Raw genomic sequence first — 72,089 nt, 5'->3', positions numbered from 1 at the left:
CCGCATCCAGAGTGAGGGACAAAGAAATGTCAGCTACAGATCTAAAGGTCGCTGGCCGAGAGGCCTTTACGCTTGCCTTTATTTCGGGGGCTAACCCACCGATAAAACGAGCTACTCTCTTTGGCTCCGGGGTTACCAAGTACGAAACCAACCGGGACATCGTGTTGAAGCTCGTGAGGTAAGCTTGACAGTCAAGGTTCGTCATAACCAATGACAGGAAGTCAGTCTCTATCTTTTCAACCTCATGTTGAGGGCAGTAATTCTCCTTGATGAGAGAAATGAATTCCTCCCATGTCATGCTGTATAGAACAGCCTTTCCCGAGGCCTGAACCAACGACCTCCACCAAGCCAGGGCCTCGCCCTTGAATGATTGTGACACATACTTTACCACATCTTTCTCTGCGCATCCATTGATGTCCACCACGGTGTCCATCTTGTCCAGCCACGTCATACAATCGACCGCTCCTTTCTCCCCAGTGAAGTCTCGGGGTTTGCATGATACAAAGTACTTGTAGGTGCAGCCTCTGGCGCGAGATGCATCAGTATATACCCTTTCTGGACGGACATTGTTTTCATTGGACGAGTGATTATCATCGTCCTTTTTAGGCTTGGACGGTGGTTTACTGTGAGATTTTGAGTGGGTTTTTGGCTTTGAGTGTGGTTTGGATATGGTTCTGCTCCGAGATTCAGTATACTCCTCGTATTGTCGATCCAGGGCTGCCTTAACAGCATTGTCGACAAGAGCTTTTAATTCAGCGCCCGTCAAATGAATCTGGGCGTTATCGTATTCGTCTTCTTTCGAATGGCTATTCTCCCCACTAGGATCAGCCATGGTAACTTGAATCTGCTACAGAAGATAACGAAAAATTTTATTTAGGAGTTTATTATGGAATTGTCTTTTATGGCAATTCATTAACCATGGTAAACAGAGACCATATCTGGTTAATTTGTTACTCACTTTTTATTTAGGATTTGAACATACTTATCCTAATTACAAATAATATTGTTATCGGCACAAAAGCCTAGTCACGAGGACGTTTTTATAATATTAGCCGAGATTACAGAGAATCAAGGTACGAAGGTTTGAACCGTAGTCCTTTTACCCTTTCTGACAGGGAGTCATAGACCACCACTGTCTTTTGTCTTATATGACAATAATTATGGCCCGTAGGCACGACATCACTAATGGATGTTTTATAATTTGGCCCGTAGGCACTACATCACTAATGGATGTTTATAAGTTTGGCCCGTGGGCACTACATCACTAATGGATGCTTAATAAATTTGGCCCGTAGGCACTACATCACTAATGGATGTTTAATAAGTGATCATCTTTATTGATGATTTAACCCATGATTTATAAATCATTAATTTGGGCTTTGGAATCCTTAGGAGGGTTCTTATATAAGAATGACGCGTGCGATTTTCAACGAATCACATCTGCCATGAACGTTAACATGATTACAGGGGTTAACTTGGAATCTGAATCTTTTAATCAGGTCTTACCATCTTGGCCGGGTCTTATAAAGACACCTGGCTTGGTTTCACTCTTAAGATTCTTTATTTAGGCAGATTTAAATTTAAAAAGGAATGATTTTTGATTTATTTCATATATAACAATAAAAATGAAATTTATAACATAACATTCCAAAATTTCAAATATGATTACACGCTGCCCTAAACGGGACTTTTTAAGTAAATAAATACCTACGCAGAGGTTTATAGAAAAACATATCCACGCAGGGACCAAATACAAGATAGACGTCCGCGTAGGGACTAAAAGATAAGTCCACGTAGGGACTGAAATACGATAAATGTCCACGCATGGACTAAATTGTAAATACAATAATACATAAGGAGACTAATGATCTCGTTTCTTCCTCCCTTTTAGTAGGTTTGCAAGGCCCTTGAGAAATCCACGATTACTCTTTCGTTCTTGTTCGAAGTCTCGTTCCACACGGTTTAAACGGTGGAGTATTTCTTCTTGCTCCGGTGGAGAAAAACGTGGCTGCTGCTACGGTTGCTGAACCGGAGGTCTAGGAGGTATTGGATACCCATGAGCTGAGTAATCTGGTCTCCAAGAGGTTCCATGAAGGGCATTATAATTAGCCGCTACCACATATGGATCGGCATCATAGTTATAGTTGTAGTGCGTGTGAGTCGGCTGCTCAAACGGATTGTACGCCGTGGAAGCGCCGTACGCTGGTATCGGATTGTCATATCCGAATGGTGGCGGAGGTGGTGCAACTGGTGCAGAATTCACCTCTGCTGGGTGACCAGAAGGTTCCCCTAATTGTGGTTCTTCTTCAGGCACTGACGGAAAGTGACTAGCACTCGAGTGGCGAGGGGTGCTGAAATGGAATTCCCCTCCTCGGGTGGACATCCGTGCTCCTGATCTTCTACGCCTTGGCGGATCTGGAATTACTGGTTGAACCGGTGGCGGTGGTGGTGGCGTAACGGCCACGAACCGTGAATCCTCAGAAGGATCCTGTTGCTGCTGTTGGTCATGAGGCGAGAAATGATGTGAAGGTGTAAAGTACCAATTACATTGGTCAAACCTCGCCTGGTAGCTGTCGGGACCTTGATAGGGTGTTCCATGGAAGGATGACCCATCCGAGATCTCGATTGGATGATTGGGAGTACCCCTTGCAGGTTCGACGGGGTCTGTATCCTCGTCCATATCCACTGCATTATCTTCAGAAAAGTGATCCTCTAGTCCTAGAGGGTTATACCCTATTGGCTCTTGGACATAATCCGCCGGGTTAAACTGTCCTATGAAGAAAGGTGAAGGATTGCCATAAGAACGGTGCGAAGCAGATCGCTGAAGAGGTATAAAGGATGGTTGAGGGTTATTGGGATTGTTTTCCGAATCTGGTCCAAATGAATGACGGTATGAGGGTGTTGAGCTATGCGAGGTAGAATGTCTCGCAGGTTTAAAGAGGTTTCTTCTTCGTCTCTGTGGTTCTTCACTCCTTGTACTGGAAGGAGCTCGCATGTTCGAAGGTCCAGCCTCGTGATCATTGTGAGTAATGATCGTTCCTCTGCCTCTTCCTCCTCTTCCTCGTCTGATTGCAGGTGGCATATTCCTGCTTTCAAAACTTTAAATAACAATAAATAATAAAAAGACAAACTGGAATAACAATTCGAATTTGTCCTATGTTCTTGTCTAGACTCAAGTATGTGCAATTGTGTAACTGAGATTAAACACAAAGGCTAGTGTTTAATTCACTCAGTGTTGGCTCTGATACCAACCTGTCACACCCCGATTTCCACATGTCTCACCGGTGGGCCCGGTGGGGGATTACCGTGACGTAGTTGGCAACATTATAGTCAAACCACACAATATAAATGAATGCACAGCGGAAGCATAAAGATAATATATTTCAACGTTAAGTGTAATATCAATGTATCACCATTGTTGAAATAAAATCCACAGGGGATCAATAATAATAATAAAGTATTGTTCAACAGACTTCAGGCATCTTAAGCTTGCGAGACTTCTAATGATGCTAAGGAGAAATCCCAGCCAATTACGCATAGTACCTGCATTTAGTCTTTTTGGGGAAAATACGTCAGTTTACACTGGTAAATACATTCAACTGACACTTTTGTAAAATGTTTAATAAAATTGGTTTAAATGCTCAAGGCACAAGCTCCTTATAACTTGGGATAATTTATAATCAAATCTTGTAAAGAATTACATGTTACTATGCGTTCGGTCGCCCGGGTCGTGCCGGGTTAAAGTTTAATAGACACGCCACATAGCATAAAACCGTGGCGGGTAACCAACGGCTACACTTTTATAGTCATGGACATAATGCCGGGTGTACGCCTACACCCGGATGTCGAGGTCGTGGCCATTCTTAAATGCTGCCAAGGATATCCGTGACATGGTCATTAAGCCCCCAAAGGCGTAAAGCCAACAAAACAAGTTTTTAAACGGGTCACATTGATAATACCCAACTACTAATGAGTTGGGGTCAATTGCCCGACCAAGCGGTATTTTAAATACCGTAACCCAAGCCCGTATAACGGAAAATAAGTTAAAAGTATTTACCTTTGCAAGTATAATTCCTTAATTGAAATAAATTGCAGATAGCTTTTACTGGTCCCCTATTCTGGAACGAAGGTTTAAATTAACCTATTAGAATCCTAACGGGTCTTTAATTTAGCCGTAGCCTAGACCGGTCAGTTTCGAAGGATAGTTACGGTTTAATCGCGTGAAAGGCGAAAACCGTGAATGGAGTGTGATTTTCTACCCAACAAGTTTGAAGACTTGTTTTATATGGGTATAATAATCATACTCTGGATTTTGGGGTCAAAACAATATGGTTTGACCCGTTTCGGCTAATTTATGTAAACTAGTTACATAAGCCGAACCGTGCGCGCAAAAGGCGCAACGGGTAACCGTAAGAGTCCTACACTGTTCTCCTAAGTCAATATGCTTTAAAGAGGTTGTGGTATCAGTAGGATACCTTCCATAATGCCCGTAACGAGTTTAAGTTCATATTATGCCCCGTAGGGATATTTCGGTCTTTTTAAAGATTATAAAAGAGGTTTCAGAGTTCTACAGGAAATCTGATTTTCCCGAACAGTTTATAAAGTCTAAAATACTTTATTTATTAATTAAAATCAGTAGTAACTTGGAGTCGGGTCAAAAGACCTTGTAGAACTCAAGTTATGGCCGAAAATGGTATATTCGGTATTCACCGAACCGTTGCCATAACCGCAGGTTATGAGCAGGTTAAAAATAATTAAAAATCTTTAAAAATCCAAAAATATTATTTTACATCAGTGAGTAAAAGGTTTGGTGTCGAAATCCGGGTTTAGATAGGCGTTATGCTGATTGCGCTATTTAATTACTAAAGTTTCGCAATTTGCGCTATTTAGCATAACTCCTATTCTGGACCTCGGATTGACATGAAATTTTAGGGACATGCTTAGAGATCAGTAACTAAGGTTATGATTCTTTCACATGTCCGAAATTCTCGTTTTAATTTAAAAAGGGCGTTACGGTCAACTTTTAAGCATTTAACGGAAAAGTGTAAAAGACTCGGACAACCAACGAACCCGTCACAGAGGGTTATACCATCATGTAAACTGGTCCTAAGAGAGTCCTAAGGCATATCTAAATCAAACTTTAACGGGTCAGAACTGAAGTCAATGCAAAAGTCAAACTTTTGCGACTTTCGGCTCCGAACCGGGTCAAAACAGAAAATGGTCGGATCAAACAAGCTTAGACTAGTTTATATATTTATTATCATGTTTTATGAGTGTTCAAACAGGTTACATATCATCTACATTACAGATTATGCAAGAAATCGCAAAATAACATTTATGTTGACTTTTTCTAAGCACGTTTGACTTGATATTTGAACTAGTTAGAGTGGGAATCAGAGGGTGCCCTTTTAGGGGTTTAAAGCCCACATGATTACCAACATATAACTATCTTTGATTCGAAAAACCACTGGACCATTTGTGATTGATCGCAAAGTCAATCGTTAATTACGACGGATTGACTTTTAAGCTAAACTAAGCAATAACTAAGCCACAAAAGGGTAGACACACTTACCGAAGCTTGGTGCACGACTTAGAATGTTAGAAGAGTGCTTGAGAGCTCCAGAGATGGTTTAGAATTCAGGTTTGAGGTGTGTTTCACTTTTGCACAATGTATGTCCTTTTATAGTGAAAAACTTGGCATAGGATCATTACAACTCAACCTACAAGGCATCATGGATGTTCAGCAGGTGGCCCTGGGTGCTAGGGGTCATGTAGAGGGCGCCCATGCTTCATTAATTGCTCACAAGATCGTTCACAAGCTAAATCATTGAATCTGTCTAAAGTTTCTGCATCTGGGAATCGTACGCAGCCCGCATTAGGATTCAGCAACATGCACGCGGGCCGCATGAATCCTAATGTCAGAAAACAGATCTTCAACTGGCGCGCGGCCCGCATTAGCTCAACCATAATCTTAATGCGGCCCGCCTGAGGGTTAATTTTCAAGATTTTCAAATCTTTTGTAATGATTAACCTGACCTTTCGGTTTCGAAGGGGTAACTTTGTGATTTGGCCCTCGATTATTTACAATTAAGGGCCTCGTGACTTTTACCCGCATTGTTAAGTCCTCGGTTAGTTTAATTACTATCCGAAAAGCCTTAACTTTTATTGTTGACGCTTTTAACCCTTCTCATACGAATTTGATCATAACTTTCTTGTTTTAAAACGGAACTTCGCGAGATTTATATAGTATATTCTAGTGAGCGTATTTTACTATTACAAAGCCTCGGGTTCGTCAAAGGGTCACTCAGAGGTATCAATTAAACATGTTGACACAATTAACCCCTGTAGCTTGAAATCTCTCACTTTCTCCCGCGTTTCGCTCCGTACGATCCATGATTTATTCGTTTGAAGGTACGAGCATCGGTTAGGGTTACTATACAATATATTTACCCTTCGTTGACATTTATAACCCTCGAATTTACATACTTTCAAGGTTTTTCAACTTTAGTCCTTTATTTAATGTTTAATGCCACGTGTAAACTAATGACACGTGTTAACACATTATTGGACACAAAATTTCGAGGTGTTACAGTGTTAGATCAGGATGACTGTGGATTTTCCCAGGTGCCACATCATCCCCAACTTGAAAGGGAATTTCGTCCGAAATTCGCCAATGATATCAGAAGTTGATACAACCGCTTGAACAATTGAGGATACTAAAGCTTACTCCAATCATTGCGTTCCCGCGTAAACTCCGGTCCACGCCCTGTGTTCCAACGAACCCTCACGACTGACATTCGACTGTGGTAATGAACCTTGAATTCCTTCAATGGGTTCCTGAACCAACTGCAAGTTGTCGTTAATCTTAGGGTATCACAAGTGTTTCATTGAACAACCGCTTCTTTTAGATTCGAGATACCAATGTCATCGTGAACGTTACCTAATTCGTTAGTTAACTCGAGTTTGTGAGTCATGCCATCGATTCGTTCCAGAAGTCTGAATGTCCCAACGCATTGCAAACTAAGCTTGCCACATTTTCTATAGTGTACCGCACCCTCCCAGGGTGAGACTTTCGATTATGACACGTTCGCCTACAACGAACTCCCAGTGTTTCCTAAGCCTATCAGCTTTCCTGACGGTCACGCGTTGCCGCCAAACGATTTCCAATCCAAGCAATCTTTCCAAGGGTTTCGAGTACAAGTTCTGGATCCGTGATTAGGTTGTCACCCACCCTAATCCAACAGGGAGTTTAACGTTATGTCACACCCCGACACGCAGCGGAAAGGTATGGGGCATGATGATTGCCCATAGCTTATGACACTATTATAAGTTTAATATTTAAAGTCACCAAATTAAATATGTCGCACATAACATAGAATTCAAATATTAGTGTCAAGTTACAAAATCAAATAAATAAAAGCAACATATCATAGCCGGTTTATTACTAAGGCAATCCTACATGTCTTCAACTCAAAATCTGTCCACCCTTGTGTACCTGTATCACGTGTAAAAGAGTTTTGGGTCAACAAACATGTTGGTGAATATATTCGGTTTTTTATTTAAAAACGTTTTTGTTTTATTAATTTTAGAAAACTTTACTTTTAACATGCATTATCAAATGTGAAACTAGGTCCCTCAATATAACAAGAACTCAACAAAAATCTCATAAGCAACACAAACATAACAACATTAGTAACCATAGACACATAGAGATTCAAGCCCCAAAAGGCGAATCTGCGAAACTGCGAAACAATGATGGCGATACCGAGTTCAACCCATGGCCGTGGGGAACCGGTCAGCCAGGTGGATCCATGCAAAACCTGTGACACAAAGCGAGTAACACATAGATACACGTATAGAGAAACAATAGAAATTAGCAACAAGTGACACATAGAAACACATCGAATAGCATGTTATCAAATTAAATAATAAATTTGTAATCGAGCACGAGATACACCCCAAAACGAGTAAGTGGCAAAAAGGGGAAAAGAGTCGAATCTACTCACCAGTTGCGAAGAAACAATCCACGAGAATTACCGCACGAGCATACGAGGTGAATCAAATGACCAAATCGTCCTAAATTGGATATAACACATATATTCTAAATTAAAAGGAACGATATAATGGGTCTAGTGATTCGGGTTCTTGATTTGGGGACCTTTGTAACAAGTATTATTTTTTTATATATATATAAATGAGAACATATATATTTATATATTGATTCATAACATCATTAATCAATTTTATAGTTTTCGAAAGTCTTACACTTGGTATATGTTGTTACCTTTTTGTAGTTATTATTTCTAACAAAAATCTAAATGATTGTCCACCAACTTTGTAACCATTTGGCGATCATAATAAATAAAATATTGTTGTTGTCAAAAGAATTATTTTTGTAATAACAATTTAGTCATTTTTAGAGAAAATATTATAACTAGCTTTCCAAGTTAATCAAATTATATAGTATGCTCAATTAGTAGATTAAATATGAATTTTATTCTTAAAATTCCACATCTAACGAATATCTGAAAGATTCAGATTATGTAGTTTGGGATACAATATTCTCATGAACTATTATTTTTCCCATAATCTATAAATTAATATAATATGCTAAAATTCATAATAAATCCATAACAAGTTTGGAAATTCTAAAAATTTACGTGAACTAATATAATATGATATTGAACAGTAGGGTAAATTCAATTTCACTAAAATAGGTGTCTAAGATCAAAAGCCCCAAATTTCAAGAATTCAAGAACCCTAGTTTATCAAGAATTACGTTCGAATCCCTAAAATCTACAAATGCAGACAATGATGACAGGGATTTGTAGAACAAGAAAAAAAATAAGTTTAGGCTTTGGAATCACCTGAAAAAGTTGAGAATTGAAGGAGATATCGTTACGTGAAGTTACAAGTCCTAGAATGTTCTTCGATTAAATTCGAGAGATGTGGTTAATGAAATGGAGAAATTTCAGTTGGGTTTTACATGGTTTGATCAGGAGAATGAGTGGTAAAATTTTCGGAATCCAATTTGACGATTTGATACAAAACCCAATTGATGTTCTTGAAGTGTTTTAATCGTGATGAATAAGTCTTTATTTTCGGATTAAGTTATGATACTCAAGAGGTGTTATTACTAATTTAATGCCATGAAGCTTAAATCTCCATTTATATCAACGATTCAGTACCAAAAAGAGATCCAAACGGCGTGTATTCGGAACGTTGCAATCGGGTCGAGTCTTTGATGTTGGTTGGATCGCGAATGGGTGAGGTTTTGAGGGGAAGAAGAGTTGCAGATGCGTTTTCGGGTTAGTTTAAGAAACAGATATGTGGAATATCATCACCAACCAGCCTATAGCTCAGTTGGTCTGCGCGTTGCCTTTTATCCAAGAAGACCCGGGTTCGAGTCCCGTCGTCCCTTTCTTTTTCCTTTCTTTTCTAATTTAAAGGTTCAAATATTACACTCTGGTCCCTGTTGTTTCTAAAACTTACTAACTGAGTTTAACTGAATAAAACTAACTCAATTAATTAATTCAAATTGTAATATAGTTTCTATTATTTTCAATATTAATCCCTTTAACTTATGACTTTATTTGACTAGCCAATCTAACTTCGTTATTGCTTCACTTAATAAATCAAACTGAACTAACGGAGTTGCTTTATAAAATTAACGTTTTAGTTCGTTTTAATCCAACGCGACACATTAAATTTAATTAATAATTAAAATATTAAAATTTATATAATTGTTAAGATTTCATTTCTTTTATAAAAACAATGGTCCGAATTTTGCAATCCGGACTGGATTTCGGAGATCCGTTTTTGCCGGATGTTACAGTCTCCCCAACTTTTGGGAATTTCGTCCCGAAATTAGGAGGAAGCTGCTCGTATAGGATGAGGCGTAGGATCTTCAATAGGCATAATTGATATCGGTTTGATTTAATAATAACATTAGGAACTCGAATCTTAAGATCGTATTGTTCCATAGGAATGTTGGGTAGCAAGCGTTAAACACAAGTCCTAACGTTGTTGAGAACACACTTGATCTAAGGTATGTCAAAGGGTGCAGATCTGATTATGGCGGTAGCGTTCCTGATAAGGGTTGCATACCCAATTACAGGAATCGCTTTTAAATGCCAAGGATGTAGAAACGAAGAGTTTTAATGATGTCTAAAATAGCTGTTCATAGGCCACACGATCATTACAATCATGAAGCCCATAAATGACACATCGAGAATTTAATTGCGACTTAAGAGAAAATCATGTCCCAAAGATGTCCAGTAACACTGAAGAGTTTGCAACCGAGTCGTAAAGGATACTCGTGATGCCAAAACTACAATCTGTGTCACGACTTAGGATCTTGATGTATTTCTCATAAAATGCGACAATTTGAGTTAGATTAAAGAAATCATAGAATTTGAATCCTCAATCACAAACCAAACAACTAACTAAAACTCTCATGATTAGTTTAACGCTGCTTTTGAAAATTTGACAGAGACACTTATATATAGGAAGTACCAGCGGCGTATCCACCATGTCTCTATCAAATTTTCATCCACCTCGTTGTTCAAATCATGATTGACGACTCAAACCAACTTCTCATAGCCAGTCTAACGAGGCTTTTGATACCTCGATAAGAACACTAATATATAGAAAGTACCAGCGGCGTATCCACCATGTCCTTATCAAGCTTCATCGGCTTCGTTATTCGGATCATGACTGACGACACAAACAAAACTTACATAGAACTTCTCTCGACCAGTCTAACGAGGCTTTTGATAGTTTGATAAGAACACTTATATATAGGAAGTACCAGCGGCGTATCCACCATGTCCTTATCAAATTTCATTGGCTTCGTTAGCGGTTTTGATTGGTTCTATGCGACGACTCAAATCAACTTACTAATTAAATTACCACAACCAAACCACAAACAACTATAGTATGAGTCTCGAACCCAAAAAGGGTGCGACTAAATGGTGGCAGTACCTACATCCATAGTTATGAGGGAAGGGTCGGTCTATGAAAAAGTTAGACGATAACCACGTCACATAAACTATGGGGAAAGTACGCCATGATGAGTGATGAAGTGAAATGTAACATGAAATTGCAATAAAACATAACATAAATGCATATGATAGAGATACATAAAACGTTCAAGTAAAGGATAAAACGATGATAAATAGTAACGTTGAAAACATGACAACGACACAAGCTATCAACAATACTGATTAAGAGTTGATAATTGTAGCGATTAGCGTTAGTGCGAATGTCAAGGATACGAAGTGAGAGTAGCAGGTAAGGTCGTTAATGAGGGAAAACTAAACATGAAGTCGAATGGCGGGGGAGACGAAGTAGCAACATTGATTTACACTCCCACCGGTCGGGCGATAATTGCGATTCAGACAAAAGTAGAAGGGTCCTAAGGTAAATTAAGGAAACCATAGTTTTGTTAACTTAGCTCACGTTCATTTCGTTTTGTTAACTATTTTTACACTTTACCAAGTGTAGCACATTGGTATTTTAAATTGTTCATGTACAAAAGCAACTTGGTTTATTTAGAAAAATATTTTCGTTATGTTTCAGGAAAATATTTTCGAACTAAAGTGGTGAATTGTACTGAAAATATTTATTATATATTGTTTTTTTATTATTTTTATAAAATCAAATTTTAAGGTCGGAAAAAAAATTTGTCGTCACCATGTGCCCTAGACTTGAATTTGTCGAACTATAGGCACAGGTTATGAAAGTGATTAGGGTTGTGACGTTCAAGTCGTAATGGACAACTCGTTAAAATTTTAAACGTATTACCAAAAATCACATTATTACATTTGTGTTCGAAATTTCAAAACATTCTTTATTTGCTTTAATTAGTTCAAAGAAACTCAAAACGTTTCATTCAAAGTAGACTCATCGCGTAAGAACGTTGTCGTGCTATTGACCGCATCCTGGTTGTCTTGGAACTAGATGAGTACTCGTTTGCGTGCCTTTTAGTTATCGTGGTTCTTTGGACTGGCTTGAACGACTCAATCGTAAGGAACGAAGGTGTCATACGGTACGGTAGATTGATCCATTGATGGAGTGTCTGGTTGGACATACGGTTGGATCATAAGGTGGGTGTTTGGTTTTCTCAAATGGGGGAGTCACGGATTTGTGAAATCATGGAACTTAGGGAAAATCACATGATTCAAGAATACAAATCACATGAAAATATATAGAGTATCAGAGGGTAGCAAAACTCTAACCCATTGACAAAATACAAAAGGATAGGGTGATTTGTTTAAAGAAAAAGAAAATTTATTAGAATCTCGTGGAATATTATAGATTTATTCCAATGGTTTATATACGAAACGGTATAATAATCATATGGAATATGATAAGTAATAAAACTTATGATAAAATAATATTTCATCATAAAATATTGAAAAACATAGGTTTGGCACATCATAGGGTTTAGTATGACTTCCGTGCGTCACTTTCGTAATTACGTGTGCACCCGCAATTACCGAGCTTTCGCATGGTCCTCATATGTCTACCCATTGATGTACAACTTAACCCGAAGAAAATCGTAAATCAATAAATGAAATAAATTTTTGAGTGTTGTAAAACGATGTTTAGGATAGCATCCATGAATTAACACGGACACGTTTGACATATCAAAGTGTTGTTAGTTCACATGACGTTTGGTGTGACATGCTTTGGCCTAATAGGTATCGGTACTCTCATCGATAGTCCCCAGGTAGGCAAACTGGTCCATTAATTGGATTTATACGAATGCCAGCCTAGACAGGACGTCCCGATTACCGGTACGTAACCCTTCCAGTTAATACATTTCCGTCACAAGAACTCACTTTGACGAGAGTGAAACTCAATTGAAATGTGAAAATAAAATAAAAAAAATGAAATAAAATCAAACTCATCAATAATTGAAATGCGTTAAAGAAAATGAATTGATTCAAGACATTAGATATATAGAAATAAAATTAGAATATTGAATATTCGCATATAGTATAAGGTGTGTGCAACGTGACATGGAAAAAGAAGTAATAAGCTATAGTTTAATAGCACATATTGTCATTTATGGCATATAATACTTAGCATATAACAATTAAAGTGCTCACATGCATTTTTGTGTGACATTAGAAAATTTAAATCATGAGAAACTTTAAATATATTTTTTTTAGCTAAGACAATCAAACAATTAAGCACATAAGGTACCTAAGGTACCTAATCAACTATAGACTAAGTCTAAGGGTCTAATAACCTATCTTAATTCCCTATAGTCATTGGCTCTGATACCAATCAGTCACACCCCGACACGCAGCGGAAAGGTATGGGGCATGATGATTGCCCATAGCTTATGACACTATTATAAGTTTAATATTTAAAGTCACCAAATTAAATATGTCGCACATAACATAGAATTCAAATATTAGTGTCAAGTTACAAAATCAAATAAATAAAAGCAACATATCATAGCCGGTTTATTACTAAGGCAATCCTACATGTCTTCAACTCAAAATCTGCCCACCCTTGTGTACCTATATCATGTGTAAAAGAGTTTTGGGTCAACAAACATGTTGGTGAATAGATTCGGTTTTTTATTTAAAAACGTTTTTGTTTTATTAATTTTAGAAAACTTTACTTTTAACATGCATTATCAAATGTGAAACTAGGTCCCTCAATATAACAAGAACTCAACAAAAATCTCATAAGCAACACAAACATAACAACATTAGTAACCATAGACACATAGAGATTCAAGCCCCGAAAGGCGAATCTGCAAAACTGCGAAACAATGATGGCGATACCGAGTTCAACCCATGGCCGTGGGGAACCGGTCAGCCAGGTGGATCCACGCGAAACCTGTGATACAAAGCGAGTAACACATAGATACACGTATAGAGAAACAATAGAAATTAGCAACAAGTGACACATAGAAACACATCGAATAGCATGTTATCAAATTAAATAATAAATTTGAAATCGAGCACGAGATACACCCCAAAACGAGTAAGTGGCAAAAAGGGGAAAAGAGTCGAATCTACTCACCGGTTGCGAAGAAACAATCCACGAGAATTACCGCACGAGCATACGAGGTGAATCAAATGACCAAATCGTCCTAAATTGGATATAACACATATATTCTAAATTAAAAGGAACGATATAATGGGTCTAGTGATTCGGGTTCTTGATTTGGGGACCTTTGTAACAAATATTATTTTTATATATATATATAAATGAGAACATATATATTTATATATTGATTCATAACATCATTAATCAATTTTATAGTTTTAGAAAGTCTTACACTTGGTATATGTTGTTACCTTTTTGTAGTTATTATTTCTAACAAAAATCTAAATGATTGTCCACCAACTTTGTAACCATTTGGCGATCATAATAAATAAAATATTATTGTTGTCAAAAGAATTATTTTTGTAATAACAATTTAGTCATTTTTAGAGAAAATATTATAACTAGCTTTCCAAGTTAATCAAATTATATAGTATGCTCAATTAGTAGATTAAATATTAATTTTATTCTTAAAATTCCACATCTAACGAATATCTGAAAAATTCAGATTATGTAGTTTGGGATATAATATTCTCATGAACTATTATTTTTCCCATAATCTATAAATTAATATAATATGCTAAAATTCATAATAAATCCATAACAAGTTTGGAAATTCTAAAAATTTACGTGAACTAATATAATATGATATCGAACAGTAAGGTAAATTCAATTTCACTCAAATAGGTGTCTAAGATCAAAAGCCCCAAATTTCAAGAACTCAAGAACCCTAGTTTATCAAGAATTACGTTCGAATCCCTAAAATCTACAAATGCAGAAATTGATGACAGGGATTTGTAGAACAAGAAAAATAAATAAGTTTAGGCTTTGGAGTCACCTGAAAAGGTTGAGAATTGAAGGAGATATCGTTACGTGAAGTTACAAGCGCTAGAATGTTCTTTGATTAAATTCGCGAGATGTGGTAGATGAAATGGAAAAATTTCAGTTGGGTTTTACATGGTTTGATCAGGAGAATGAGTGGTAAAATTTTCAGAATCCAATTTGACGATTTGATACAAAACCCAATTGATGTTCTTGAAGTGTTTTAATGGTGATGAATAAGTCTTTATTTTCGGATTAAGTTATGATACTCAAGAGGTGTTATTACTAATTTAATGCCATGAAGCTTAAATCTCCATTTATATCAACGATTCAGTACCAAAAAGAGATCCAAACGGCGTGTATTCGGAACGTTGCAGTCGGGTCGAGTCTTTGATGTTGGTTGGATCGCGAATGGGTGAGGTTTTGAGGGGAAGAAGAGTTGCAGATGCGTTTTCGGGTTAGTTTAAGAAACAGATATGTGGAATATCATCACCAACCAGCCTATAGCTCAGTTGGTCTGCGCGTTGCCTTTTATCCGAGAAGACCCGGGTTCGAGTCCCGTCGTCCCTCTCTTTTTCCTTTCTTTTCTAATTTAAAGGTTCAAATATTACACTCTGGTCCCTGTTGTTTCTAAAACTTACTAACTGAGTTTAACTGAATAAAACTAACTCAATTAATTAATTCAAATTGTAATATAGTTTCTATTATTTGCAATATTAATCCCTTTAACTTATGACTTTATTTGACTAGCCAATCTAACTTCGTAATTGCTTCGCTTAATAAATCAAACTGAACTAACGGAGTTGCTTTATAAAATTAACGTTTTAGTTCGTTTTAATCCAACGCGATACATTAAATTTAATTAATAATTAAAATATTAAAATTTATATAATTGTTAAGATTTCATTTCTTTTATAAAAAAAATGGTCCGAATTTTGCAAACCGGATCGGATTTCGGAGATCCGTTTTTTTGCCGGATGTTACAGTCTCCCCAACTTTTGGGAATTTCGTCCCGAAATTAGGAGGAATCTGCCCGTATAGGATGAGGCGTAGGATCTTCAATAGGCATAATTGATATCGGTTTGATTTAATAATAACATTAGGAACTCGAATCTTAAGATCGTTTTGTTCCATAGGAATGTTGGGTAGCAAGCGTTAAACACAAGTCCTAACGTTGTTGAGAACGCACTTGATCTAAGGTATATCAAAGGGTGCAGATCTGATTATGGCGGTAGCATTCCTGATAAGGGTTGCATACCCAATTACAGGAATCGCTTTTAAATGCCAAGGATATAGAAACGAAGAGTTTTAATGATGTCTAAAATAGCTGTTCATAGGCCACATGTTGGGGCAGTCATCTGTCGTCTTCGTCTTATGTCGAGTCTCGGTTTCGTTGCGGTACGGAACAAGAATGATGTCATCATTCTTGATGATGACATCATCTTAGTGACATCATCCATTGCATCATCACATATAAGACAAAATTGTGAATGGTCCAATGAGAGCTAACCGTTTGAATTATCCAATGAGATACGTCCGTTTGAAGGTCCAATCATATGTAGCTTGACCGTTTGAAATGTTTGTAATAGCTTTCGTTTGAGTGGGTGTGGCCGTTTGAAGTAGGCCGTTTGAAACTAGTGTCCGTTTGAGGGGTTTCAAAAGGTAGGTGTCTTCTAGTATAAATAGGCTTCAAACTGTCATCATTTGTAATGGACAGGTCAAGTGATACCGAGGTGCTGCCGGTATATCCTCTGATTGTAAACACTGTTATTTGAATATACAAGAGATTTAAAGTGTATTTCAAGCTGTTTTTCACATCCGTTTCTTTGTTTCCGCCTCTGAAACGGACTAGAGCTCTTCCGAACGAATCATTCAGGTCGAAATCGATCCTACAAGTGGTATCAGAGCTCAGGACGAGGAGTTCTTACCATATTCAGCTTGAAAATCTATTTTTCTACACCTTCTTTTTAAAACCGATAAATTTTTTCGGTTAAAATCGGCTCAAATTTTCACACTGTGTTCGGATTTGACAATTAACAAAGCCTTAAAAGTTTCAGACTGAAATTCGACCTAAAACTGATAGAAAACTGCCTGACCGTTTGAAAGTGTTCGATAAATTGCTGATGTCATAGGTCATTCCCGTTTGAATTTGACCCTTATCGTTTGAAAATATACATTCCGTTAGAACTATCGTTTGAATGACCTCTTCCGTTTGAAGCATCGTTTGAAACTATCCATACCGTTTGAAAATGCAGTGAGTTGTGTGAACCGCTTGAAAGTACATCGTGTATTGTGTATCATTGAACAAGGTTGTCAGTAATTGGAAAAGAATTCTTGTTGGTGTCAGCCTTGCATGTGACTCTCGAAAATTGTTCTAATGATTTGTCGGTTTTGCATGTAAAGTTGTTTAGTATTGCATGTGATCAAACGGCCCACTAAGAAATTGTTGGTAAATAAAAGTTGTCAGCCCACTAAGAGAATTTTCGGCCAAATCATAATGTTGGTTTAATTCATCAGTCATTTTGGTCAAATCATATTTCGGATAAGTGATTTTGGAGGCCCAATCATGATCACTTAAAAGGACGGCCCAATCTTATGTTAGTTTAGTGGTTTGTGAGGTCCTATCAAATATAATCGAATTATCGGCCCAAGTTTTAAGATAAAGACTAAATAAGTTGCGGCCCAATCATGTGTCAGTTTATTGATATCAAAGGCCCAATAGTTTGATTTCATAGTAACAACTCAAATCAAATTGTGAAAGACTTTGTTGTTATCGACTTAAGTGTCCAAGTGTCATGAGATCAGTCTTATTAATGCAGCCCATGTGATTGGTCTATGTCATCGGCCCAATAATTTTTGTATTACAATCAGAGTGGTCGGTCATTTGTTATCAAATAGGTAGTGGTGCCCATTTATCAATATAAGATTTGGTCAAATCACATTTCATACCTAATTGGTTGTTGTCGGCAAGTGGTTTTAGAGGTCCAATCAGATCGCTTATATTTCTGTTGTTTAAGGTTGCTTGAGTTGAGCATGTAATTCAAAATTCTTGGTCTAATCAACAAGTTTGTGTGATCTCAAAAATTACTCAGTTCACATCAAAAGTTCAAGTATAAGATCGTTCACAAGAGAGGTGATTCAGTCCGTTTGAATTCAAACTCGTTCAAGATCTTGTGGTTTAGCCAGGTCATTGAAAAAATCGTTTGAATTTGACCCGGGTCATAGCAGTCCGCAAAGTGTGTCAACCTTCAGTCCGCATAGAATATTCATCAGTTCGAGTACCAGTTCGTTTCCATTAATTGATAATTCTCTAAACTGATTGTGTTTTATTTGTGTGTTTTCAGGTATTTCCCGAAGTATCATCTGATTTTTGAAACATGGCTGAAGAGTTCTACAATGCGTTCGCGACACCAATTGCCCCTGTAACAGCTGCTGAAGCTTTGTATAATGAGAATGAGACTGGAACTCATCAAAAACCACCGAAACTCATGTTCATTGAAGATTTTCAAGGTTGGAAAAACCGATTCGAGAACTGGGTTCAAGCTTACAGATTCGATGCTTGGTGTTCTTTACTGAAACATTACGAGAAACCAAAGAATGAACGTGGTTTGGAAAAAGGTTTCAATGATTTTACTGAAGCTGATAAGTTGAAGTACACTAGTGAGAAGATGATGATCAGCATCCTTCAGCAAGCAGCTAAAGAAGACATCTTTGTCTTACTTCAACATAACGGAACAGCTAGATCCATCTGGGAGGCTTTGATTCAGAAATTCAGAGGGAGTGCTGATATGATCAAAAACAAAAAGGCATTATTGAAGAAATCGTTTGACATGTTTACAGCTTTCGACCATGAAACTACAAAACAAACCATTGATAGGTATTGTCATCTGGTATTGGAAATGGGTAGGTTGGACATCAAGAAAGAGGACGATGAGTGGGTCGATAAGCTAGCTGAAGCTTTGCCACAACATAAGTAGGGAACATATTTGATGGTTGTGAAACTTATGAGAAAGTCCGAGAGCATGAATTTGGCTCAGTTTATTCAGAAAATCGAAGAGCAGGAGTTAGATATTCAAAAGACAGCTATCATGACAAATCCAAATGCAAAGCAAGACGCCAGTCTGTACTATCGAGGGAACAAGTTTGAGACCACTCCCAGTCAAAGTCCAAAGATTAGTACTGCATTCAGTGCTGATGGTTCTGCAAGTCTAAATGCAAGTACTACAACTCAAAGTGGTGGATCTACTTCATCATTCTCAAGCTTTGATCCAAACTACAACACACCTAGCCCTCAAAAGCAAATCTGCAGTGCAATGTAACTCTAACTATTCAGAATGGTCAGAATCTGTCTCCTGAAGTGGCTAAACAACACATGGCATCTCTTGTAGCCATGTTAGAGTCGTATGAAAGTCTGATTGCCGGAAGGATTGGTAATTCAATGCTCACAAGAGAAGATTACGACCAAATCGATGCAGAAGAGCTTGAGCTGATGGATGTGAAGTGGTGCTTAGCTAGTGCCTGCATGAGAGCTGAAAAATTTCAACAAATTACTGGCAGAGACGAGTTTCGAGGAATGGCTACCTCTCCACTTGGTTTTGACAAGTCAAAGGTTACCTGTTTCCGATGTAAAGGAAAAGGTCACTTTAAACGGGAGTGTAAAAACCAAGAGTTAACTGGAAGTCAAGAAAAGAGCAATTATTATCAGAAATCAATCTTTCATCAAATCGATCAAAAACCTCAACAAAAGGAACCGCAAAATGCTCATGGGAAAATGATTGAAGAAGCCAATAGGAAAGCTTATTATGGGATAATAGACCAAAGTGATGAGTTTGTTGCACAGGGGTTTAGCTGGGACAAGTATATACCTAGTGGAACTAAACCAAATGTGGCATTAGTTACCAGGATTCTGGATCAAAATGAGGATTGTCAGGAAAGGATTCCGATATTTCCAGATATTGGAAGTGATGTTGATACGGATGATGAGGAAGAGTATGTTAACAAATGTAGAAAAAGCATTGATCCTGACAGTTTTAATTTTTTCTATGCAGATAAAGTTGAGATGCTGAATCAGAAGAAGATTGCTAGATTGCAGAGAGAGCTAGAAGCAGCAAAGCTACTCGCTGATGAAAAGGCGAAGACTGAAGCTGTAGAAACAAAAGATGAAGCAACTGCTGAGATTGCAATAGAGAAGATTGTTGAAGTAGAGAAAATAGTGGAGAAAATTGTCGAAGTCGAGAAACTCGTGGAAGTTGAGAAAATAGTTGAAATTGAAAAGATTGTCGAAAAGATTGTTGAGGTCGAGAAACTTGTAGAAGTTGAAAAGACTGTCGAAGTCGAAAAGATAGTTGAAAAGGTGGTTGAAGTTACTAAGCCTTGTGAGAAATGTTCAGAATCTTGCAAAGACTGTGATGAGAAAGACAAAAAGATTGCTGAGTTAGAGAAAATGAAGGAAGATTTACTGTCTGATGTGAAGTATGTTAAAGAGTCATACGATGTACTGCACAGGACAGTTGACAGTTTGAAAAGAACGAATGCAAAAATTGAGAAGGCAAATGACAAGATGAGTGCAACTTTAATGACAAAGCAAAGTGTCATCAATGACTATATTGAAGACTGTGCTAACTTGAAGAAGGAGTTGGAACTTGAGAGAATTGAGAGTGAAAGGATTAACCGATTACTTTTGAGTTATACTACTTGTGATTATCTGATTGATCGTGTTTATCCTACTGTCGCAGGTCTTGAAGCTTTCAAGAAGAAAGGAAAAGAAGAGGATACTGGTAAGAAACCAAGTGTCAAGTATAACAGATGTCCGCCTCCTATCTTTGAGAGTTATTTCCCCAGGAAACCAAATGAGGAACAAGTAGACAAGGCTCTAAACATCAAATTAAAGTCTGAAATCACTGATGAATTACCAGACAATATTGATGTTACATTCACAGCGTCTGACACTGATCATGAGTCTGAGTTAGTCAAAAGAGTTGTCGATCAGGTGTTGGATATGGATGAAGAGTCAAAGTCGGAGTCTAAGTCAGATAGTTCGAGTTCGTCTGAGAAGAGTCCGAGTCCACTGGCTAAGAGGGTTTACAATAAAGAATTTCTGTTATCAAAATCTAATTTGAATGACGAATCAATCAAAGTAGCATATACGTTGAATGATTCAGACAAATTATATTCTGATGAGGAATTCCCAATAAGAAGTGTTAAAACTGAAATGATCAGAAAGGTTTTCAAATTAACAGAAATTAATATTTCTGAAATAAAAGATTTAAATCTTTCTGCAAAACCTAAACCTTACACCTCAAGAGTTCAACAACGTTTGAACAAGAAAAGGGGTTACAATTTTGGTTCTGATTTTCAAAAGAAATCAAACCATAATGGTAATTTCAAAAAGAATGGATTAGGTTTTATTTCACAAGGAAATTATAAAAATCAGAAAACTTATAAATCAAAAACAAAATTTGTTTCAGGTGGGAGTTCTGAAGATGAGCAGAAGAAACCTTTCTGGAAACAGTCAAATCAAGAGTTTCTTGCTGAAGTGAAGAAGAATGTGAGAAAATCTGCTCAAAGAGTTGACAGAAGAGCCTGTTTCAAATGCCAGGAAGTTGGACACATAGCTTGGAATTGCCCCAAGATCAACTACCAAAAACAGGGAGTTTCTTCTAACTCTGTTTTGAGAAAAACTTGTGTTGATAAGAAAGAACAATCTGTAAAAATTGTTAAAAAGTTTGAAAATTCTACTTCTGAGGAAGGAGAAAGTTCAAAAAGGTTTTACAAAAGAAGAGGTGATTTAAGTAAACAAAAATGGGTTGTTAAATCTGAGAGTAATTCTGACAATGAATCTGATTCCATAAAATCAGAGGAGTCATTGGTTGATAAAAATATTGTGAATTCCGTTCCAGTGGTGAACGATGAGAATTTTCCGTCATTGTCAAAGGAAAATTTGAGGAAGAAAGTTGGAAAGGTTGAGATCTCAAATCAATTTTTCGCTGAGAAAGGAAAATTTGATGTTGAGAAGGCTTTCAACGGGAAAGTCAAACACATTTTTGGGAAGATGGTTAATAAGAAGGTAAAGGGTGCTAAAGAATTTTAAAAATCAAAATGTTGGTGGGACAGATGTGTTCCAAAGTCACCCAAGGCTGGTGAGGCTTGGGTGGACATTATGTTTGAGTAAAACACCAGACTTGCCGGAGATCCCAAGTTTATATCGTGGATCAGGAATCGGCATCTTTCGTGTAAATGTGTGTTTGTGAAATAGTACTTCAACCTAGATTGAAAATGTGTTGAAATTTTTACAGAATAAAGGACTATGCCGGAGCTTCCAGGTTGGTAAGCGAGGAGCAGGTATCGGCATTTTTTTGAGGAATTTACAACGGTAATGTCAATCATGCAAACGGTAAAAAGGTTTGTTTATGTTTGTTTACTAGTGGTTAGAAGATTTGATTATGCATAACTTGTGCATATGGTAAATCAAGGACATTAATTTGTACTTGCATTTTCCTACAAGTGATTGAGAGACAAGATGATGAACCACATCCCCGAACTTAGTATTGATATACTTACAAGTGGTAAAATCAACCAAACTTATTTTCCGGAAAAATCATTTTGATTAAAACAAACTTAAGTGTTTTGAAATCTAAATGAGAAAATAGTTTGTTGATAGGGGGAGTTCTGATTGTTTATGCCAAGTGAATGGCGAATTGATGCAATTTGATATCGGTTGTCATGTTTCTGTACAGTTTGTTTTCAATTTTTGTTAATGTGTTTGCATTTTAGGGGGAGTAGAAAATTTCAGAAAATTCAAAAACATTAGAAAATTTGAAAAAGACAAAAACATGATAAAATCCAAAAATGAGTTTGTTGTGAAAAAGAGGAAATGATAGTACATCAACGGACTATCACAACATGTTATAGAATTGGAAAGTTTAAAAGTGATAAACAATCTTACTGTGGATGTGTCAGTAGATTTTTGCACATTTAATAAACTGTGACGAGATATAAACCTAAATTTCAAACTTGCTTATTCTGTGGGTAACAACTTCTTGGATATATAGGTAACCCCTGAAATCTTGTTTGAAAGATCCCTTATTCTGAGATACTAGGTCTTTATGCTCAGTGATATCTGGGGTATTATCCCGGGACTTCTGCTGTATGGAAGTACTGACCTAGTCCCCGGATAATACTTTCTGCAAATGCATGAAAAAGCACCGCCCTCAGCAAATCGATGAAACAATAAAATTGATAGTCATTGCTGTTGTAAAAAAGATCCTCTAAAGGGGACCCACCAAAAGTCGAGCCGTCATCTCTCTGCTGAACGGAAGTTCTGACCTGAGCTCTCACGGTTTCGCAATTAACCCCTTACAGATATCATCTGTGGTATACTCACCTGTAAGACTGAATATTGGGATCTGGATACGGGAGTATATTCAAGTAGTGGGACACACGGATAAGTTTAAAGTGCTTAAGACATTAATATCGTATCTCGGATCAGTTGAACGTTGTGTGAAAATTTAAGTGAACCAGTATACTGACAATCTAGGTAAATTGTTTAGAACTTAAAATGAAATCAAGCTTAACGGTGTTGGTGATTTGTCTCATAAGCTGATATGATCCTCTTACACAAACTCACAAAAATAATGTTTGTAAATATTTCTTTACTGCATTTTATTTCTCTTATGTCAAAAATCCAAAAAGATTTTCAGTGTGTTTTAGCATAAATTTTTGAAAAATACAAAAAGATTTTCGACGACAACTGGTATTGAATAGTTGATAAATTCCGGGTGCTAAACATGATGAACAGTTGGTTTGGGAGAGTGTGTTGTTTTGAAAATAAAAATGATATATCTTCAAGTGGTTCTTCAAAGATTAACATTGTAAAATCAGGAAATTTATTGTGAGGTAGAGGATGTGCAGGTTTCTAAGTGTTAGAGAACCAGGTTCCGATACCTGAAGACTTTGTGATTTCAACATGCCAGACTGCGATCCCAGCATTTCGAAAGGGGGAGTCTGAAGACATCCAAGTAGAGATTGTTCGTGAGGAGTCTGTTGATGATGATGAAAAGAGAAGAGAAAGATTTGAGGATGCTTACACTGTGAGAAATTTCAGAGAGTGTTCAGACTGATAAAGACTGAAGTCGTTGAAGACTCGACACTTAAGACTCGTCAACATCTGAGGGGGAGTCTGTTGGTGCAGTCATCTGTCGTCTTCGTCTTATGTCGAGTCTCGGTTTCGTTGCGGTACAGAACAAGAATGATGTCATCATTCTTGATGATGACATCATCTTAGTGACATCATCCATTGCATCATCACATATAAGACAAAATTGTGAATGGTCCAATGAGAGCTAACCGTTTGAATTATCCAATGAGATACGTCCATTTGAAGGTCCAATCATATGTAGCTTGACCGTTTGAAATGTTTGTAATAGCTTTCGTTTGAGTGGGTGTGGCCGTTTGAAGTAGGCCGTTTGAAACTAGTGTCCGTTTGAGGGGTTTCAAACGGTAGGTGTCTTCTAGTATAAATAGGCTTCAAACTGTCATCATTTGTAACGGACAGGTCAAGTGATACCGAGGTGCTGCCGGTATATCCTCTGATTGTAAACACTGTTATTTGAATATACAAGAGATTTAAAGTGTATTTCAAGCTGTTTTTCACATCCGTTTCTTTGTTTCCGCCTCTGAAACGGACTAGAGCTCTTCCGAACGACTCATTCAGGTCGAAATTGATCCTACACCACACGATCATTACAATCATGAAGCCCATAAATGACACATCGAGAATTTAATTGCGGCTTAAGAGAAAATCATGTCCCAAAGATGTCCAGTAACACTGAAGAGTTTGCAACCGAGTCGTAAAGGATACTCGTGATGCCAAAACTACAATCTGTGTCACGACTTAGGATCTTGATGTATTTCTCATAAAATGCGACAATTTGAGTTAGATTAAAGAAATCATAGAATTTGAATCCTCAATCACAAACCAAACAACTAACTAAAACTCTCATGATTAGTTTAACGCTGCTTTTGAAAATTTGACAGAGACACTTATATATAGGAAGTACCAGCGGCGTATCCACCATGTCTCTATCAAATTTTCATCCACCTCGTTATTCAAATCATGATTGACGACTCAAACCAACTTCTCATAGCCAGTCTAACGAGGCTTTTGATACCTCGATAAGAACACTAATATATAGAAAGTACCAGCGGCGTATCCACCATATCCTTATCAAGCTTCCTCGGCTTCGTTATTCGGATCATGACTGACGACACAAACAAAACTTACATAGAACTTCTCTCGACCAGTCTAACGAGGCTTTTGATAGTTTGATAAGAACACTTATATATAGGAAGTACCAGCGACGTATCCACCATGTCCTTATCAAATAACATTGGCTTCGTTAGCGGTTTTGATTGGTTCTAGGCGACGACTCAAATCAACTTACTAATTAAATTACCACAACCAAACCACAAACAACCATAGTATGAGTCTCGAACCCAAAAAGGGTGCGACTAAATGGTGGCAGTACCTACATCCATAGTTATGGGGGAAGGGTCGGTCTATGAAAAAGTTAGACGATAACCACGTCACATAAACTATGGGGAAAGTACGCCATGATGAGTGATGAAGTGAAACTGTAACATGAAATTGCAATAAAACATAACATAAATGCATATGATAGAGATACATAAAACGTTCAAGTAAAGGATAAAACGATGATAAATAGTAACGTTGAAAACGGGACAACGACACAAGCTATCAACGATACTGATTAAGAGTTGATAATTGTATCGATTGGCGTTAGTGCGAACGTCAAGGATACGAAGTGAGAGTAGCAGGTAAGGTCGTTAATGAGGGAAAACTAAATGTGAAGTCGAATGGCGGGGGAGACAAAGTAGCAACATTGATTTACACTCCCACCGGTCGGGCGATAATTGCGATTCAGACAAAAGTAGAAGGGTCCTAAGGTAAATTAAGGAAACCATAGTTTTGTTAACTTAACTCACGTTCATTTCGTTTTGTTAACTATTTTTACACTTTACCAAGTGTAGCACATTGGTATTTTAAATTGTTCATGTACAAAAGCAACTTGGTTTATTTAGAAAAATATTTTCGTTATGTTTCAGGAAAATATTTTCGAACTAAAGTGGTGAATTTTACTGAAAATATTTATTATATATTGTTTTTTTATTATTTTTATAAAATCAAATTTTAAGGTCGGAAAAAAATTTGCCGTCACCATGTGCGCTAGACTTGAATTTGTCGAACTATAGGCACAGGTTATGAAAGTGATTAGGGTTGTGACGTTTAAGTCGTAATGGACAACTCGTTAAAATTTTAAACGTATTACCAAAAATCACATTATTACATTTGTGTTCGAAATTTCAAAACATTCTTTATTTGCTTTAATTAGTTCAAAGAAACTCAAAACGTTTCATTCAAAGTAGACTCATCGCGTAAGAACGTTGTCGTGCTATTGACCGCATCCTGGTTGTCTTGGAACTAGATGAGTGCTCGTTTGCGTGCCTTTTAGTTATCGTGGTTCTCTGTACTGGCTTGAACGGCTCGATCGTAAGGAACGAGGGTGTCATACGGTACGGTAGATTGATCCATTGATGGAGTGTCTGGTTGGACATACGGTTGGATCATAAGGTGGGTGTTTGGTTTTCTCAAATGGGGGAGTCACGGATTTGTGAAATCATGGAACTTAGGGAAAATCACATGATTCAAGAATACAAATCACATGAAAATATATAGAGTATCAGAGGGTAGCAAAACTCTAACCCATTGACAAAATACAAAAGGATAGGGTGATTTGTTTAAAGAAAAAGAAAATTTATTAGAATCTCGTGGAATATTATAGATTTATTCCAATGGTTTATATACGAAACGGTATAATAATCATATGGAATATGATAAGTAATAAAACTTATGATAAAATAATATTTCATCATAAAATATTGAAAATCATAGGTTTGGCACATCATAGGGTTTAGTATGACTTCCGTGCGTCACTTTCGTAATTACGTGTGCACCCGCAATTACCGAGCTTTCGCATGGTCCTCATATGTCTACCCATTGATGTACAACTTAACCCGAAGAAAATCGTAAATCAATAAATGAAATAAATTTTGGGGTGTTGTAAAACGATGTTTAGGATAGCATCCATGAATTAACACGGACACGTTTGACATATCAAAGTGTTGTTAGTTCACATGACATTTGGTGTGACATGCTTTGGCCTAATAGGTATCGGTACTCTCATCGATAGTCCCCAGGTAGGCAAACTGGTCCATTAATTGGATTTATACGAATGCCAGCCTAGACAGGACGTCCCGATTACCGGTACGTAACCCTTCCAGTTAATACATGTCCGTCACAAGAACTCACTTTGACGAGAGTGAAACTCAATTGAAATGTGAAAAAAAAATAAAAAAAATGAAATGAAATCAAACTCATCAATAATTGAAATGCGTTAAAGAAAATGAATTGATTCAAGACATTAGATATATAGAAATAAAATTAGAATATTGAATATTCGCATATAGTATAAGGTGTGTGCAACGTGACATAGAAAAAGAAGTAATAAACTATAGTTTAATAATAAGGCACATATTGTCATTTATGGCATATAATACTTAGCATATAACAATTAAAGTGCTCACATGCATTTGTGTGTGACATTAGAAAATTTAAATCATGAGAAACTTTAAATATATTTTTTTAGCTAAGACAATCAAACAATTAAGCACATAAGGTACCTAAGGTACCTAATCAACTATAGACTAAGTCTAAGGGTCTAATAACCTATCTTAATTCCCTATAGTCATTGGCTCTGATACCAATCTGTCACACCCCGACACGCAGCGGAAAGGTATGGGGCATGATGATTGCCCATAGCTTATGACACTATTATAAGTTTAATATTTTAAGTCACCAAATTAAATATGTCGCACATAACATAGAATTCAAATATTAGTGTCAAGTTACAAAATCAAATAAATAAAAGCAACATATCATAGCCGGTTTATTACTAAGGCAATCCTACATGTCTTCAACTCAAAATCTGCCCACCCTTGTGTACCTGTATCACGTGTAAAAGAGTTTTGGGTCAACAAACATGTTGGTGAATAGATTCGGTTTTTTATCTAAAAATGTTTTTGTTTTATTAATTTTAGAAAACTTTACTTTTAACATGCATTATCAAATGTGAAACTAGGTCCCTCAATATAACAAGAACTCAACAAAAATCTCATAAGCAACACAAACATAACAACATTAGTAACCATAGACACATAGAGATTCAAGCCCCGAAAGGCGAATCTGCGAAACTGCGAAACAATGATGGCGATACCGAGTTCAACCCATGGCCGTGGGGAACCGGTCAGCCAGGTGGATCCACGCGAAACCTGTGACACAAAGCGAGTAACACATAGATACACGTATAGAGAAACAATAGAAATTAGCAACAAGTGACACATAGAAACACATCGAATAGCATGTTATCAAATTAAATAATAAATTTGAAATCGAGCACGAGATACACCCCAAAACGAGTAAGTGGCAAAAAGAGGAAAAGAGTCGAATCTTCTCACCGGTTGCGAAGAAACAATCCACGAGAATTACCGCACGAGCATACGAGGTGAATCAAATGACCAAATCGTCCTAAATTGGATATAACACATATATTCTAAATTAAAAGGAACGATATAATGGGTCTAGTGATTCGGGTTCTTGATTTGGGGACCTTTGTAACAAATATTATTTTTTTATATATATATAAATGAGAACATATATATTTATATATTGATTCATAACATCATTAATCAATTTTATAGTTTTTGAAAGTCTTACACTTGGTATATGTTGTTACCTTTTTGTAGTTATTATTTCTAACAAAAATCTAAATGATTGTCCACCAACTTTGTAACCATTTGGCGATCATAATAAATAAAATATTATTGTTGTCAAAAGAATTATTTTTGTAATAACAATTTAGTCATTTTTAGAGAAAATATTATAACTAGCTTTCCAAGTTAATCAAATTATATAGTATGCTCAATTAGTAGATTAAATATGAATTTTATTGTTAAAATTCCACATCTAACGAATATCTGAAAAATTCAGATTATGTAGTTTGGGATATAATATTCTCATGAACTATTATTTTTCCCATAATCTATAAATTAATATAATATGCTAAAATTCATAATAAATCCATAACAAGTTTGGAAATTCTAAAAATTTACGTGAACCAATATAATATGATATCGAACAGTAGGGTAAATTCAATTTCACTCAAATAGGTGTCTAAGATCAAAAGCCCCAAATTTCAAGAACTCAAGAACCCTAGTTTATCAAGAATTACGTTCGAATCCCTAAAATCTACAAATGCAGAAATTGATGACAGGGATTTGTAGAACAAGAAAAATAAATAAGTTTAGGCTTTGGAATCACCTAAAAAGGTTGAGAATTGAAGGAGATATCGTTACGTGAAGTTACAAGCCCTAGAATGTTCTTCGATTAAATTCGCGAGATGTGGTTGATGAAATGGAGAAATTTCAGTTGGGTTTTACATGGTTTGATCAGGAGAATGAGTGGTAAAATTTTCGGAATCCAATTTGACGATTTGATACAAAACCCAATTGATGTTCTTGAAGTGTTTTAATGGTGATGAATAAGTCTTTATTTTCGGATTAAGTTATGATACTCAAGAGGTGTTATTACTAATTTAATGCCATGAGGCTTAAATCTCCATTTATATCAACGATTCAGTACCAAAAAGAGATCCAAACGGCGTGTATTCGGAACGTTGCAGTCGGGTCGAGTCTTTGATGTTGGTTGGATCGCGAATGGGTGAGGTTTTGAGGGGAAGAAGAGTTGCAGATGCGTTTTCGGGTTAGTTTAAGAAACAGATATGTGAAATATCATCACCAACCAGCCTATAGCTCAGTTGGTCTGCGCGTTGCCTTTTATCCGAGAAGACCCACCAACCAGCCTATAGCTCAGTTGGTCCCTCTCTTTTTCCTTTCTTTTCTAATTTAAAGGTTCAAATATTACACTCTGGTCCCTGTTGTTTCTAAAACTTACTAACTGAGTTTAACTGAATAAAACTAACTCAATTAATTAATTCAAATTGTAATATAGTTTCTATTATTTGCAATATTAATCCCTTTAACTTATGACTTTATTTGACTAGCCAATCTAACTTCGTTATTGCTTCACTTAATAAATCAAACTGAACTAACGGAGTTGCTTTATAAAATTAACGTTTTAGTTCGTTTTAATCCAACGCGATACATTAAATTTAATTAATAATTAAAATATTAAAATTTATATAATGAGTAAATTGCCATTTTAGTCCCCGAGTTTTGTTCAAATTTGTCATTTTAGTCCAAATAGCTTTTTTTTTTGCCTTTGGGTCCCTGACTTTTCCCTTTTGTTGCCATTTTGATCACATACACTAACTCCATCCAAAAACTCCATCTTTAACCAGGGGTATTTTGGAACTTTCATTTTAAATGTTTTCAATTGCCATTTTGATCCAATTCCAAAAAATCAAAAAAAATCCAAAAAATTCTAAAAAATAATAAAAATTCTAAAAAATCATAAAAATTCTAAAAAATACAAAAAATCCGTTTCGGCGCGAACCGTTTCGAACCCGAACCGTTTCGAGCTGAACCGTTTCGACGCGAACCGTTTCGACATGAGCCGTTTCGACGCGAACCGTTTCGACCCGTACCGTTTCGAGTTGAACCGTTTCGACGCGAACTGTTTTGAGCTGAACCGTTTCGAGCCGAACCGTTTCGAGCCGAACCGTTTCGAGCCGAACCGTTTTGAGCCGAACCGTTTCGAGCTGAACCGTTTCGAACCGAACTGTTTCTAGCTGAACCGTTTCGATCCGTACCGTTTCGAGCTGAACCGTTTCGACGCGAACCGTTTCGACGTGAACCGTTTCGAGCCGAACCGTTTCGAGCCGAACCGTTTTGAGCCTGAACCGTTTCGAGCCGAACCGTTTCGAGCTGAACCGTTTCGACGCGAACCGTTTCTACCCGTACCGTTTCGAGTTGAACCGTTTCGACGCGAACCGTTTTGAGCTGAACCGTTTCGAGCTGAACCGTTTCGAACCGAACCGTTTCGAGCCGAACCGTTTCGAGCTGAACCGTTTCGAACCGAACCGTTTCGAGCCGAACCGTTTCGAGCTGAACCGTTTCGAACCGAACCGTTTCTAGCTGACCGTTTCGACCCGTACCGTTTCGAGCTGAACCGTTTCGACGCGAACCGTTTCGACCTGAACCGTTTCGAGCCGAACCGTATCGAGCCGAACCGTTTCGAGCGGAATCGTTTCGACGCGAACCGTTTCGACCCGTACCGTTTCGACCCGAACCGTTTCGACCCGTACCGGTTCGGCTCGGAACGGTTCTGCTCGAAACGGTTTGGGTCGAAACGGTTCGGCTCGAAACGGTTCGGCTCGAAACGGTACGGGTCGAAACGGTTCGCGTCGAAACGGTTCAACTCGAAACGGTATGGGTTGAAACGGTACGGGTCGAAACGGTTCGCGTCGAAACGGTTCGCGTCGAAACGGTTCAGCACGAAACGGTTCAGCTCGAAATGTTACGGGTCGAAACAGTTCAGCTAGAAACGGTTCGGTTCGAAACGCTTCAGCTCGAAACGGTTCGGCGCGAAACAGTTCAGCTCGAAACGGTTCAGCTCGAAACGGTACGGGTCGAAACGGTTCGCGTCGAAACGGTTCAGCACGAAACGGTTCGGGTCGAAACGGTCCGGGTCGAAACGGTTCGCGTCGAAACTGCTTAGCTCGAAACGGTTCGGGTCTAAATGGTACGGGTCGAAACGGTTCAGCTCGAAACGGTTCGGGTTCGAAACGGTTCGCACCGAAACGGATTTTTTGTGTTTTTTTAGAATTTTTATCATTTTTTATCATTTTTATTATTTTTTAGAATTTTTTAGAATTTTTTTGATTTTTTTGATTTTTTGGAATTGGATCAAAATGGCAATTGAAAACATTTAAAATGAAAATCCCCAAAATACCCCTGGTTAAAGATAGAGTTTTTGGATGGAGTTAGTGTATGTGATCAAAATGGCAACAAAAGGGAAAAGTCAGGGACCTAGAGACAAAAAAAAACTATTTGGACTAAAATGGCAAATTTGGACAAAACTCAAGGACTAAAATGGCAATTTACTCTTTATATAATTGTTAAGATTTCATTTCTTTTATAAAAAAATGGTCCGAATTTTGCAATCCGGATCGGATTTCGGAGATCCGTTTTTGCCGGATGTTACACGTTACGGCTCATGCAATGCCTCAAACAGAGCCGTCTGAATACTAGAATGGTAACTGCTACGGTAGAACTCAGCCAAAGGTATGCGTCCTTCAAACTCTTACTAAAGTCAATCACACACATGCTCGCAGCATGCTATCGAGTGTCTAGTTGGTTCGTTTACTCTGACCATCTGCCCTATGGTGACAAGTAATGCTCATGTCCAGGCGTGAGCCAAGAGTGCTGTGTAGTGCCTGTCATAAATCAAGTATAGTTCAAAATCAGAGATACAGGAGTTGGCACCTCTTGCCTAAAAAAAACTGCCTCTCTCAGAGGAATATTCACAAGCTGTGAAGACTCGTTAGTTCCCTTGATTTGCCAGGAAGTGTGCTGGTTACGTGAGACGATTAACGATCGCCCAGGTGATATTGTCTCCGTTTCGGGTTATAAGTAGACTAGTGATAAAATCCATGGCAGTCTGTTCTCATTTCCACATAGGTGTTTCTGGTTGCTGGCACCAAGCAGTAGGTTTCTGATATTCCACCTTGACTTTCGCACAAGTCAGACATCGTTCATATACTCGGCTACGTGGGCCTTCATGCCCAGTCGCCAATACAGGATTTATAAATCCTAGTATCCCCCGTCCAGACCCAGACGACTAGAACATCGAGGCAGGTGTGATTTGCTCCGTTCAAGTTCCCTACGGTTGTAGTATAATGGGAAAACATATGCCCCGCATGGACCCAACTTGAAATTCCTCTTCCTATATCGCTTCAGTTAGAACGAGGCGAATCTGATCGTGTAGGCTAGAGTCGATAGTGAGCTACATCCTCATACGTGTTTAGGTTTCATAGTCGTAACTGCTCGAGAGTTCCATCCAGTGATGCCATCACATGTTTAGCTCTTTTGAAACATCGGTACACGGGAGGCCCTTGTGATCGGTCTAAGTAGCGTATCTGGTACAGTCCAAGTAACGCCTCCAACTTAAATCCAAAGACCATGGTTTCCATCGCAGGTTGTGATTCGTGCAACTATTCTTGTAATTCCACTACGTAAGCCATCACTTTCTTGCGTTGTATCGATGTGTAACTGGGACTCTGGTTCGAATCATCATGGTATACCACTAAATCACCCGCACCCTCGGGTAAAGGCGATGCTCAGTGCATTGTAGAGTTGGGATTCGAGAGCTGAAAAGACGTCCTCCTGTTTTGTCTTCCATGAACACAGCACCCTGTTGTGTTAAAGAGATTAAAGCTGCGCGATCTTCAAAAATCCTGTGATGAATCTGCGACAGTATCTAACAAGACCAAGAAATTGCTGTATCCTCGAAGGGGACAAAATGGATCTTAGCGAGATCCACGTGTATTCCTACTTCGTTGTTTATATGACCAAAAATTGTACCTCTCGAATCCAGAAGTTACCTTTTACAAGACTTCGCGTGAAGTGGCTCCGTCCTCAGGAGCTCTAAAATAAAATACATATGCCGCACATGTTGTTCCTTTCTCCTGGTAATGATTCCAAAACGTCGTCAATAAACATGTTGGATCGTCGTTAACCCTGAATGAGTTGATCAGAAGAGTCGTTTATCTAATTCAAAGGCGGAATCGATGAATCAGACGCTCAAACTAAATATAATGCTTCTTATATTGATTCTTGACAATGTTTACAACCTGGAAGCAATTTGGCAGCACTTCGTTACAAAATCAGATCCATGCCAAATGAAACAACCTATGCACTATATATAGAGTATCAGGTTCGCTAATAAGGACTGTCCTAAAAGCGGATCTGTGTGAATGATTGAGGTTCGCTTATGTGGTCATGCACATAAAAACGGACCTGGTGATTTGATCTGGTTCGCTTATATCTACATTGTTCATATAAGCGGACCTCAATGCTAATCCACCATTTCTCGTTTCTCGAACCTCGTGCACAGGTTATTCTAACCTATTCTATCCTATTACACGATACAAGACGAAGTCAATAGACGTAGTGCACCAACAGACTCCCCCTCGGATATTGACGAAGTCTTCAGTGAACATTCTCTGTTATGCCACCTCTTCGGTCTTGATCATCTTTGCCAACTTGTTCAGATTGTAACAATATAAGTATCCTTCAATCTTTCTCTTTGATCATCTTTACAACTTCATCATCAGTAGGCTCCCCCTCTCGTCAAGCTTTCGTACTTTTAGAGATCAACACCTTGCTTTTCAGCTACAAGCTCTTCAGTCTTCAGACTCCCCCTTAAACTCTGCTCTCGGGATCTTAGTCTGGTATAACATCTGCAATTCTCAAACAAATGATACGTAATAATCATTTTAAAGCCATTAATAAAAAACCGTAATCTGGCTCTATTCAACTCTCTATATCACTTCCCCTATCAACAATCTTTACAGTTTTTGACAATATAAAGAATCTAACTCCCCCACAAATTATCATTCAAGTTCAAGTTAATGACCTTGAAGATATCACAAACTTGTTTTTGAAGTTTTCTAGAAATTTCAAGTTTCAAATTAATGAACTTGTTTTATTCTCAGAAACACAATCAGCTTACTTAGATTTTGAACCTCAGCATCTCAGACATCGGTTTATCGAAAATAAAGCAGAAATCAAAATCTTTTTGTATTTTTTGAAAATATGAAGCTGTAAAAAGAAATATGTACAAACATATTTACAAATAATATTTTTGATTGAGTATGCGTCAGAGGATCATATCAGTTCTTGACAAGTCACAAGTACCGTTGAGCTTAGATACACATTAAGAATTAAACAATTCACTTAGATTGTCGATATACTGATCCATTTAAATTTTCATACAAATTTCAACCAATTCAGGATACGATTTAGATGTTTTAAGAACTTAAACTCATTCATGTGTCCCACCTCTTGAATATACTCCCGTATCCAGAATCCCAGATATTCAGTCTTACAGGTGAGTATACCACAGATGATATCTGTAAGGGGTAAAATACGAAACCGTGAGAGCTCAGGTCAGAACTTCCGTTCAGCAGAGAGATGACGGCTCGACTTTTGGTGTGTTCCCTTTAGAGGATCTTTTAGCATTACAACAGCAGCGACTATCAATTTTATTGTTTCATCAGCTTGCTGAGGGCGATGCTGTGTTTCAAGCATTTTGCAGAAAGTATTATTCGGGGACTAGGTCAGTACTTCCATACAGCAGAAGTCCCGGAATAATACCCCAGATATCACTGAGCATAAAGACCTAGTATCTCAGAATATGGGACCTTTCAAACGAGATTTCAGGGGTTACCTATATATTCAAGTAGTGTTCCCCACGAAATAAGCAAGTGTTTGAATTTAGGTTTATATCCCGAAAAAGTTTACTAAATGTACAAAAGCCTATCGGCATATCATCAGTGAGATTGTTTAACGCTATTTAATCATTACAATTCTTTAGCATACTGTAACTGTCTACTGATGTACTATCATTTCCTCTTTTTACGCAAAACTCAAATTTTTTTTTAATTTTATCATGTTTTTGACTTTTTCAAATTTTCTAATGTTTTTGTATTTTCTGACAATACTTCTCCCCCTAAAATGCAAAATCATTAAAGAAAAATTTGACAAACCGATACTGATAGCTTTGTCTCGCCATCCATTTTCTGCATCTCATGCTCTGTTTTGCAGAAAATATAACGTACCCCCATGATTTACAACCCATTGATTTTGACAGTTAGAAAACTGTTCTTCAACCTGTGACAGTAATCATGCTTGTTCAGCCGTGAGGGTTTCGGCATAGTCCATCAGCACTTATTCTAACAAAATTAACCACAACCATCACAAACATCAACCAAACGAACAAACAACAAACAAACAAACAAACAAACAAACAAACAAACAACAAACATCACATATTGTTCAAATTTTCACAAAACAACACACAAACTCCCTGTTTGACCAAACCAGAGTTCATCTTCTTCCTACTCTAGTGCCAGGCTACTCTTATTTGCATTCTGACAATCTTCTGCACCATTGAGTACCTGCACATTCAAGCTTTATCAAATACGCAAACAATTTGACACAAACAAAATTTCAATCAATAAAGATGCCGATTCATGCTTCGCGATAAAGGAAGCTCCGGCAATTCCAATTATTTAATCAAACATTGTGTCCACCCAAGCCTCATCAGCCTTGGGTGTAACCTTGACTCTAGCAACCTGAATCTTAAAGTTTTCAGCCTTGAGTGGTGGAAAATTTGCATCATAAGCAATCGAAATTGAATCCTCAGCTTTCTTCACCTTAGAAAATGAACTTTCTATTTCTGTTTTCGATTTCCAGATTCGTTTTTGTTTCTCATTTTTAACCAAATCAACATGTTTCTTAACACTCCATGCTTGACCATTTGGTGTTCCACGTTTGTAAAAATGTGAATCTTTTTGAACACTTTGGTTTTGAACAACAACTTTTGGTTTCCAAACCTCTTGGGGTTTTGTCATATCAACTGATGTTTTCCAACTTTGTGTTGTTCTAAATCTGGGTGTGTGAGAATTCCAGGTCTGTTTTGAATTAAACCTGTTCGGGTTTGATTTCCAATTTTGATTTGAAGCAAACTTATTTGTGTTATACCTCCAAGTTTGTTTCTAATCAAATTTGGTTGACCTTTGTCTCACAGTCTCAGATTTTTGTTTCTCAGAATCAATCTTCTTGTTGTCAACATCCACAGATTTTAGATTTTGACACTTGCGTGCAAGATGACCTTTTTGATCACATTTAAAACATGTTTTCATGGACACATCTTTGACCTGTGGTTGTCGTTTTTTCTTTTGTGCCTCAAACTCAGCATTAGACTGTCTCATTTTGAGTTCTTTTTCTTTTGCTAAACTATCTCCTTGAACAAAACTCATTTTTTCTTGATAATTTGACGTCACATTTTTCTTCCAATTTTGTTTCTTTTTATAACCCAACCCAGCCTTCATGTTCTTCTTTTTGACACCCGGTTTGTTATAAAAAGTTTTGTGACCTTTACCAGCAAATTTTGAAATTTCAGATTTTTCAATCTCAACCATTTTGAAAACTTGATCAATTTTATCTGAAATCACATTCTGAATCGGGAATACAACATCTAAGAATAATTTGTCTGATCCAATCATGGTATAAACCAATCCCTTTGAATCATCATTCAAATTTTTCTTGGATTTTGTGTTTTGCAGATATCCATCATGAAAGTTTCCCTCATCTTCATCCTATGATTCAGTTTTACCTGTATCACCCGACTTTTCTTGAAAAACGCTTTCAACAACCTTACCTACCACCTCTGAATCACTGATATCATCAGATTTGGTGTAAGTCACATCGATGTTGTCGGGTAACTGATCAACCATGTTGATTACTTTTTCCACTTTTTCGCCATCATAGAATGTATAATTATTCTCCAACGGTGGTGGAACTTGATGGTATTCAGACCCTTTTCCCTTTTTGTTCTTTTCAGACACTTTCTCATCGGGTGTGATGTTGAAAATACGTTCAAGAATATATGAAGATGAATGATAGCTTTGCAATTTATTGACCAACTTTTCTTTGTCTGCCAATTCTTGTTTAAGCTTAGCAACATCATCAATATATTGGTTTACCACTCTTTGTTTATCTTCAAATCTAGCTTCAAGAAATTTAGTGTTTCTTTGACAAGCACACAATCTATCATCTAGACTTTTGACTTTACTCTTTAAAGTTTCATACGCTTCTTTTACAGTTTCATTACATCATATTCTTTTTGTAACTCTTGAATTTTGATGTCTTTTGGAACACATTCGTTGCAAACAGCCGAACACTTTTCTTTGAAAACCTTGTTTTCTATTTCAAGATCATCACATTTTTGTTTCAATTTTTCATTTTCTTGTTTCAAAAACTTTTCAATTTCACTCATCTCATGACATTTTTCTTTGAAAATTTTATTTATTTTAGTAAATTCAATGTCTCTGTTGTGGAGTTTTTCATCTTTCTCAATACAAGCACTGCACGTTTCCATGCATTTCTTGCATTGTTGTTCAGCTTCATTATCAATTTTATCAGAAGTATCAGTTTGAATGATTACCTCAATGACTGGCACTTTGGTTTCCTCAGTCTTCTGAATCTGATCTTCTTTAGCGACTTGCACTTTGTCTTCAACACCTTCCTCGGCTTTCTTTTCAACCTTCTTCACTTCATTCACAATTTCTTCAACTGTTTTCTTCTTCTTCTTCTCCAGGCTAGCAAATATCACCTTCCGAATACCTTCTTCAACCTGCTCTTTGTACCTCGGAATCTCCCTAAGGCCTTTGCACCAAACACTCACAGTAGGAATAGCAGCAACTAATGCATCAAGGTCAACTGTCTTTGGATCAACAGTTTGGTTTCCTTGAGGATCAACATAGCATTCTTTATCTTTGCTCCACCTGCCTGCCCATGTTGCTTCTCTGTAAGCATTATACACATCATCCAATCTCATACGAGCATGTCTTTCTTCTCGAGTCAGTGTTACTTCAGCCACCATTGCTTTAGCTTCTACTTCAGCAACCTCTTCGTCATGTTGACTCCAATCATAACCTTCATCATCATAGATGATTAAACCAGGTGATTTTGCCTCTATCAACCCCTCTTTCCAATCAAGATTTTAAACCATAGATTCATAATCACCATCTATATTATCCACATTTTGATCACAAAATGACAAAGCAGCTCTCTTTTCTTTGGATGATACTCCATCAATTTGTTTTCTGATTGGCTGATCAGTATTCTTGTGATATATTGCCTTTTTGTAATAATCCTCACGAACGGATTTACACTTTCATCAGCTCTGTTGTTTGGACATTCTCTTTTAAAGTGACCTTTTTCCTTACATTTGAAGCAAGTTACTTTGTTCTTGTCAAAACCCATCTTCGTTTCAGGTCCTTCCAAACATCTTCTACCAGTGATCTCCATGAATCGTTGTGCTCTTCGAATGACACTTACCATGCACCAACGAATATCCATGAGTTCCATTTCTTCTGGATCCACCTGATCGTAATCCTCTTTCGTCATGTTAGGATTTCCGATCTTTCCTGCGATTAATCCTTCGTAAGATACCAGAATGGAGGCTAAGAAACTCATATGCTGTTGAGCAAATTCATTGTTTAGCAATGGAGAGTTTTTCCAATCGGAGTTGGAATTTGCAGTTGATGATCCAGATGCAGATGATGCATGAAATCCTGGATCATAACTTAAAGAGGTATTCTTTGATGTGTCACTGGTCTTTTCTGCTGTAAAACCCGTTTTGATTCTTGGAGACTCATTGATTCTTGAAGACTCATTGTTTTGTAACAACCTTCTTCGATAGTACAAACCAACATTTTGTTGATAGTTAGAACTTGACATCTTGTTTTGTTTTTGAATTAACAGATCATGCCCCTCTATCTTCTCTATCAATTGATCTAATGTCAGTTTATCAAAATTGACATCATTTTTCAACACAATCACATATGTTTTCCAATCATCTTCATGAGGTAAAGCTTCATGTTGATGCACGAATGTCTATCGCCTTCGTCAATTCGAGTCGTAGTGAAAAGCCGGAAGAAATCAAGCGCATAATGTCACAATTAGTTAGAAATAGCAAGGTGGCATTTTGGTAATTAATGAGAATCCTCATTAATTCCAAGGCCTATAAATAGGATGTTGATGACATAAGTTTAGAAGTTAGTAAGGCTCTTGAAAGACTTTCCTCCACATTTTGTACTTTTGGAGATCCAAGTTTAGAGAGAGAAAGTCTAGAGAGAGAAAGTCGTTGTAATCGTGATTCGTGTACCGGAATTGTCATATTTCTCAATGGAATCACGTTAGTAGTACGTTATTGTGTGTTCGGTCACGTTCGTTCACGGATTCCGCACGTGAAACGTACGTTACGCAATCGAACGGTGTCAAAACCGGTCCTACAATTGGTATCAGAGCTAGGAGCTCGATTGCACGATCAAACACATTGATTCGTACCTGATTACATCCATTTCAGATCCGATTTTCATCTAAATTCTTCATTTTTTTCATTTTATCACGTTTTTAGTGAAAAACGTCAAATTGAACAGGTTTCCATGGTCCGAATCAGTTGATTTTTTGATATGTGGTGCGAAAACATCTGATCTAAAACCCTACCAAGTTTCAGATCGAAATTCCAAGCCGTTTAGGAGATATTCGAGTTTTTCGGTCCGCAGTTCGTTTGAAATCAGCGACTGGCCGTTTGAAACAGCACTAGTCCGTTTGAAAAGTGATCTATCGTTTGAAATCGAGGTTCCGTCGTTTGAAACAATATCTTCCGTTTGAAAATTGGGTTCTATCGTTTGAAAATTGGTTCCCGTTTGAACTTGTCCGTTTGAAAGGTTACTTCCGTTTGACTGATCGTTTGAAACATGCCTACCGTTTGAACCGACGCTGTCCTATCGTTTGAACATGACTACTGTTTGAAAAATAGTGACCGTTTGATCAAAACTGACCTGATCGTTTGAATGTGTCTACTGTTTGAAATGTACATATAACAGAAAGTAATTGTCGGCCATGTGTTTAATAAAAGATAAAACTTCACTACCCAATCATCGTTTGAATCAATTATGAGTTGTCAACCCAAAAATTCGGCCCAATAGAAGTTTGTTCTCAGTTAGTGATGTTATAACTAATGAGTGGATTTGCATGACGGTTTCATTGAACTGATCGGTTCAATCACATATACTAAGTTTGAGGTCCAATCAAAAGAACAGTAAGATAATATGGTGGCCTGATCACTGTCTGATATTGCATGTAAATATTAAGAGTTTGTCGGAGATTATAATTGATGTCATTAATATCAGTCCATGTGCAATTCCTTTAAAGGTCAATTAATTTTTGCCGCCCATATTTGAAGGCCCAATCAAAGTTCATATAAGTGAAATAATTGGCCCAATCATTGATTGATAAGTTGCCGTCCACAAATTTTCCTTTAACTGCCATGTGCACAAGTTGCCTCCCACAAATTGAGATCCAATCATTTGTTTGATAAGTGTGTTTAATATGGCCCAATCATAAGTTGAAGTGTTATTGGCCCATGTGACATGCTTTTGTGCCGCCCCATTAACCCAAAATCGGTCAAATTATAGTTTTTGTTACAACCGCCCATTACCTTTTGTTCGGCCCAATCATATTTTTTAACAATTAAAAAAAGGGTCGGCCATTCTCTATAAATTTGCATGTGAATTTCGAATAAATCAAAGAAATATTGTGATCATTAATCAAAGTTGCATTTGATTTGATAAATTGTTTCATTGGCCAATGTGATCACTTTTTGTTGAAACATTTTATCAATTTGTCTTGTATTATCGGGTCACAATTTTAGTTCAAGGGATTTTGTTGTTCAAGTTTAAAGTGCAACAAATAGAGCCGCAATTCGAACAAGTTGCCATCCGATTCTAATCAGTGTTGTTTGAATTGTTTCAGGTAATCTGTCAAGCATCAGATATTCGCACGAGCGAATCCACACTCGATCCGATCTTTGATAGTTATTTGATTGTGTGAAATTTTTGTATTGATTGAAAATCCGTTTTTGTGAATCTTTTCATTACCGAATCATGGATACAAATTTCTTTAATATGAATCAAGAGACATTTGATAGAATAAATGTATTAAAGAAAGAATTTGATTCGTTTTCAGGTTATCCAGGAGAAAGCACAAAGATTATCATTGAGAGGTGTAGCCATCTTGTTTGCTCAATGTCTGAGAAGGGTATTCAGAAAAGTCCAAATGAATGGGTTGAAAGATTAGCCAATTCCATACCTCAACAAGAATGGGGTACATATCTTTTGGACTTAAAAAGGACTGGAGAATACTCTAGATTGACAATTTGTCAATTCATTGAGAGACTTGAAGAACAGATGAAGAGAAATGCTGAGAAGAAGAAAAGTCAAAGTGTAAAATCAATACTAAAGAAAAGCAAGAGTGTTCAAGTGGGAGAGGAACAAACGGAAGAAATTTCTGTTTTGAAAAAGGAAAAGAAAGCTGAAGCTGAAAAGATGATAGAGAAGTGCTCAAACTGTGAAAATCTAAAATCAGAAAATGCCAAACTCTTGAAGGATTTAGAGAGTTTGACATTAGAAAACAAAAATCTTAAAAATTCAGAAAATGTTTTGAAAATTCAAATACAAAATTTAGAAAATAAAAAATTAAAAATGGAAAAAGAATTTCAAAGTCAAATAAAGATTTTAGAAGATGAGAAAGATATATTTGGTAAGAATAATCTTGAAAAACAGATTGAAATAAATTCTCATCTTGCTAAAATCATTCAGCTTGAAAAAGATGCTGAAAGTTATCGGCATAAAATTGCTGAGTTAGAAAAGAAATTGAAAGGTTTTGTGATTTCTTCAGCGTATGTGAATATTTCATGTCCAAAACCGATCAATGAAATTCCAATAAGTGACTGTGTCACAAACTTTGACAATGTCAAAGTTGAAGATTGTGATGAGAAATCTGATGATGTAAATGAAAAATTTGAAAAACAAAAATTGTTTTTAGAATTAAAAGAAAAATTCAAAAATACTGTTTTGCAATCTACTGAAATAGGTGAATGCTCAAAGCAGAAACCTGTTAAGAAGAGTGTAGAACAAAAACAAAAGGGTAAAACTGAGAAAATTGTACAAAAAGAGAATAAAAGCTCATCAGATCGATCATCCAATCGCATTCAAAAAGTACAAAAATTGAAAAACGAAAACTCAAAAATTGTTGGTAATAAGTGGTGCAGGTTTGACCACAGTGCTCAAAAGACAAATCCAACAATCAAGAAGAGGAAAGAGTATCACCAAGCCAAACAGTGCTTTGATCTGAGCGTTTGGTATGAAGATGGTGATTGGTACGATAACAAAGTGTGCTACAAATGTGGTTATTAAGGACACATTGCTGTTAACTGCCAGAGACAAAGATTTGAGACAAGAAGATGCTATAATTGTCAAATCAAAGGACACATTGCCAGAGATTGCCCAAGGAGATCAAATGGAAGATCGAGGGATGTATCTCAGAAATTGGCGAAGAAACCAGTCACTGTCAAGCCCAAGGAACTGAAAGTCAAAGAACAGAAGGTTCAACAACCTAAAGTTCAAGAAACGAAAGTGAAGCTTTCTCAGGGGCAGAAAGACAAACTGTGAAAGAAGAGGAAGAAGGCCAGAGAATATCTGGAGAAGATTTTGTCCTCAGGTTCACCTGACAGATCGAATAAGAGTGCTGATGAATCAACTCCCTCATCTGCAAAGCCAAGCAAGATGAATTCATCAGATGCAAATCTGAGGACAAAAGAGGAGATAAAGAAGAAGATAAATTTTGTGGCAATGAATTTGTTTCTTCGGAAATAAAAGAGCCACATGTCGGCGATGAATCTGACTCAATAAAGTCATACAAGCCACATTCAGGCAATGATTCTGGTTCGTTAAAGCCAGAAGAGCCAGTCGTTGAGGTAAAAACTGAGAATTCAGGTTTAACAATGGATGATACAAACTTTCCACCATTGTTGAACAAGAATTCAAAATCATCCAAGGACAGTCAGGCTTGGGTGAAACTTTTCAAATAGAAAAACCTGATTTGCCGGAACTCTCAGGTTGGGAATTGGGGAGTAGGAATCGGCATCTTTCTTGAGAAATTCACTTCGGTGATATTTCGACTTTCAAAAGATAAATTAAGGACATTAAGTTGTACTTGATTCATCTTTCCTACAAGTGATTAAAGAAGAACAATGTGATGAAACCCCGTGTTTATGAAATGTCACACAAAACTAATTTTCCGGAAAAACCATTTTGATTAAAACAAACTTAAGTGTTTTGAAATCATAATGGGAAAATAGTTTGTTGTGAGGGGGAGTTCTGATTGTTTACGCCAGGTGGATGGAGAATTGAAGTGATTCTCATCAAGTTGTCAAGTTTGTACAGTTTGTTTCAAATTTTCCTAGAAAATCAAAATTGAAACATATTTTGATTTTAGGGGGAGAAAATTTAAAAAAAAATTAGAAAATTTGAAAAAGTCAAAAACATTGAAAAAGTCAAAAATGAGTTTTTTTGCATAAAAGAGGAAATGATAGTACATCAGTGGACTATCACAGCACGCTAAAGAAATGTAATGTCAAATGTAATAAACGATCTCACTAAAAGTGTGACGATAGGCTCAGCTAGACTAGTAGATTTGCGATAACGATACAAACTTAAATGTAAAAGCCTAGTTTTAGTGGGAAACATGGTTGAAAGCATAGTACTTAGTTTTGTCCTTCGTGATTGTGTGCCTACTCAGTAATCGCTGAATGCCAAAAAGCATAAAACTGGTTAAGTTTGTGAACTTTCACTACTTTGCTGAAAAATCGCTGTGATTGTGTATTTCATTTTGCAAAGATTTAAACTTGTTTGATTTCTTTATTTTGTTTAAGCATCGGACATCATCTGCGTATACGGGAGTATCGACCTGGATGTTGTTGCCTAAACGTTTTGCTTTATTTTCTTTGGTGTTTCGTTTAAGCTTTGGACCTCCTCTGTGTATACGGAAGTATCGACCTGGTGGTTAAAGCCTAAACAACTTCAACTTGTTTTATTTTTCTTATTTTGTTTAAACATTGGACTTTCTCTGCGTATACGGAAGTATCGACCTGATTGTTAATGTTTAAACATTCTGCTTTGTTTTCGCACAAATCACAGTTGATGAAAGTTTAAAGGCATTACTTGAGTTAGTGTATTGCATGATGAGGGGATATGCTGAGATCGTGGGGTCCATAAGAATTTTAGTGCAAAATTAATATACCTTAACGTACCGGTAAGCATTTCGAAAGTTTTTAGATTGAGCTTAAGTGGACAACAATATCGTCAATCAACGTGAATTGTTTAGAACTTAAAACGATTAGAAGCTTAACGGTGTTAGTGATATGTCTTAAAAACTGATATGATCCTCTTGCACAAACTCACAAAAATATGTTTGTACATATTTCATTTCTGCATTTAATTTCTGTCTTTGCATTTATGTTTCATAGTATGAAAAATCCAAAAAGATTTTCGACAACTGATGTTGAAAAACTGACATTCAAAATCTCAAAGGCTAAACATGATGAACAGACAGGTTGGTTAAATGGTTTGAAATGTTTAAGATGATTCATTAATTTGAATCAGAAATTGGAATGTTTCAAATTTTGAAAGGTTTAAATGTGAAAATTCTCAAATGTTTAGTTGATTCATTAAGTTGAATCACAACTTTATTGGTTTGTAATAGAGAGGTTGAGATGTGCACGTTTCTTAATCTGTTGATACGCAAAGCCAGGCGTCGATCCCAAAAGCACGGAAGCTTGACGAAAGGGGGAGCCTGAAGAGCCTGAAGAAAGAGAGCAATGGAAGCTGAAGACAGATCCACCGGGATTCTGTTCAAGCAAGAGGAACTCAAGAGAGAGAGAAAGACAAGTTTCTACGAGTTTCACTATGAGATTGACTACGGCAATATCCAAGGGGGAGATTGTTGATGCACGAATGTCTATCGCCTTCGTCAATTCGAGTCGTAGTGAAAAGCCGGAAGAAATCAAGCGCATAATGTCACAATTAGTTAGAAATAGCAAGGTGGCATTTTGGTAATTAATGAGAATCCTCATTAATTCCAAGGCCTATAAATAGGATGTTGATGACATAAGTTTAGAAGTTAGTAAGGCTCTTGAAAGACTTTCCTCCACATTTTGTACTTTTGGAGATCCAAGTTTAGAGAGAGAAAGTCTAGAAAGAGAAAGTCGTTGTAATCATGATTCGTGTACCGGAATTGTCATATTTCTCAATGGAATCACGTTAGTAGTACGTTATTGTGTGTTCGGTCACGTTCGTTCACGGATTCCGCACGTGAAACGTACGTTACGCAATCGAACGGCGTCAAAACCGGTCCTACACTTCAACCAGTTTATCTACCATCTCTTCTCTTTCTTTGTTAATTTCGAATCTCTCCAGCTCAATCTTTAAGTGACAAAAACGTTCAATCATTTGACGAACTGTTTCATTCTTCATGCAGCTAAACATGTCAAACTCCTTTTTCAACAACGAAATTTTGTTTTTCTTGATATCTTTCCCTCCTTCAGCTTTCACTTTTAATGCTTCCCAAATTGACTTAGATGTTTCACCATACTGAAGCAATGAGAAAATATCCTCTCTGATAGATTGTTGAAGTAAAGTTTTCATTCTTAGTTCTGCTGAATGTTCTTTCTTATCATCTGCTGTGAAATCTTTTAGTGTGATCAACTCACGTCTTTCATTTCTTGGTTTTACATATCCCAAATTAAACAAATCCAGCTATCGTACGCATAATCTTGCACCCAATTTTCAAATCTTTCAAACCACCAATGATAGTCTTCGATATTCATGAGCTTAGGTGGTCTTTGGTGATTTCCGTACACGTTATCGTAACTCAGACTTTCCGATATCACTTCCGTAGCATTCTTTGGTGTAATTGGTGTATCTTCTGAAGTGAATGCGTTATAAAATGTGTTGTAAAACTCTTCACCATAGTCCGACATCTTTACTCACCTGGAAGCAACAAACAAACTTAATCAGTTTAATCAATATCAAGAAATCTGAAATACACTAATACTCGATTGTCGTGAAATAATCTTGACACTTGGACGAAATCAGATTGGCCAAATAAGCGGACCAAATACTTTGACAGATGAGCGGACCAGACTTGTTTGTACGTTCGAGCGGACCTAAAATGTTCCAAAAGCGAACCGATCAAGCAAAACCTAACACTTTTGAGCGAATCTAGTGACACAAACGCGAACCGGTCGAGCGAACCTAGTACATTCGAGCGGACCACAGGAGCGGATCAATGTGTTTTCGAGCGGACCTAGGCAGTTTTTGGAGCGGACCAGAGTCACAAAAGCGGACCAAACATGTTATCGATTAACCGTAAAAGCGGACCTTAATTTTTAATCAATTTTGACCATTTTAAATCCGAATTTTAACTCGAAACTTTCAAGGGTTTGTTATTGTCCACCAATACATATCCTGTGAAAAATTCGTCCGATTTTAACCGTGGAAACTTGTCCGAATAGAAAAAGAAGGTGTAGAAGACAGAAAACGGATCAAATTTGAGCTGAACTCTCCCTCCCTATAGTTATGGCTCTGATACCAATCTGTCACACCCCAACCGATGGCGGAAACATCGGGATGAGACGAACAAATTGCTCAAAACAACATAACACTATTGTGACAATATATATTAAATTCATTTCATAAATTGAAAAGTGGGGTACATAGTTCCAATTAAATAAACATAACATTCAACAATAATCACAATGCTAAGTGGGTTTCTAATGTCCATCCTAGCTTGATTCTTGTTTCCTTGATCATTCAACCTGCAATATGTATTAAAATAAAATCAACAAAAGCATGTTGGCGAGTATACAAGTTTTCATACATAGCATAGTACGTGTTTAAAATGTTGCTCATATCCAAATGTGAATACAATATCATATTGACAGTATATACTCGAAACGATGTTACTCTACGCGTCCAAACCAAGGATTAACGCAATTAACGTGCCTACCCAAAAGAGTATGGGTGGTTTTAACATAGATTAACCTAACAATACCCGTTAATATAACGGGAGGGGCGTTTCTCAACCTATAGCGCTACCATTGTTAGGGGAGGCTTGTATGAAGTTAATGAACACATAGTCATGAATGTTTACATTAGCATAACATGTCTAACATGATTAAAATGTATCACATAGAGTAAGGATAGAGTGTGCATAAAATGTTTGATGTGATTGTGATGTTTGATATAGAATACATATTGCACCCAAAAGTGGAAAATAGAAAATGGGTCATGTATACTCACCTTAGATTGCGTTGCGTTTCTTGGAAAAGAGATTAGAGATTGAATTGGATCCAAGAGAGTTGTAACAAGCGCAAGAGATTTACCCTATTGTGTTTGGGAATTCGTTAATTAATGTTGGTGAATTAAATAAGTATGGAAATGATAAAATTAGTGGGAATTAATAATAATAGTAATATTTCTAGAATGGTAGTAATAATGATAATAATGATAATCATATAATGATAATTATTATTTATGATTTTAGTTAATAATGTTAATGATAATAACTTTGTTATTATTATCAATATGATAATAATATTAATAATAATAATACTAATTTTGATTGATAATGGAATTATAATGATTTAATTTTATTAATAATATTAATAGTAATAACCGAATTCATATGTTAATAATAATTTATTAACCAAATTTATATTAATAAAAATACTGAATTTTATTAATAATAACCGAATTGAATTAATATATGAACTTTATTTATTTAATAGTTTTAAATAACTGAATTTAAAATATAATGGCAATAAAAATACTAAAATTCTAATAATGCTAATAATGATTTAATTATTAATAATAATTCTGAAAAATAATAATAAAGATTTTTGATAAAAGTAATAATTCTGATATGTAATAATAAAACTGATTATATTAATAATATTTAATCTGGTTTAATAACAATATTAATAATAATTCTGATAATAATTCTGATCTAATATAATAAATCTGCTTAATACATAATAATAATATCGATAATAATAATAATAATAGTATTATTAATTGTATTATAATATTGATGATAATAGATATAATTGAATTTATTATAACTGGATTTTATATATATAAAAAATATGATATTAACAATTGAGTTCACTAATAAACTAAATATTTATAATGATAATAACTGATTTTTAAATGATAAAAACAAAGTACAATTAATAATATTATTAATAAAACCATAGCAGTTAAATAACGAATTTTAACTGTTAAACGGAAAACTGAATCGGAGGAGTTACCGGGGTGGCAGTCGTCTTCTCCGGCGGTTAACAGTGGTGCCGGTGGTCGCAAGTTCTTCCGGCGAGTTGAAGGTCGAATGGTGGTCTTCCGGCGATGGTTGCAGCGTTCCAACAGGCGGGTTTGAAGGTGGTTGCGGTGTGGTTTTCGGAGGAGGGACGGGGCCGGTATATATAGTGTTGCTCGATGGGTCGGAATAAGGAAATATGACGATTTATTGTAACCGGGAATCAATCAAAGTTGATTAGCGGTGAAGAAAGGAAATGCGAGTGAAGATTAGAAATGATTTGCGAGAGTTGCTGTAAATCAGCGAATTCAAAGAAGGAAATGATTGATTTCTGTTCTTGATCGAATTTGGGAAGGAAACCAGTTGCTGTTGTTTCGTTTGGCGGCATCTGTTTAAAAGGAATGATTTAAAATAGCGTATAAGAACTAAACATTTCCTTAATCGTTTGGATGTGGCATTCCCAGCCGAGTGGTTAATGCGTGTGTGTTTGGTGTGAGAGGCGCGAGTTCGAGTCTTATAAGGGTCGATCCTTTAAAGAAGGATCCCCCTTTTTTTTTTAACCGACCTAACTGTAACTAACTGAGTTTTCTAACTCAGTTAGTGCTTTTCTTTGAAAACAAATGAACATTCTAACCCAGTTAAAGGTTTAACTTAATTCCTTTTAAGGTTTTTAACTAACCAAGTTAGTTTAACCTTATTAACTATGAACCAAGCTTTTATAATTCAATTATTTATTTATTTAGTAAAAAAAATATTAATTTATTTAATTAATTAAAGTATTAATTTATTTATTAAATAATAATATATATTATAATTATTTGATTTAACCCAAATTTTGGGTATTTTACTGATTTAACGTACGAATTCCCGATTTTTGAACGGATTAGGGTAATCTCTTGATAGGAATTGTTCGAGAGTTGTAAACTAGAATATATTCTCAGGGTTTCAACGGTTAGGATCCGTCTTTCTAAAACGGGTCGGATTTTGAAACGGGTCAATTTTGACGGGGGTTACAGTCTCCCCTACTTTAAGAGATTTCGTCCTCGAAATCTAAGAGTAAGATTTCTGAAGATTCAAATGAGATCATAGAATAGATGAGAAAAATTGTTTCCATGAGTGCGTCACATAGTATATAATGTTTCAAATAGTTTCACATAGTATATAATGTTTCAAATAGTTTCACATAGCATATAATGTTTCAAATGGTTTCAGATAGCATATTGTTTTCCAAATAATTTCACATAGCATGACATGGTTTCACATAGCATATAGTTTTCCAAATAATTTCACATAGCATGACATGAGTTTCCACGTAGTGTAACATGAATTATTCACATAGAGTAACATGTAAAATGAAAGCGTAATAAATTTAGTTTGTTCACGAGAGAGTATCATTAATCGTTTTAGATTGCGACAATAGTGTAAATTGTGACTTCCTAGCTTGAAATGAAGATAACGCTCAATGTAAAATCACATAGAAATTGAGATAACATAAAAGAGATTTAACATAAAACATGGATTGTCACGGAACGTAACATATGACACTTCCAAAGTGAATCGAAGACCTTCTCGAATTAAGGAAACGTGCTTTGGCCTAATAGACAAATACTCTCATCGAGAAGCGATTAACGATATTTGTCCTTCCAGTTACTACACGTCCTTAACCGATTGGGAAAATCGAAACTTTGGCGAGAATGAAAATCGAGGAGTGGGACTAGTTAAACAAGATGCGAGTATCACCTCTAACTTGATAACATCGTACCCTAATGTGGTTGGTACTTATCCTAAGATAAGGGTCCACTAGAATGTGAAATGGAAAACTCCCATCAAGGTTTGGATATCACTCCTAACTTGAGGGTAGATTTCGTGCAAAAATCAAAGTATAGCTGAGTGAAAATCATCACCAAGTGTGGGAATCACCCCTATCTTGATAAGTCATTTCGATTGTGTTGTAAGAGTGTCTTCATAGCCCCCAAGTGTGTATTGTGTTAGCCTTAGGAAAGGCATGTACGTTAGAAGTCCAAAAGAATAGAGAGAAGCAAGTGAGGTAGCAAGGAAGTTGTTTTAAGCAACACATAGTGAGAAAGCTCCTAAACTATAGACTAGGCAAGACATTCCTAATTCCCTATAGTTATGGCTCTGATACCAATCTGGTATCAGAGTACTCCTACTATAGACTAGGCAAAAGTAAGGCAATCCTACCTAATTCCCTATAGTTATGGCTCTGATACCAATCTATCACACCCCAACCGATGGCGGAAACATCGGGATGAGACGAACAAATTGCTCAAAACAACATAACACTATTGTGACAATATATATTAAATTCATTTCATAAATTGAAAAGTGCGGTACATAGTTCCAATTAAATAAACATAACATTCAACAATAATCACAATGCTAAGTGGGTTTCTAATGTCCATCCTAGCTTGATTCTTGTTTCCTTGATCATTCAACCTGCAATATGTATTAAAATAAAATCTACAAAAGCATGTTGGCGAGTATACAAGTTTTCATACATAGCATAGTACGTGTTTAAAATGTTGCTCATATCCAAATGTGAATACAATATCATATTGACAGTATATACTCGAAACGATGTTACTCTACGTGTCCAAACCAAAGTTTAACGCAATTAACGTGCCTACCCAAAAGAGTATGGGTGGTTTTAACATAGATTAACCTAACAATACCCGTTAATATAACGGGAGGGGCGTTTCTCAACCTATAGCGCTACCATTGTTAGGGGAGGCTTGTACGAAGTTAATGAGCACATAGTCATGAATGTTTACATTAGCATAACATGTCTAACATGATTAAAATGTATCACATAGAGTAAGGATACAGTGTGCATAAAATGTTTGATGTGATTGTGATGTTTGATATAGAATACATATTGTACCCAAAAGTGGAAAATAGAAAATGGGTCATGTATACTCACCTTAGATTGCGTTGCGTTTCTTGGAAAAGAGATTAGAGATTGAATTGGATCCAAGAGAGTTGTAACAAGCGCAAGAGATTTACCCTATTGTGTTTGGGAATTCGTTAATTAATGTTGGTGAATTAAATAAGTATGGAAATGATAAAATTAGTGGGAATTAATAATAATAGTAATATTTCTAGAATGGTAGTAATAATGATAATAATGATAATCATATAATGATAATTATTATTTCTGATTTTAGTTAATAATGTTAATGATAATAACTTTGTTATTATTATCAATATGATAATAATATTAATAATAATAATACTAATTTTGATTGATAATGGAATTATAATGATTTAATTTTATTAATAATATTAATAGTAATAACCGAATTCATATGTTAATAATAATTTATTAACCAAATTTATATTAATAAAAATACTGAATTTTATTAATAATAACCGAATTGAATTAATATATGAACTTTATTTATTTAATAGTTTTAAATAACTGAATTTAAAATATAATGGCAATAAAAATACTAAAATTCTAATAATGCTAATAATGATTTAATTATTAATAATAATTCTGAAAAATAATAATAAAGATTTTTGATAAAAGTAATAATTCTGATATGTAATAATAAAACTGATTATATTAATAATATTTAATCTGGTTTAATAACAATATTAATAATAATTCTGATAATAATTCTGATCTAATATAATAAATCTGCTTAATACATAATAATAATATCGATAATAATAATAATAATAATAGTATTATTAATTGTATTATAATATTGATGATAATAGATATAATTGAATTTATTATAACTGGATTTTATATATAAAAAAATATGATATTAACAATTGAGTTCACTAATAAACTAAATATTTATAATGATAATAACTGATTTTTAAATGATAAAAACAAAGTACAATTAATAATATTATTAATAAAACCATAGCAGTTAAATAACGAATTTTAACTGTTAAACGGAAAACTGAATCGGAGGAGTTACCGGGGTGGCAATCGTCTTCTCCGGCGGTTAACGGTGGTGCCGGCGGTCGCAAGTTCTTCCGGCGAGTTGAAGGTCGAATGGTGGTCTTCCGGCGATGGTTGCAGCGTTCCGACAGGCGGGTTTGAAGGTGGTTGCGGTGTGGTTTTCGGAGGAGGGACGGGGCCGGTATATATAGTGTTGCTCGATGGGTCGGAATAAGGAAATATGACGATTTATTGTAACCGGGAATCAATCAAAGTTGATTAGCGGTGAAGAAAGGAAATGCGAGTGAAGATTAGAAATGATTTGCGAGAGTTGCTGTAAATCAGCGAATTCAAAGAAGGAAATGATTGATTTCTGTTCTTGATCGAATTTGGGAAGGAAACCAGTTGCTGTTGTTTCGTTTGGCGGCATCTGTTTAAAAGGAATGATTTAAAATAGCGTATAAGAACTAAACATTTCCTTAATCGTTTGGATGTGGCATTCCCAGCCGAGTGGTTAATGCGTGTGTGTTTGGTGTGAGAGGCGCGAGTTCGAGTCTTATAAGGGTCGATCCTTTAAAGAAGGATCCCCCTTTTTTTTTAACCGACCTAACTGTAACTAACTGAGTTTTCTAACTCAGTTAGTGCTTTTCTTTGAAAACAAATAAACATTCTAACCCAGTTAAAGGTTTAACTTAATTCCTTTTAAGGTTTTTAACTAACCAAGTTAGTTTAACCTTATTAACTATGAACCAAGCTTTTATAATTCAATTATTTATTTATTTAGTAAAAAAATATTTATTTATTTAATTAATTAAAGTATTAATTTATTTATTAAATAATAATATATATTATAATTATTTGATTTAACCCAAATTTTGGGTATTTTACTGATTTAACGTACGAATTCCCGATTTTTGAACGGATTAGGGTAATCTCTTGATAGGAATTGTTCGAGAGTTGTAAACTAGAATATATTCTCAGGGTTTCAACGGTTAGGATCCGTCTTTCTAAAACGGGTCGGATTTTGAAACGGGTCAATTTTGACGGGGGTTACAGTCTCCCCTACTTTAAGAGATTTCGTCCTCGAAATCTAAGAGTAAGATTTCTGAAGATTCAAATGAGATCATAGAATAGATGAGAAAACGTGTTTCCATGAGTGCGTCACATAGTATATAATGTTTCAAATAGTTTCACATAGTATATAATGTTTCAAATAGTTTCACATAGCATATAATGTTTCAAATGGTTTCACATAGCATATAGTTTTCCAAATAATTTCACATAGCATGACATGGTTTCACATAGCATATAGTTTTCCAAATAATTTCACATAGTATGACATGAGTTTCCACGTAGTGTAACATGAATTATTCACATAGAGTAACATGTAAAATGAAAGCGTAATAAATTTAGTTTGTTCACGAGAGAGTATCATTAATCGTTTTAGATTGCGACAATAGTGTAAATTGTGACTTCCTAGCTTGAAATGAAGATAACGCTCAATGTAAAATCACATAGAAATTGAGATAACATAAAAGAGATTTAACATAAAACATGGATTGTCACGGAACGTAACATATGACACTTCCAAAGTGAATCGAAGACCTTCTCGAATTAAGGAAACGTGCTTTGGCCTAATAGACAAATACTCTCATCGAGAAGCGATTAACGATATTTGTCCTTCCAGTTACTACACGTCCTTAATCGATTGGGAAAATCGAAACTTTGGCGAGAATGAAAATCGAGGAGTGGGACTAGTTAAACAAGATGCGAGTATCACCTCTAACTTGATAACATCGTACCCTAATGTGGTTGGTACTTATCCTAAGATAAGGGTCCACTAGAATGTGAAATGGAAAACTCCCATCAAGGTTTGGATATCACTCCTAACTTGAGGGTAGATTTCGTGCAAAAATCAAAGTATAGCTGAGTGAAAATCATCACCAAGTGTGGGAATCACCCCTATCTTGATAAGTCATTTCGATTGTGTTGTAAGAGTGTCTTCATAGCCTCCAAGTGTGTATTGTGTTAGCCTTAGGAAAGGCATGTACGTTAGAAGTCCAAAAGAATAGAGAGAAGCAAGTGAGGTAGCAAGGAAGTTGTTTTAAGCAACACATAGTGAGAAAGCTCCTAAACTATAGACTAGGCAAGGCATTCCTAATTCCCTATAGTTATGGCTCTGATACCAATCTGGTATCAGAGTACTCCTACTATAGACTAGGCAAAAGTAAGGCAATCCTACCTAATTCCCTATAGTTATGGCTCTGATACCAATCTGTCACACCCCAACCGATGGCGGAAACATCGGGATGAGACGAACAAATTGCTCAAAACAACATAACACTATTGTGACAATATATATTAAATTCATTTCATAAATTGAAAAGTGGGGTACATAGTTCCAATTAAATAAACATAACATTCAACAATAATCACAATGCTAAGTGGGTTTCTAATGTCCATCCTAGCTTGATTCTTGTTTCCTTGATCATTCAACCTGCAATATGTATTAAAATAAAATCTACAAAAGCATGTTGGCGAGTATACAAGTTTTCATACATAGCATAGTACGTGTTTAAAATGTTGCTCATATCCAAATGTGAATACAATATCATATTGACAGTATATACTCGAAACGATGTTACTCTACGTGTCCAAACCAAAGTTTAACGCAATTAACGTGCCTACCCAAAAGAGTATGGGTGGTTTTAACATAGATTAACCTAACAATACCCGTTAATATAACGGAAGGGGCGTTTCTCAACCTATAGCGCTACCATTGTTAGGGGAGGCTTGTACGAAGTTAATGAGCACATAGTCATGAATGTTTACATTAGCATAACATGTCTAACATGATTAAAATGTATCACATAGAGTAAGGATACAGTGTGCATAAAATGTTTGATGTGATTGTGATGTTTGATATAGAATACATATTGCACCCAAAAGTGGAAAATAGAAAATGGGTCATGTATACTCACCTTAGATTGCGTTGCGTTTCTTGGAAAAGAGATTAGAGATTGAATTGGATCCAAGAGAGTTGTAACAAGCGCAAGAGATTTACCCTATTGTGTTTGGGAATTCGTTAATTAATGTTGGTGAATTAAATAAGTATGGAAATGATAAAATTAGTGGGAATTAATAATAATAGTAATATTTCTAGAATGGTAGTAATAATGATAATAATGATAATCATATAATGATAATTATTATTTATGATTTTAGTTAATAATGTTAATGATAATAACTTTGTTATTATTATCAATATGATAATAATATTAATAATAATAATACTAATTTTGATTGATAATGGAATTATAATGATTTAATTTTATTAATAATATTAATAGTAATAACCGAATTCATATGTTAATAATAATTTATTAACCAAATTTATATTAATAAAAATACTGAATTTTATTAATAATAACCGAATTGAATTAATATATGAACTTTATTTATTTAATAGTTTTAAATAACTGAATTTAAAATATAATGGCAATAAAAATACTAAAATTCTAATAATGCTAATAATGATTTAATTATTAATAATAATTCTGAAAAATAATAATAAAGATTTTTGATAAAAGTAATAATTCTGATATGTAATAATAAAACTGATTATATTAATAATATTTAATCTGGTTTAATAACAATATTAATAATAATTCTGATAATAATTCTGATCTAATATAATAAATCTGCTTAATACATAATAATAATATCGATAATAATAATAATAATAATAATAATAATAATAATAATAATAATAATAGTATTATTAATTGTATTATAATATTGATGATAATAGATATAATTGAATTTATTATAACTGGATTTTATATATAAAAAAATATGATATTAACAATTGAGTTCACTAATAAACTAAATATTTATAATGATAATAACTGATTTTTAAATGATAAAAACAAAGTACAATTAATAATATTATTAATAAAACCATAGCAGTTAAATAACGAATTTTAACTGTTAAACGGAAAACTGAATCGAAGGAGTTACCGGGGTGGCAATCGTCTTCTCCGGCGGTTAACGGTGGTGCCGGCGGTCGCAAGTTCTTTCGGCGAGTTGAAGGTCGAATGGTGGTCTTCCGGCGATGGTTGCAGCGTTCCGACAGGCGGGTTTGAAGGTGGTTGCGGTGTGGTTTTCGGAGGAGGGACGGGGCCGGTATATATAGTGTTGCTCGATGGGTCGGAATAAGGAAATATGACGATTTATTGTAACCGGGAATCAATCAAAGTTGATTAGCGGTGAAGAAAGGAAATGCGAGTGAAGATTAGAAATGATTTGCGAGAGTTGCTGTAAATCAGCGAATTCAAAGAAGGAAATGATTGATTTCTGTTCTTGATCGAATTTGGGAAGGAAACCAGTTGCTGTTGTTTCGTTTGGCGGCATCTGTTTAAAAGGAATGATTTAAAATAGCGTATAAGAACTAAACATTTCCTTAATCGTTTGGATGTGGCATTCCCAGCCGAGTGGTTAATGCGTGTGTGTTTGGTGTGAGAGGCGCGAGTTCGAGTCTTATAAGGGTCGATCCTTTAAAGAAGGATCCCCCTTTTTTTTTTAACCGACCTAACTGTAACTAGCTGAGTTTTCTAACTCAGTTAGTGCTTTTCTTTGAAAACAAATAAACATTCTAACCCAGTTAAAGGTTTAACTTAATTCCTTTTAAGGTTTTTAACTAACCAAGTTAGTTTAACCTTATTAACTATGAACCAAGCTTTTATAATTCAATTATTTATTTATTTAGTAAAAAAATATTTATTTATTTAATTAATTAAAGTATTAATTTATTTATTAAATAATAATATATATTATAATTATTTGATTTAACCCAAATTTTGGGTATTTTACTGATTTAACGTACGAATTCCCGATTTTTGAACGGATTAGGGTAATCTCTTGATAGGAATTGTTCGAGAGTTGTAAACTAGAATATATTCTCAGGGTTTCAACGGTTAGGATCCGTCTTTCTAAAACGGGTCGGATTTTGAAACGGGTCAATTTTGACGGGGGTTACAGTCTCCCCTACTTTAAGAGATTTCGTCCTCGAAATCTAAGAGTAAGATTTCTGAAGATTCAAATGAGATCATAGAATAGATGAGAAAAATTGTTTCCATGAGTGCGTCACATAGTATATAATGTTTCAAATAGTTTCACATAGTATATAATGTTTCAAATAGTTTCACATAGCATATAATGTTTCAAATGGTTTCACATAGCATATAGTTTTCCAAATAATTTCACATAGCATGACATGGTTTCACATAGCATATAGTTTTCCAAATAATTTCACATAGCATGACATGAGTTTCCACGTAGTGTAACATGAATTATTCACATAGAGTAACATGTAAAATGAAAGCGTAATAAATTTAGTTTGTTCACGAGAGAGTATCATTAATCGTTTTAGATTGCGACAATAGTGTAAATTGTGACTTCCTAGCTTGAAATGAAGATAACGCTCAATGTAAAATCACATAGAAATTGAGATAACATAAAAGAGATTTAACATAAAACATGGATTGTCACGGAACGTAACATATGACACTTCCAAAGTGAATCGAAGACCTTCTCGAATTAAGGAAACGTGCTTTGGCCTAATAGACAAATACTCTCATCGAGAAGCGATTAACGATATTTGTCCTTCCAGTTACTACACGTCCTTAATCGATTGGGAAAATCGAAACTTTGGCGAGAATGAAAATCGAGGAGTGGGACTAGTTAAACAAGATGCGAGTATCACCTCTAACTTGATAACATCGTACCCTAATGTGGTTGGTACTTATCCTAAGATAAGGGTCCACTAGAATGTGAAATGGAAAACTCCCATCAAGGTTTGGATATCACTCCTAACTTGAGGGTAGATTTCGTGCAAAAATCAAAGTATAGCTGAGTGAAAATCATCACCAAGTGTGGGAATCACCCCTATCTTGATAAGTCATTTCGATTGTGTTGTAAGAGTGTCTTCATAGCCTCCAAGTGTGTATTGTGTTAGCCTTAGGAAAGGCATGTACGTTAGAAGTCCAAAAGAATAGAGAGAAGCAAGTGAGGTAGCAAGGAAGTTGTTTTAAGCAACACATAGTGAGAAAGCTCCTAAACTATAGACTAGGCAAGGCATTCCTAATTCCCTATAGTTATGGCTCTGATACTAATCTGGTATCAGAGTACTCCTACTATAGACTAGGCAAAAGTAAGGCAATCCTACCTAATTCCCTATAGTTATGGCTCTGATACCAATCTGTCACACCCCAACCGATGGTGGAAACATCGGGATGAGACGAACAAATTGCTCAAAACAACATAACACTATTGTGACAATATATATTAAATTCATTTCATAAATTGAAAAGTGGGGTACATAGTTCCAATTAAATAAACATAACATTCAACAATAATCACAATGCTAAGTGGGTTTCTAATGTCCATCCTAGCTTGATTCTTGTTTCCTTGATCATTCAACCTGCAATATGTATTAAAATAAAATCTACAAAAGCATGTTGGCGAGTATACAAGTTTTCATACATAGCATAGTACGTGTTTAAAATGTTGCTCATATCCAAATGTGAATACAATATCATATTGACAGTATATACTCGAAACGATGTTACTCTACGTGTCCAAACCAAAGTTTAACGCAATTAACGTGCCTACCCAAAAGAGTATGGGTGGTTTTAACATAGATTAACCTAACAATACCCGTTAATATAACGGGAGGGGCGTTTCTCAACCTATAGCGCTACCATTGTTAGGGGAGGCTTGTACGAAGTTAATGAGCACATAGTCATGAATGTTTACATTAGCATAACATGTCTAACATGATTAAAATGTATCACATAGAGTAAGGATACAGTGTGCATAAAATGTTTGATGTGATTGTGATGTTTGATATAGAATACATATTGCACCCAAAAGTGGAAAATAGAAAATGGGTCATGTATACTCACCTTAGATTGCGTTGCGTTTCTTGGAAAAGAGATTAGAGATTGAATTGGATCCAAGAGAGTTGTAACAAGCGCAAGAGATTTACCCTATTGTGTTTGGGAATTCGTTAATTAATGTTGGTGAATTAAATAAGTATGGAAATGATAAAATTAGTGGGAATTAATAATAATAGTAATATTTCTAGAATGGTAGTAATAATGATAATAATGATAATCATATAATGATAATTATTATTTCTGATTTTAGTTAATAATGTTAATGATAATAACTTTGTTATTATTATCAATATGATAATAATATTAATAATAATAATACTAATTTTGATTGATAATGGAATTATAATGATTTAATTTTATTAATAATATTAATAGTAATAACCGAATTCATATGTTAATAATAATTTATTAACCAAATTTATATTAATAAAAATACTGAATTTTATTAATAATAACCGAATTGAATTAATATATGAACTTTATTTATTTAATAGTTTTAAATAACTGAATTTAAAATATAATGGCAATAAAAATACTAAAATTCTAATAATGCTAATAATGATTTAATTATTAATAATAATTCTGAAAAATAATAATAAAGATTTTTTATAAAAGTAATAATTCTGATATGTAATAATAAAACTGATTATATTAATAATATTTAATCTGGTTTAATAACAATATTAATAATAATTCTGATAATAATTCTGATCTAATATAATAAATCTGCTTAATACATAATAATAATATCGATAATAATAATAATAATAATAGTATTATTAATTGTATTATAATATTGATGATAATAGATATAATTGAATTTATTATAACTGGATTTTATATATAAAAAAATATGATATTAACAATTGAGTTCACTAATAAACTAAATATTTATAATGATAATAACTGATTTTTAAATGATAAAAACAAAGTACAATTAATAATATTATTAATAAAACCATAGCAGTTAAATAACGAATTTTAACTGTTAAACGGAAAACTGAATCGGAGGAGTTACCGGGGTGGCAATCGTCTTCTCCGGCGGTTAACGGTGGTGCCGGCGGTCGCAAGTTCTTCCGGCGAGTTGAAGGTCGAATGGTGGTCTTCCGGCGATGGTTGCAGCGTTCCGACAGGTGGGTTTGAAGGTGGTTGCGGTGTGGTTTTCGGAGGAGGGACGGGGCCGGTATATATAGTGTTGCTCGATGGGTCGGAATAAGGAAATATGACGATTTACTGTAACCGGGAATCAATCAAAGTTGATTAGCGGTGAAGAAAGGAAATGCGAGTGAAGATTAGAAATGATTTGCGAGAGTTGCTGTAAATCAGCGAATTCAAAGAAGGAAATGATTGATTTCTGTTCTTGATCGAATTTGGGAAGGAAACCAGTTGCTGTTGTTTCGTTTGGCGGCATCTGTTTAAAAGGAATGATTTAAAATATCGTATAAGAACTAAACATTTCCCTAATCGTTTGGATGTGGCATTCCCAGCCGAGTGGTTAATGCGTGTGTGTTTGGTGTGAGAGGCGCGGGTTCGAGTCTTATAAGGGTCGATCCTTTAAAGAAGGATCCCCCTTTTTTTTAAACTGACCTAACTGTAACTAACTGAGTTTTCTAACTCAGTTAGTGCTTTTCTTTGAAAACAAATAAACATTCTAACCCAGTTAAAGGTTTAACTTAATTCCTTTTAAGGTTTTTAACTAACCAAGTTAGTTTAACCTTATTAACTATGAACCAAGCTTTTATAATTCAATTATTTATTTATTTAGTAAAAAATATTAATTTATTTAATTAATTAAAGTATTAATTTATTTATTAAATAATAATATATATTATAATTATTTGATTTAACCCAAATTTTGGGTATTTTACTGATTTAACGTATGAATTCCCGATTTTTGAACGGATTAGGGTAATCTCTTGATAGGAATTGTTCGAGAGTTGTAAACTAGAATATATTCTCAGGGTTTCAACGGTTAGGATCCGTCTTTCTAAAACGGGTCGGATTTTGAAACGGGTCAATTTTGACGGGGGTTACAAGTTGGATCGTCGGTAACCCTGAATGAGTCGATCAGAAGAGTCGTTTTTCTAATTCAAAGGCGGAATCGATGAATCAGACGCTCAAACTAAATATAATGCTTCTTATATTGATTCTTGACAATGTTTTCAACCTGGAAGCAATTTGGCAGCACTTCGTTACAAAATCAGATCCATGCCAAATAAAACAACCTATGCACTATATATAGAGTATCAGGTTCGCAAATAAGGACTGTCCCTAAAAGCGGACCTGTGTGAATGATTGAGGTTCGCTTATGTGGTCATGCACATAAAAGCGGACCTGGTGATTTGATCTGGTTCGCTTATATGTACATTGTTCATATAAGCGGACCTCAATGCTAATCCACCATTTCTCGTTTCTCGAACCTCGTGCACTGGTTATTCTAACCTATTCTATCCTATTACACGATACAAGACGAAGTCAATAGACGTAGTGCACCAACAAAACACGGTCGATTCATGTGGCCCATAAAGCTGCTAGCGTGTTGATTAACCCAAGAGTCATGGTATACAAAGTCGCAATGGCCGTATTGCGTTCGATATGCCGTTCCTGGAACATTCTCCCCTTGGATTTCCATCTGATAATAGCACGTTCGTTAATCAATCCTCGAATGAAAGCTTGTCCCTCGCGACTAGTCGACAGGTTGTCAATACATGGTCGAGGCAAACGGTTCTTGACTGTCACCTTGTTAAGTTCCCGGTAATCAGTACACATACGAAAAGGGCTTATCTTCACGGATATAACTGGGGTTCCCCAAAGCGAAAAAAAAAATTTAGGTCCGACAAGACTCCTGTTCAACAGTTCCTGTAGTTAATTAGACGGCTCTTGCAACCCTCCTGGTGCAAGTCGGTAAGAGTACGAGTATTCAGAGCTGCATCTGGCGTGATATCACACTGAGATTCTGCCTAACAACTGTGGAAGTAATCCTGGAAGTTCTTCAAGTAGCTCATTGGAAGAAATCACAAACAACTGGTGGATCCTCGATCCTCTCTTCCAGACATAACACCAGTAACGGTTGCTAACAATGGCGGGGTAATCCCTCCCTAGTGACTATACCTACTGATTTCCACGTTATCTAGGCTCAGTGACGAGTCGTAGTTTCGGCCAAAATGCGTTTTCTCGCGTATTTTGTAACCAAACTACTCTAGGGTATTAAAACCGTTTGTTTTAATACCAACATGTTTTCTAACTTTACTAAACATGTTCTAGCATGTTTAGCTCGTCGCTTTTAGATTTGTGCTTCTTTAGGGTCGTAAAGGTAAGCGATCTAATCAATCGCTTATACTTTCGAACCCGACCCATTTGGTCGATCATTAGGATCCGACCAAACACATTAGGTGACCTTAGTTGTATATGGAATAACCTTCCGAGGTTATACCTTATGGTCACGTCGTTTAAGTAGTTGTATGATAGGTAGTTTATATGCCTTAGGAAAATTACCAAAATACCCTTTTTACGCATAATTCATTTTAAACATATGTAACCTAAATTTTGACATCTAAACTGATTAGGCAACTATATTAGACATGATTAAGGCATATTCTACTTGTCATAGGACTAGTTAGGCGGTCCGAACGCGTTTTACGCGAACGACGCGTTAAAGTAGCATAAGCTACCTAAACGGGTCGTAATGGGTCGTAAGCACTTAGGTTAGGTTTCATTTTAGTATGTGGGCTTTGTTAAACCATATCATATGAGTTCCAATACTCATTTGGTTTACGAAACCTCATACTATCCAATCTCCCGATTTAGGTCCGGTTATTTACATAGTTACCTATATTAGGTGCCGTTTGATTTCCGTTATCCCTCTAGCTTTGCTTGGTTGTTGATCAAGACTTCTAAGCACCTTAAGTGAGTACATAGTACCCCTCTTTTACTGTTTTTCAAACATTTTGGGGTGAAACACATGTGCCTACTTGTTACTTTCATGCTTTTCATGTTTTCACATCATATACTTGCTATGTTCGTTAGTACACTATTAGTACATGTTTTCATTATGTTTTGTTATGTATGTTTACTTAACATGCTAGCACATTGATTTACATTACATTACTTTGCTATGTATGTTTACTTAACATGCTAGCACATTGTTTTACATGACTTTTCTGCTTTGTATGTTAACTTAGCATACTTAGTACATTGTTTTACATTACATTTTTGCTCCACATGCTCATCCAACATATGGACACATTGAATTACATTTTGAATCGTTGTACTATTTGACTATGTGAACCGTTTGTAACCATTGAAATTATGTGAACCTTTTGTATCTGTTGAACCGTGTGAACCGTTTGTATCTGTTGATTTCATGAACCACTTGTAACTATTTGAGCCGTTGGGTTAGGGAAGTGATTAGGTAACGAGGCATGTGTAATATGATACAAGCATGGTGGATACGCCGCTGGTACTTCCTATATATAAGTGCTTGTATTATATTACATGTCGTAGCGTTATCTGAATCATTCAATTTGGACTATTACAATTTACACAAATAACATATTTTTCACAAGACTTTGTTTTTACAAAACAAATTGTTTTATACAACTTATTTTTACCTGGTTATTCATTTAACCATACATTATTCTTTTATATATACATATCAACTGATTTATTATTGCTTTTCAAACGTTTTATAAAATCAAACACTCAAACTGGACTCATGACAAGTCTTCATTAAACATTTTCTTAAACCTAAGTCATGAATCCTATTTTCACAAAACCTATGTACTCGCCGGCATTTTTATGTTGATGTATTTTCACATGTGTTTCAGGTAAAATAGTTGATGATATTTGATGATGACGATGGTATATGCTCACATAGGAATGGACAAGGCCTTAGTGACATTAAAAGATGCAAGACTAGTTAATCATGTTATGTTTCTTTGTTGTTAAGACATTGTAACTCATTTAATTCAATAAAACGAAATTTGTTTAATCCATGGTTGTGAAACAATGATTCTGTTACAACACTCTCCGACGTTTCCGCCACGTTTTGTTGTTTTACGTGGTCGGGGTGTGACATAAAAGTTGGTATCAGAGCCAATGGTTATAGGGAATTAGGATTAGTAATGCTTTGACCTAGACTATAACCTTCCTAGGACCCTAACGCGAGTTTACTTGCGTTTAGTCATAAAACAATACCGTTGCCTATCTTTAGGCAACAACCACAATAAGAACGCAAAATTCAAATCTGCTTTGAAAACTAATCATTTTTTCTAGGATGATTTGTTATAAGGTTTTGAACCTTCAAAATTTTCAACATCCCGTCAAAGTTTGGGTCTCATTAATATGAACACGTGCAAACTGGAAAGGTGGGTGCCTGTACCCTGGGTTTTCTGTCTAAGGCTAGAGTGTTCGTATAAATCCGCAGTATCGGACCAGTCACTCTTACCTAGGAACTCTTGGGGTGAGTGTCCACTTATAGGTGAGCATGTCTTCGCGATACATCATGAGGACCTATTTACTTTGATTCAGCCTTTGTGTGTAATTTGTTTGCTTCGTGCTTCAAACAAATGACCACCACCCATGCTTTTGGTGGGTATTTGTAACATCCTATTCTTACCCAATGCCACTTCACTTGTTTCCTCTCTTGTTTCCCCTTTTTTTTAGAATGCCTCCGCGACGCGAGAATCAAATACCTATTGAAGATCTGGCAACCGCCATTACGCAGCAAATGACTGCTGCAATCCCGAACATCATTGCTCAATGTAACCAAGCTCTCAACAACAACAATGCTCCCTGCAACTTCAAAACGTTCAACTCAGCTAAGCCATCAAAGTTTTCTGGGACTCAAGGAGCGACTGCACTTCTGCAATGGTTCGAGAGTCTAGAGAGCACCTTCAGACATGTTCAATGCCCAAACGAGCGAAATGTAGATTTCGCATCTAGTGTCTTTGAGAAACGGGCTTTGACGTGGTGGAACGGTGTGATGAGAGATAGGGGTGCCGAGGTGGCACTAGCTCAAACGTGGGAAGAGCTTCGAGCTCTGATGATGAAGGAATTCTGTCCTCGTCACGAGATCAGGGCCTTGGAAAGGGAATTTGACGATCTTAAGCAAGATAGCGGTGAGCATCGAGCCTACACGGATCGTTATGAGGAGTTAAGTCTGTTATGCCCAAACATGGTCACGCCTTTGGATAAGGCAATCGAAAAGTATATTGATGGCCTCCCTGACTCAGTACAAGACATTGTGACTGGTAGTAATCCCACTACAGTTAGGCAGGCCATTGAGCTATCCGCTACCTTGACTGAATCTCAGATCAGGAAAGGTAAACTTTCTCGAAAAAGTGACAAGAAACCAATCGAGGAATCGAAACCCAAGGAGGAACAGACTGGATCCCCTAAGAAGTCAAAGAAGCGAAAGGCTTCTCAGAACTTCGCCGTGATCGCTCACAGTGATCAAGCCGTCCCCAACCAACCAGCTCAACCCCCTACTAGGAAGCCCTACAATGGAACTGCACCCTTGTGCAACCAATGTAGCCTCCATCATTATGCCAATATAAAGTGCCGCAAATGCCAAACTTGTGGACTCATAGGCCATACAGTAAGAGTTTGCCCAGCTGCAGGTGCACCAAATCAATCTGGCAACAATCCTGCTCAAGGTCGTTTTCCACCAGGTTCTTGCTTCAACTGTGGCGAGATGGGCCATTTTCGGAGAAATTGCCCAAAGCTTGCTAATGCGAATCCAGCGCAAGGATGAGCATCTGACCGATTGGAAGACAACACTGTTTAGAAATAATCAAGCTTTATGTATTATTTTCTTTTGTTGTCAAAGATCTATGAAACGGTTGTAATTGTTGTTTATAAATAAATCTTTTGTTTTACATCGCAATATATATATTGTGACATTTGTGCTTGTAATCATTGTAAACAATTTAGTTATCAATGAAATAAAGTTATTTGATCCCTATGTTTGTTTGTTTATGTTTGATATTTTTCATGTTTTGACTTTTATTCGATTTCAAACTCTATATCGCTTTCTGGAGAATTATACGCAAACTGGTGCGTAAACGCAATTAGTTTAACGCGACAAATACTCCAAAACATCAATTTATGCTTAACATACCTTAAATAACCTTTACATAACTTAGAAATAAGTTTTGAAGGCTTTGGTATGGCAAAATCAAGTTTATTCGCTTACAGGGACTAAAATTGACAAACTGCGAAAGTATGCCGATTTGAACTGTAACGAACATTCCGAAACATGATCATAAGTTAAACACACCTTAAATATCCTTTACATAGCTTAGAAATAGGCTTTGAGGGGTTCGGTGTGCTAAAATAAACTTTATGCTCATTCAGGGACTAAAAGCGTCAAAAAGTGCATAAGTTTGCATTTTCGCGCATAACTTACGTTCTGAACACTTCCGGACATCCAAAAATTTATGCAAGCATTGGAATATTTTATTTTAGTGTTTGGCATGAGAAAAATCCATTCGTCGCGCAATTTGGATCGTTTTTCGCGCTTATGCGCATTCCGTCGTAATTAAGCAAACATCGCGATCGTACGACCAAACGAACCGACATCGGAATATTTTTGAGCATGTTTCAAGTTCCCCACACTTTAACTTCATCTTAGAGCCTTCAAATGAGGTTAACGGGGCTAAAACGTGCCAAAAATGGGCCAAAATACATGTTTCTGAAGTGCAGGGACTAAAACTGCAATTTCTGAACTGTGACCCTCAGGCGGGGCACGTAAGCCCATATGTATATCTTACGCGGGCCGCGTGAGAAGCCCAGTAACAGAAAAACCAGTTTCTGAAACAGCAGCTGGTATTCGTTGAATTTGGACATGTTTTTTTATCAATCTAGGGGCAAATTTTGATGGTTTTTAGCTACCCCTTGTATTGTAAAACAATGGGCACAAGTGGAGGGCCAAGATTAAAGCTCGATTATCGAGAAACAATCCTAATGGTTCTACTATTTCTATAAATACCCAACCCAACTTCATTCATTTCCCACATTTAATCTGATTCAAAGCCTTCTAAGTGGAAGTGTATACTTCCTACCTGAAAGCGAATCGGGTTAAATCTTGCAGGGACCTTCTGTAAGTATTCTTTCGCATTTTTCATTTGTTTTAGCGTTGTCAAACTGTGTTTGACTTTCTGCATTGACCAGTTTATGGTCAACGCGAAGTTCGTTTGAACTTCATAACGTGAGCGTAATCATGATGGTTATAGTCCCTAGTGACAATACCTACTGATTACCACGTTATCTAGGCTCAGTAACGAGTCGTAGTTTCGGCCAAAATGCGTTTTCTCGCGTATTTTGTAACCAAACTACTCTAGGGTATTAAAACCGTTTGTTTTAATACCAAACCTGTTTTCTAACTTTACTAAACATGTTCTAGCATGTTTAGCTCGTCGCTTTTAGATTTGTGCTTGTTTAGGGTCGTAAAGGTAAGCGATCTAATCAATCGCTTATGCTTTCGAACCCGACCCATTTGGTCAATCATTAGGATCCAACCAAACATTTTAGGTGACCATAGTTGTACAGGGAATAACCTTCCGAGGTTATACCTTATGGTCACGTCGTTTAAGTAGTTGTATGATAAGTAGTTCCTATGCCTTAGGTAAATTACCAAAATACCCTTTTTGCGCTAAAATTCATTTTAAGCCTATGTAACATAATTTTTGGTATCTAAACTGATTTAACAACAATATAAAACATGTTAAGGCATATCTTGCTTGTCATAGGACTAGTTAGGCATTCCAAACGCATTTTACGCGAACGACGCGTCAAAGTGGCGTAAGCTACCTAAGCGGGTCGTAACGGGTCAAAAGCACTTAGGATAGGTTTCGTTTTAGTACGTAGGCTTTGTTAAACCATATTACATAAGTTCCCCTACTTATTTGGTTTACGAACCCTCGTACTACCCGATCCTCCGATAGGTCCGTTTATTAATGTAGAGGTATATAGGTGTCGTTTGATTCCGTGATCTTCTAGCATTGCTTGGTGGTTATCCTACGACTTCTAAGCAATCTCATGTGAGTACATAGTCCCCTCTTTTACTGTTTTTCAAACATTTTGGGGTGAAACACATGTGCCTACTTGTTACTTTCGTGCTTTCTTGTTTTCACATCATATGTTGCTACGTTCTCTAGTACACTTATAGTACATGATTTCATTACATTGTTTTGCAATGTATGTTGACTGAGCATGCTAGCACATTGATTTACATTACATTATTTTGCTACATATGTTTACTTGGCATATTAGCACATTGTTTTACATTACATTTTCTGCTATGTATGTTGACTGAGCATGCTAGCACATTGATTTACATGACTTTTCTGCTTTGTATGTTAACTTAGCATACTTAGTACATTGTTTTCATATAACATGTTTACATTTGGTATGACATTTGGTTTGCATAAACGGGACTTATATACATTCATTAACATTAGCTACGCCGCTCGGTAGTAAGTAATGGTACCATAGGACTTGACAAATCCCGTTCCTGACATCCTAGGTTTGTTTGGATGAAAGGAATGACTGAATTCGAAAACATTTCTTTTGATAACCTTTACTTAGGGTTATCCGTCTGTCTCAAGGCTTGAATGTATGCGTTAACTTACCACATAAATGTTTGTATCATTAAAACATGTTTTTACTTTGCAAAACATAACTTTTTGATATACTCAAAAGACTTTGTTTTGTACATTTATACATTTGGTTTAAGTAAACACATTTTACTTAACATACATGACTTTTGTTACACATACATGACTACATTTTGGACTATTAAACATATGACAATGGTTTAGACAAGAACATTTGATGGTTGGTTTAAACATGGACTTTATACATTGGTGGTTTGTTTTAGTGACTTAAGTAACGATATGTGTGTAGTATGTTACAAGCATGGTGGATACGCCGCTGGTACTTCCTATATATAAGTGCTTGTATTATATTACATATCATAGCGTTATTTAAATCATTCAATTTGAACTTATACATTTTACTCAAGTATCATCTTTTTCACAAGACTTTGTTTTACAAAACAATTTATTTTATGCAACTTATTTCTACTTGGTTATTCTTTAACCATACATTATTCTTTACTTATACATCTCATCTGATTTTATCACTTTTCAATTGATTTACAAAACAAAACAAGTTACAAGATTCATGACTGAATTTTATTAAACATCTTTCTAAAACCTAAGTCATGAATCCTATTTTCACAAAACCTATGTTACTCACAGGCATTTTTATGCGGACGTACCTATTTTCACATGTGTTTCAGGAGCTAATGCATAGGATGATGACCGTGACACGCTAGGGTGGACTTGGGCCTTAGTGACATAAAACGAAGATAGACTTAGTTTAATTATGAACTCTTGTTTCTTTTATTTTAAGACAATATAACATGTTGGTTCTTGTTTTGAACGATGTATTCCACCCTTGGGTGATGAATAAAATATTATTTTAATTACCATGGTTGTGGAACAATAATTCTGTTACAACACTCCCCGACGTTTCCGCCACGATTTGATGTTTTACGTGGTCGGGGTGTGACATATATTGATGTGATTGCAAGTGTAAACAACATATCCCCTACCCTACCGACAATCAAGGAACCGTATTCCTTAAAGAACAGACTACCCCAAAATTTTTTCCACTTTATGATCTCTTGTGTTTCCCACGAAAATCCTAAGTACCCGTTTCCTCCAAGGAAAACGAAGTACGAGGCACAAGTTACAACTTTGGATGAATACCCAATCCTTAATAGGATACCTAAGGGTATTTCCGTAAGTCCTTAATTGTTGTATACCTTAATTCAAATGTGATGATTCCTTGTAATCAAAAATCGATTTTTTTAAGATCATCCTATCTTTCAGATAGATGCTTGGGGACATTGAAGTCCATCGATTGGGTTCCTGGTATGCCTTGAATACCCATGTTCAAACCAACGTCAAATTTATAGCAATCTATAGCAAGATAATAACAATTAATAACCAAGAAAACAATTATGTGATTATGTGCTTATGTGTTCCCTTTTATGTTTTTGGTATGATCCAAATTTTGTTATCCAAATCCTCGTAGAAATCTTCCATATCTTCGTATAAGGAAATGCATAGTAGGATACCCAAAGATACTACCTTAAATCCTTAATGGGCTTCTACGTAATAGTTAAGACCCTTGGATTATACAGTACTATTCCATAATTAGACCCCTTGAGTGGCCTAGTTAAACAGATTGATCTAAAAATCTGGTTAGGAATATCACGTGATGATATAGCTAAAAAGACTCCTTGGCAGTCTAATTAAAGAGATCACTTATCGATCTAATTAAAAGGACCCTATGGTAGTCTAGCCACACTCATCACAGGTTTGATTTCCTTCCCCTGCACATTACGAAATGAACTGTGCGGACTATGCAAGAAATTACGTAATTATGGAGGCCTACATAATTATGGAATTTAGTGCACAGAAACCACGGGAAGTTTTGTCATGTGTATAGAGTTGACCCTTTTCATTTCCGTTTCTGAGGAAGCAACCGTTGAAGATGACTTCGTTTGTTCATTTTCGTTTCTGAAGATTGTCCGTTGAGGAAATGAATATCCGTTTGTTTACCCTTTTCATTTCCGTTTCTGAGGAAGCAACCGTTGAAGATGACTCTGTTTGTTCATTTTCGTTTCTGAAGATTGTCCGTTGAGGAAATGAATATCCGTTTGTTTATCCTTTTCATTTCCATTTCTGATGAAGCATCCGTTGAAAATGACTCCGTCTGTTCATTTTCGTTTCTGAAGATTGTCCGTTGAGGAAATGAATACCCGTTTGTTTATCCTTTTCATTTCCATTTCTGATGAAGCATCCGTTGAAAATGACTCCGTCTGTTCATTTTCGTTTCTGAAGATTGTCCGTTGAGGAAATGAATCTCCGTTTGTTTATTCCTTCATTTCCGCTTCTGAAGGATACACGTTGAGGAAAATGACCCCGTCCGTTCATTTTCATTTCTGAAGAATGTCTGTTAAGGAAATGACAGGATTATGCCTTGCATATCTCTGGTGGTTATTTGACACAAAGTCACAGACAGACTCCTACGAATAAATTTCGGGACGAAATTTCCTAAAGTAGGGGAGACTGTGACACCTGTGTCACTTCAGCCATCAAACAAATACCAAACCAATGAAATATTGTATTTCATAGTTGGGATTT

This window comes from Helianthus annuus, chromosome 13 (assembly GCF_002127325.2).
Source record: "Helianthus annuus cultivar XRQ/B chromosome 13, HanXRQr2.0-SUNRISE, whole genome shotgun sequence".
Lineage (NCBI taxonomy): Eukaryota > Viridiplantae > Streptophyta > Magnoliopsida > Asterales > Asteraceae > Helianthus > Helianthus annuus.
This window is presented reverse-complemented; position numbering follows the sequence as displayed.